Below are 72,089 nucleotides of genomic sequence, written 5' to 3' on the forward strand. Positions count from 1 at the left end.
CAGATGAGGGTTATAGTTAAGGAGCCGTACTTCCCATTTAGGGAAGGACGAGAAACGCCATACTTTCAGGAATTATTCATTGACTATCTAGGACAGCGTTTCCCAACCGGTGCGCCGCGGCACACTGGTGTGCCATGAATGGGCCGCTAGTGTACCGCGAGGAAGTCGAAGCAAATTATTAATTCTATAGCAATCAAATTGCAAGACGAAGGAAAAATGTATATTTTTATTTCACATTACTATGAACCTCTACTATGAATCTACAACTTTAAGTTTCATACCGTGTTACTTTTCTGTACATTTTTAATGTTGAAAATATATATTGGTTATCATTGTTGTGACTATTATTGCTTCTTTATTGTTGCAGACTATTTTGTAACTTGAAAATTTAAAATAACATTCAATCCTTTCGACAAATTAAATACATTTGTATTTTAAAAGTAAAAAAGATTTGTTTGTTCGTTCGTTATTTAGTGATCTTACTTCTTAGTGAAAGGTTGGATACAGTTTTCGAACAAGAAAGCTTAGTTTTAAAAACCTGAGTCCAATATTTCATTGCAATTGTTTTATATTTTTAAATTAGAATGAAAAATAAGCATAATAATTTACCACGGGGAAAAAAACAGTGATTGAGCTTTCTTCTCTGTGAGAAGGAGATCAATAATCGCAGAAAAAATACTAGTTTTATATTTACAAATAATAATATCTATGAGTGCGCCGCGAGAATTCAAGTTACATCCGTAGTGTGCCGCAAGTTGAAAAAGGTTAGGAAACGCTGATCTAGGATGTTAAAAAGCAGGTAATAGACTGAGTTCTTGCCCTTGTACTTAGGGTGTTTAGGTAGTGCAACAATAAGATGTATCCTCGTGCACGGGAGATGAGAAGTAGCTGTTCTTAACTATTACCCAGATGGGTTCCCTCGTGGCTAAGTGGTTAGTGTACACGCCTTTGGCGTGGGACACCCGGGTTCGATTCCCGGCCGGAGCTTATGTGGTTCGGATTTCACGTTAATCTGTAAGTCCATGTCTCATACAGCCTTGCTGCTGAAAGGAACGTTAAAATCAACTCAGCACTGCTTTACAGATGCAATTGTTCGATTCCGAGTTCGAATGAAGCTTTTTACGGGCTTTTTACGGTGACTTTTATATATACAATCCAAGCATTTTAGTTATCAGTCAGTGATGTAATATATATATACAGTAATATATACTGTAATATATATATACAGTATATATATATTACAAAATTGAAAGTGACTAAGTTTATGACTCTCAATCTCTTAGGGCCGCGGTGGCTCAATGGTAGAGCGTTCACCTCTGGTGCTTGGGGTCTCGGGTTCGATCCCAGCTCCCGCCAAATGAACTTTGTGGTGAACAAACACCGCATGCGTGGGTTTCCTCGGGATTTTCCCGTTTCCTCCCACTTTCTTCATTCCACCATTTCATTCATTGCTCATCATCACCGTCTCCTTTAGCCTAACCGGCATAACCGTGAGACATAAAACTCAAAGATTTCATTTCATTTTCATTTCCATTGTAGCTCTCCCCGCAACCAGTGTTGCCAAACTGTTGACAATAAGTTTGCGAAACGAGAGGTGGCGACTCGAATTTTGGGTGAAAAGTCGCTATAAAAAATAATCGAGAAATTCATTGTCTATAAGCATTGTTTTAAAGTTGTAGATGTAAACTAAACAATATGTTCTACTCACTGCCGCAAATCCCGGGGGGGGGATGACGGATACATGTCCCCTCCAATCTTGGAACTGAGGGGGAGTTTTCCCCAATAATCCGATTTGAAATGTGTTTTTTGGGAGAAATTTGATGATTTTTGTCCAATTGCTACAAAGGAACGTGAGATAAAATAGACGTCTCCCAGAATAAGCCTCAAATCTGCAGCTTCCCAATGCTGAAGACAACTCTGATACTCCACAACATTGTTTTTCAACTTCATAACTATTTTGGACATCGCAAAATAAAAAGTATGGCAACGGTCTTACCCTTCCCCCCCAATGTTGAAGACAGATTTGCGCCGCTGGTTCTACTCACATCTTTGTAAACAGGGCGCAACCAATCCTTGAATTCAGGGATCATTTCAGATTGTTTCGGGTACTTTTGTTCATATTGTGGAGTCAAAATAGTTCCGAAATAATTAACACTACAGTACTTACGTTAAGCAATTTTTTGTAAAAGAAAAACTGCAGAATAATTAAAAGACCCCAAAGAACAAATATAACAAACATCCACATCGCCTTTATTCACGCATCTATAGCTAATCTTTTTGCTATCGGTAAAGATGTATTACGTGTGTCTCTCAACGGAAACTGCGAACTAAAGGACATCAAGTTTGTAGTTCTTCTTCGTTAGAGGACAAGGGCAACATAACAATGCAGGATTGTGGGCCAGTGGGTACGCTGTATTTCCAAACTCTTCATCACTTGCGCTGATTAAAACAAACAAACAGAAAAAAGAACAAACAGAAGCATTATTAGTTCAAAAACTGTTTTGAACTAATAATGCTTCTCTACAGATGAAAATTTTGTTTGCAGCAAAAAGTCGCTAAATGTATAAGTAGCTGAATCGTCATTTAAAAATCACCCATAAAAGTCTCCAATCGGAAAAATTATTCGTAGGGCGACCATACGTCCCGTTTTGACCGGGACAGTCCCGTTTTAGGGGCGTTTCCCGGCCTTCCCGTCAGTAGATGGAAAAAAGTAGTATTCGTCCCATTTTATGTAAATGAAAGAAGTAAATAACAAACCCAGTACCTTTACTCCTTTTAAAAGTATTAATAACAACAAAGAGGCAAAAATTGAACTGAAATTCCCTATATTAAACATACTCTATAGTTCGTAGTACTGCTCGAAAGACAGCAGAGATTTAGCAGTTGGTTGTGTGTTGAACAAACTTCAACGTGTCTTTCCTTTTTCATAAGTACCCGCTCAGTAACAAAGAGAGAGAGAGGGGGAACTCTGATATCAAGGCACTGATAAATGAAATGAAATGAAATTTTTGAGTTTTACGTCCCACGGTTATGCCGATTAGGCTAAAGGAGACGGTGATGATGAGAGATGAATGAAATGGTGGAATGAAGAAAGTGGGAGGAAACGGGAGAACCCCGAGAAAACCCACGCACACGGTGTTTGTACACCACAAAGTTCACTTGGCGAGAGCAGGGTTTGAACCCGGAACCCCAAGCACCAGAGGTGAACGCTCTACCACTGAGCCACCGCGGCCCCAAGGCACTGGTAAGAACAAAGGTAGATCTAAAAGCCAGAACCTATCCCGTTTTTAACTGAAAATTTTATGGTCACCCTACGCTATCGTTGAGGTCGAATTCCCCTGATTTAGTGACTTTTTCCAAAATTGGCAACATTGACCCCCACCGAACAACACCAAGTCATCTGTAGCCTAGCAAGCATAATAGTGGGACGTAAAACTTAAAGATTTTATTTCATTTCGAACAACACCCCCAGAAACCTACTGTTATACCATTCCCAAAACACCCTTTTGTACAATTCTCCCTATTCGAAAAAAATTGTAAATAGCAGGGTTCATACATAAATATGGAACTCAATTTCCCTGAATTTTCCAGGTTTTCCAGGTATTAATTTTGCAATTTCCAGGTCTAGTGGAAGAAACTAATAATACGAGAAGACATAAATTTTAAGAATACTATATTTATATATTTGAGAATGGCCACCCTTCTCCCCAATGAACGATTGCAATTAAATATTGAGTCACAAGAAAATAAATAATCAAAACAAATAAAATTTAAGTTGAAAAATATTAAGTTGAGAAGCCTACTAAGGGAATTAATTAAACACTTTTGTTCCATACTTGAATACATTCAAAATATATAAAAATATTGGGTTGGGAAAGAAAAAAGGGCCCGCGAGATTTTAACTGATTCTTGTAGTACTCGACGACAGAAATCGATTACTGAAAGAATTTTCAAAATCGGCGCAGGCAAATATGGAGAAAATCATATTTTCATGTACCTGTTCAAAATGGGGAAGGAAAAAGGGCCCGCGAGATTTTAACTGATTCTTGTAGTACTCAACGAGAGAAATCGACTAGTGAGGGAATTTTCAAAATCGGCGCAGGCAAGCATGAAGAAAAACCCATTTTCATGTACCGGATCAAAATGGGGAAGAAAAAAGGGCCGCGAAATTTCTTACACATCTACTATCTTCAACTGTCAGCTTTGAAATGACACTAGGCCTCACCCGCTCCTACTAATATACCCTGATATTTGGGACATTTGCACCATCTCGTGCGCAAAAGATCATTACTTTTTCTTAGAGGACCTGTTATTGTTAACTTTAAATATATTAATTATTGTTAGGTTCGCTAGTACAAGAGTTTATGGTTATTAAATACCAGATATTTCCTTACCCCGTATCAAAGATAGAGAAATTTTCTATAGTTTCAAAAATCTTCTATTTTTTTTTAACAAAAAATACTACGGTCAGCTAAATTAATCGCCTTATGATTTAGGACATAAATAATAGTAATTGAAGAAAATATTAACATGTCAATTAGCAAACAAGAACGAATTTTATAAACAAAATCACAAAAGTTTTAATGTTTGTTATAAGTTTTTGCGACAACGTGAAATGCTTCATTCGATTAATAAAAGTACAGTAAAAAAGGGCCGCGAAATTTTAACTGATTCTTGTAGTACTCAACGAGAGAAATCGACTAGTGAAGAAATTTTCAAAATCGGCGCAGGCAAGCATGAAGAAAATGGCATTTTCATGTACCGGTTCAAAATGGGGAAGGAAAAAGGGCCCGCGAGTTTGAACCGTTACGATGTATGTTCACGAATGTGCTCGTCTTCTCAAATTTAGTTAATTACTGTAGCACTGAAACATGTGACACAGAGTCACGTTGTGGATGACTCTGCAATCGGCAACCACTGCACATATACTCCTCCAGTCCCACAGTTTTATTATTTCGATCCATTCCTCACGTGCTAACGGCATGGTTTAACATCTGCAAGAAAGAGGTAAATGTAACGTTCAATTGGCAATAGCTTTTCACCAAATTAAGCTGCATGAAATCTGATTGCATTTTTGACATACTGAGAAAATTCTAGCCCGTGGCCATATGTATCACATATCCCACCAGTTCATAATAAAAATTTTGAACACAAAATTACGGTCGTCCGTGTGATGTACTCCCAAAAGGCCTAATGTGTATCACCCACCTCACATTCAATGAAACCACATCCGTGTAGAATTTAGAAAGGAACTTCTTATGATGTATACAGTATGTCTCAAAAGTTCCCTGACATAGGGTAACTCTGTTATTATCAGAGTTACAGCAAAATGTAAGAGGAAAAATCATATCGAAATATGACGTTTTCAATCTAAAGTGAACACTTTTTTTTTTTCAAAAAAAATCGGACAAGATATTTGTGCTGTATACTCTTTATGCACCCAAATTTAAATGAAAATGCAACGTTGTCATTTACCTGGACCCACAACATAAGTGAATGAAGTTCCTGTTTGAAACGGGGGCTGGCCATCGAAATGTTAGCGCAAAAGAAAGTAACTTCATTCACTTATGTTGTAGGTCCAGGTAAATGGGAACGTTGCATTTTCATTTCACATTAGGCGCATAAAGAGTGTACAGCGCAAACGAGTCATCCGATTTTAAAAATTCCTTCACTTTAGATTGAAAACATCATATTTGGAGATGCTTTCCTCTCCTACATTTTGTTGTAACTCTGATAATAACAGAGTTACCCTATGTCAGGGGACTTTTGAGACACCCTGTATACCTTATTTAATGTATGTTTTATGTCACTATAACTGTAGTATAATTTAGTTTGTTTAAATTTACAATTTAATATAAGTAGATTCGGATTTACATGCGTAGGATTTTGTATGCATCTAACTAATGAATTCTTTTATATTCATGCTTCACTTAGTGACTTGGCTTTGGACTGCAACTGATTATTGTAACCCATTATTGCTTGAGAAGAAACAAGATATCCGAATCTTCATTTGAAGAAATCAAAGGTCTATTGGAAAGCTGGGGATTACAATCATTAATTTCTACATTTCAAGGTGCGTAAATTATATATTCTGTGTTTCTTGTTAAATTACTATTACTATTATTGGGTTTAGAATCAATCAAGCACTTCATGATATTTTATGGGGATCAAGATGGGTGCCGGATAGATAAGTATTTAAGCGTCAGGTTCTTAATTCTTTTCAATTTAATATTTAATCAATGATTATTTTCTCCCTCGTTATTCGGCCAAATCGTATTCCAAGATCATCAATTTTCATTACTCAATTCTGACCGTCAACCTACATAGCATATTCGTAGGACGTAAAACAAAGATTTCCTGTTATTTTTTTTTGTTTCTATCTCTTCCCTCCATAGCTGTGAAAAATAACGCCTTCAGCATCATAAATTTGTATGCTACTTGCGCCTTCAGTCGTCTACTCTTCGGTGGCTCAGTGGTAGAGCGTTCACCTCCGGTGCAGGGGGTCCCTGGTTCGATCCCAGCTCGCGCCGTGTGGACTTTGTGGTGGACAAACACCGTGCTCGTGGGTTTTTTCGGGGTTCTCCCATTTCCTGCCACTTTCTTTATTCCACCATTTCAGTCATTTCTCATTATCACCGTCTCCTTTAGCCTAACCAGCATAACCGTGGGACGTTAAAGATTGCATTTTTTATTAATCTCAGTATTTTATAGTGTATTCTTAAGCTTAAGGTGATGTATAATTAAATTTTGAATTCAGTTAACTTATTTTATTTCTCAGATTGTTTTTAAAATGAATGTACAAACGTTTATTTTCATTCTTGAGTGTTTAAAGTGATGTATAGTTATTAAACATAGTATTTAATATTGTACTCTTAACGTGAAAGTGATATACAGTTAACTTTTGAATTCAGTTAACATTTTTCTTTCTGAAATTGCTTTAAAAAGTATGTAAAAACGTTTCTATTTTCTTTCTTGAGTGCTAAAAGTGATGCAAAGTTATTAAGCTTACTACTTTATATTGTATTCTTAACCCTAAACTGATACACAGTGCGTTTTTGAATAAATTATATCAAGTTATTTGAGTGACGAATACTGGTAGAAAATCCTGACTACTACTGGAACATTTTGATTTTAAGGTGACGACTACTGGTGCAAGGATTTTAAAATATTGTTTTTCCTTCAACGGCTACTCCTTTTTGAATTCTGACTATATGGTCATTATAGGAAGGATCAGTGAGTCCTTCCAACTATGGTACAGCTCCGACAGATTCACGATGCTCAGAGAAGAGACAAAATAGTGTTTTCAACCTTAAAGTGAGAACCATTGGCGTTTTTACCCTGCTATGCAACAGTAAGTGAGTACTCCAATGGGGTTCCAATGCGGTACCTAATTTCTGCATTTTAGATATTTGGAAATACATGTCTCTAAAATGTAAACAACTGATTTTTTTTTTTTTAACTGAAAACTGCAACTCGGTAAGCCTTATGGATACCGAGATATGGGAAAATAAAGAGCGATACTATAGGTATGTGGGACTTGCATACTTGACGCTAGAATTCGGAAATTGAATTAAAAAATGACTAACGGCTATCAAGATGTTGTCAAATAAAAAATGAAATGAAATCTCTAAGTTTTACGTCCCACGGTTATGCCGGTTAGGCTAAAGGAGACGGTGATGATGAGTAAGGAAGGAAATGGTGGAATGAAGAAAGTGGGAGGAAACGGGAGAACCCCGAGAAAACCCCGCACACGGTGTTTGTCCACCACAAAGTTCACTTGGCGGGGGCGGGGATAGAACCCGGGACCCCAAGCACCAGAGGTGAACGCTCTACCACTGAGCCACCGCGGCCCCGATGTTGTCAAATAAAGGGAGGACCAACACAGTTAAGGGGTTTTAGTGTTAGATGCTAAAATTTCCGAAATCGGTCATAGAAAGTTAATAAACACCAGTAGCAATTTCATCTTAAAGTAATTAGATATCTTCAGGGGGTGTTAGAACATCATGGAGTCTACCAAAATTAAATTTTAAAAGCTTTTGAAAATATAATCTGACATTTGTAAACAATATTTGAAATATGTGTTTACCCAAAACTTCCAGCTAGTACATCTAACATCTGGAGAAACACTGAAATAAAAGCGTATGAGATCTTGAAATTTCGGAAACAATTATTGGTCGCAACAAAATTAAATCAGATGGGTACTTCTATGGGTTAAATGAGTACCTTAGTACAATTTCGATCGAAAATTTAGTTCAGTCCTAGGTTTTCTTCAGGCAATTCCAAGGGTTCATCGAGCTGTGCAAAAGAATGAAAAGTCGCTGTCAATATCTAAGATAGTCGAGAAGATATAAGGAATTATATATTTTATGACGTAAAAATAGATCTTTATGGATTTGTACTTTTGGGTCTTTCCCATAAGAAAAAAATTCAGGAAACTACTGTATATACCTTAATAGACAATTCAATGGACGGGGATACAGTAGCTTAGTGGTAGGGTTTTTAACTAGTCTTCTTTTGCAGAAACTATTGGAGTTTTCACTTATCCCATAGAGATACGATCATACTTAACTCCCTATTTCATTTTAAAATTAAATAAAAGGAAATATTTCAGTGTAGCGACCCACGATTATGCATTTTAGTCTCAGGGAGATTACGATTAAAGCAAGTGAATGTTGTTGACAGAATTGATGGAATGCAAAGGTGGGAGGAGAGGTAGTACCCCTAGAAAACCCACGAATACGATGTCCACTACAAACTGACGGCCGCGGATCGAACCACGAACCCAATACACCAGAGGTAAGCACTCTACCACTAAGCCACCGTGCTCCCGCCCATTTAATTTTCTATTAAGGTATATACGGTTGTTTTTTTAAATTTCTTCTTACAGCAAAGACTCAAAAGTACAAATCCATGTGGGTCTCTATTTTACGACGTCATAAAATAATTTCTTATATCTCGCTTGCTGTATTAGATATTGACAAAAAATGTTCACTTATTTCAGAGCCCGATGAACGCTTGGAATTGTCCAAAGAAAATTTAGAGCTGAATTAATCTTTCGATCGAAATTGTACTGACAAGTCTGAGGTAGTCACTTAACCCATAGAAGTACCATCTTATTTAACTTTTGTTAGGATCAATAATTGTTTTCTGAAATTTCAAGATCTAATACGCTTTTATTGTATGGTGTCTCTCTAGCTGCTAGATGTACTAGCTGGAAATTTTAGGTAAATACATATTTCTAATACTCTTTACAAATGTCAAAATATATTTTCCAAAGCTTTTAAAATTTAACCTTGGTAGACCCCATGATGTTCTTAAACTCCATGGAAGTACCTAATTACTTTAAGATGAAATTGATACTGATGCTTATTAACTTTCCATGACCGGTTTCGGAAACTTTACCACCTAACACGAAAATCCCATAACTGTATGGATCCTCCCTTTATTTGACAATATCTTGATAGTCATATTTTAATTAATTTTCTAAATTGTACTGTCTAATATGCAAGCTCCACGTACCTATGGTGTCGCTTTTTATTTCACCATATTTCGGTAACTGTTAGGCGTACCGACTTGCAGTTTCGGCAAACACACACCTCTAACGTTCTTTAAAACGTTATTAAGACATATTTTAGAATATTTAGAAATGAGAGTTCTGCGAATATCATGGTACCCGAAAAGCCCCATCAGGGCGTGTGTGTAGTGTATTTAATTGAAATTACTTTTGAGGTTGTTGTAAGCCCTCGTAATTACATTTCCGAAACTGCACCATCTAGTACTCAAACCCCACACTTCTATGGTGTCGCTCTTTATTTTCCCATATCTCAATATCCATAAGGCTTACCGAGTTGAGGTTTTCGGTAAACAGATGTCAGTTCCTTACATTTTAGAGACATACATTTCCATATATCTAAAAAAATACAGACATTAGATACCCCATGGTACCCCGAACACCATTGGGGTACCCACTTACTTTTGAATAGTAATACATTTTGAGTTGTTATTCAGCATCAATAAACACTTCGTAATTTTTCTATGTGCAACCTAAAAGTCCATACCTGACCGAACAGATTTTGTCCATTTAATCTCAAAAATGTTAAAATACTTTGTATTGTTAAGTACAACCAAGTTGAGCACACCGAATGTAACATTTTAAATGTTTTCTGATTTTTGTTTCAGGTATTTCGTGCATCAAACCAGGATTCTGCTTGAAAGACAGTGAAAAGAAGCAGTGTAGGTTGTGGCTAAAAATACGTCCTTTCTGAAGACAGACCCAATTGTACTTACATTCTTTTGTACGAACATATAACCCTAATAAAGATACTGTACTACAAATTATTTCTTTCTTCCATAAATTAGAATAAAATATTGTCTCTGTTTAAAGAAAATGTTTGTTACTGTTAAGTCATTTCAACTCTTTTTCTCTGTAATAAGAACATTATCTTTCGCAATATTTTTTTATCTTCGTGCTATTACGTTTGAATGAAGTAAAATTCTATACGAAGCACTATTATTTCAGACATGCATTAATAACTAATGTATTGTTCTGTATGTAAGACAATGTGTATACTGAACATGTCTAGCAAAGGTGTTGTTTTAATACAGAATCTGTAACTCAGCTTTTCAGTAGTCAACTTTATTGGGAATCCGAAGAAAGAAGTAAAAAAAAAAAAAAAAAAAAAAGTTCGACTTACCAACGTATATGTGTTCGAATTCTGGACTAATCCAAATTATCCAGAGAAATCATATATTTTTTGTTGCAATTTCAGATGTATCCTTTATCCAAGTCGTATGAAACGGAGACTTCATACATCGCTATACTTTGTATGAACTATGTTCCGTATTTACTTAATCACTTTGTAACTTTCTCTAGTGTTGACAAGGCCGCAGGTGTCAATCGAATAGTTTAGTGTTTCACTCATGTCACCTTGTGACTAAGGTACGTCCTGTCGGTATATATATATGGTACTGGGTTCAAGTAGCGATAAAATACATTTTTAGCATTAAACAAATGCAAAAGTCTACACGAAATGAGATACCATGATCTCTGACTTACGGATAACACCATGAACTAATGGTACTGAGTGTGATTGAGTTTACTAGTTACTATCTGGCTAAAATCAGTGTTCCTTTAGCTATAGTTCTTTTCGTGCTCTGAATTGCAAAGTTTGAAATAACAGTTTTAAATTATTGTATATATATATATAATATCTTCCGAGTAATTCTGAGAATCATTGCTCTTTCTTTAAGCAATGTATGAGACTGTTAATCCGCTCGTTGCTTAAAATGTTGCACTAAGAAGGATGCACCCACGAAAATCCAAATTTGCAGAATGTCTAGAGCAGGGAAGGATAAATATGTTTAGTCGATGGCTGCACAACGCCTCCGCTGTCACCACGTTGTCGCACAGCGAATACGGCGGACGTTTAAGAGTATTCTGCACTTACTATTAGGTATCGGCCTGGGAACTTTGGCGCAGCTACCCAGCCTCCTTCTTGGTGTTGCATTTTTATGGCGAGTACTGAGTAGAAATCATCTTGTGAGCGAACACGTTTTCAGCTGACACCATACTTTTAATTGTTGCGACATAAAAAAAAAAAAAAAAACATACCTGTTAATTAAAATGTACAGAGAAGTTGTTTGAGTTTGAATATAGGATTGTATATGGCTGTGCATTTTGCATTATTATTAAAGTGCTGGAACTAACTAACAACAAAGCATATGATAAATTCTTACAGTAATATATCACATATTGATTTACTCTGTATGAAAACGAAAATAGTTTAACATATGGTTAACCTCCTTTGTGCCCATAATTTTAAAATTAACGCTTGTGTCACTTTTCAACACTTGGCTTTGCAGTAGCTTCCCAACGAATTAGCAGGAAATCCAAACTTATAGGACACCCTGCAGGTAAATACATTTCTTTGGACACTTTCACTGCTCCAAACTAAGATTGTTAATTTTATTATTATTGGCACAAAGGAGATCAAACATATTTTAAGCTATTTAGTTTTCATACAGAGTAAAACAATATTTGACAACATTACAGTAAGAATGTATCATGCATTTTGCAGTATGTTGCAGCACTTTAATAATGGTGCACTATACGTACAATCTAGATCCTGCATATGTCCAATCCATATATTACAAGAAGGCAATACGTATGCGATACAGGTAAAATCCGTATATTTCATATGGACAACCTATTAGCTATATACATCCAATCCATACATTACATATGGCCAACCTGTACGCGACATACGTATAATCTATATGCTGCATGCATACAGTCTGTAAGCTACATATGTGCACTCTGTATGGTGCATATGGATATTCTGTATGCAGTATCTGGACAAGCTGTGTGCGACATAAGGAAAATCTGTATAATACATACGTACAATACGTATACTGTATCTAGTCGTACGTACGGGGCACAAGTACAATATAGATGCTGTCTTGGGGTTGAACGAAAGAAACATATGTAAAGAACGTATATTGCATACTTCTTGAAATTATGTTCCGTCCTGATAGTCAGTGTGTGTCGTCATTATTAACCCACATGCTACATACGATCCTGACGTCACAAAGCTAGATATCACCTCCGTATATATTTGTTACTGCAGATGACGTCACACGAATGACGTCATTGCACTTATGCAGACAGTGCGTATAATACATACTTTTTCAGCTATACGTTTGCTGCAGGATGTTATATACGGTTGTACGTTAAGTCCAGAAACTACAGGAATTACGAATGTAACCTACGTTTTTAAGTATGCCACCTACATTTTTTTTCTCAGTGTATGTGGGTGCTCCGAAGCTCCGGCACCTACACAAATAATCTTGTGGGTGCGGCGCACTCACAAGATTTTTAGTTTGGACCCGGTTTTGAACCCGTTTCTCTTGAATTTAAGTCAGCCGTGTTACCGATTGAGCTAAGGCGGCCCAAATTTATCCTTATAGTACTGGTATATTTTACTTTATCAGAGAACAGCCCTTATGACAGTGTTCATAAAATATTTTAACTAAAGATAAATCAAATAACAAGACTTCCCTGGAAACATATAGGCTAACACGTCCCGCCATTGATGTGCACCCACATACATTTTGGAAAGTCGGCGCCGTTGATGCTATGCATAAGCATCGGAAGTCTAATAGAATGGTTGTGTCTGTCCATCCATCTGTCGACAAGAATCAGAGCAAAAACGATAGCGAGAAGCTTTATATATATATATATATATATATATATATATATATATATATATATATATATATATATATATATATATATATATATACCGTATATAGGGTGTTTCAAAAAGACACGGCAAAATGCAGGGGTAGATTCCTTACGGGTAGATAAGTAAAAACGTTCATATAAACATATGTCCGGAAATGCATCGCTACAGAGCTATAGCCACTGACACCACCTGACGGTGTGAAATAGTCACCTTCTGTCCGGAACTGTTTCCCGACGTATTACCAGAGTGTCGTGTGTGAAAGAATATGCAACACAGGTTCGAACGAAATTAATTACGCCGATTGCGCGTTGAATGGTACAAGAATCAGAAAAAACAAAGAATGCATAATAATTGGTACTTTTAATGTCCGTATTGGAAAGTGCAACACTAATACAAATGGCAGTGAGAAAAACACACCCAAAAATGCAATTATACATGCTCATCAGGCATAAGAAAATACCATAACGAAAGCATCGTGCAGGAGCTACAACCCAAGGAATGAAGGAGGGAAATGTTGAACGCAAGATGTCTCGCGAGTATACCTAGGTGGGGAGGAGCACCATGGCTGACAACAAGAATCATTGCTGATGGACAGCATTTCTAATTAGATTAGTTACAAGTTAAAACATAGCATTTGCCGAAAGGTGCATGAAGCTTTGGACGCACTCTCAGGTCTAAGAGGCCATTGCAACATTAACATTTCGAAGGTATTTAAGACAGAAAAGTTACTGTAATTGGAGCTGGGTACAATGTGAGCTGAAGTGACAGTAGTGCTGTGAAACAGAAGTGTACATTCAAAGTAAGCAAATTGTGCTGTGGAACAGACAACGTGGTGAGAATTGACTGCACTTAGTGGTGTGGAACAGAAACTGGAAAAGTGACTACAACTTGTGCTTTGGAAGACGGGAATACGTGTTTGTGGAGCAAGTGTATGTACAGTACGTATCACTAGACAGTGGTGTTTAGGACAGAAGTGAAACATGTACACGAATGCAGAATTAGAAGATATGCATTTGACATATGGATTGGCGGATGGAAATGCACTAGAAGCACAGCGTCTGTACCAGGAGAGACACCCCGGACGTCACATTCCAGACAGAAAAACATGTGAATCCCTCCATCGCCGCCTGCGTGAGTATGGAAGTTTTGCGTCCCATGCTGCTGGAAACAGTGGCAGACCAAGAGCTATGACCCCCGAGGTAGAAGAGCAGATAGTGGATGCTTTTCGACACAATCCGGAGGACAGCACACGAGGAGTAGGTATGAGACTGCATGTACCTCACGCACAGATATGGCGTGTTTGTCGGGGAGCGAACCTGTATCCGTATCACCTTCAGCGAGTGCAGGCTATGTCGCCAGCCGATCATCAGCCGAGAGTGCGCTTTTGCCAATGGTACCGCGAGCAGTGTGCCGTCAATCCAAACTTCGCATCTGCAATAGTGTTTACAGATGAGGCGCAGTTCACACGTGACGGCATCTTCAATTTCCATAATGCGCATGTCTCTTCGCCAGATAATCCTCATGCGATCAGTCAAAGAAGACATCAACAACAGTTTGCTCTAAATGTGTGGTGTGGTATTGTCGGCGACACTTTCCTAGGTCCATACATACTTCCACTGAGACTGACTGGAAACAACTATCGAGACTTCTTGGAAACCCACATTCCAGATGTACTGGATACTGTACCCCTGGCGTAGGCCGAGGTGGCTCAGTGGTAGAGCGTTCACCTCTGGTGCTTGGGGTCCCGGGATCGATCCCAGCCCCCGCCAAGTGAACTTTGTGGTGGACAAACACCGTGTGCGTGGGTTTTCTCGGGGTTCTCCCGTTTCCACCCACTTTCTTCATTCCACCATTTCATTCATTACTCATCATCACCGTCTCCTTTAGCCTAACCGGCATAACCGTGGGACGTAAAACTCAAAGATTTTATTTTTGTACCCCTGGCTCTGGGTCCAATGTTACATTTTATGCATGACGGTGCGCCAACGCATTTCAGTGTTACAGCCCGGCAGTATCTAAATGCCGTATTCCCTGGCAAATGGATAGGGCGTGGAGGACCAGTTGCTTGGCCTCAACGCTCACCAGATCGAAATCCATTGGACTATTACCTGTGGGGGCATTTAAAGTCGTTGGTCTACGCATCTGCTGTGGATACTGAGGAGACGCTTCGTATTCGTATCGAAGCAGCTTGCCAGCGACTACGGAACACCCCTGGTACTTGGGCACGCGTTCATTCATTCATGCGGCGACGAGCTGCAGCTTGCATTCGGGCAAAAGGAGGACATTTTCAGCACTTACTGTAAGGTCCTACAGTATCGATTTTGTGGCGCTGGTGATGCACACAATTTACTGTTTGTGGTTGTAACTCTTGTTTGATGATGGTTCTTTGGACTTTATGACTATATCTGTGTCGTTTTGCTTTTCTCACTGCCATTTGTATTAGTGTTGCACTTTCCAATACGGACATTAAAAGTACCAATTATTATGCATTATTTGCGAGTGTTTTTTTTTTTCTAATTCTTGTACCATGCAACGCGCAATTGGCTTAATTAATTTCGTTCGAACCTGTGTTGCATATTCTTTCACACACGACACTCTGGTAATACGTCGGGAAACAGTTCCGGACAGAAGGTGACTATTTCACACCGTCAGGTGGTGTCAGTGGCTATAGCTCTGTAACGATGCATTTCCGGACATATGTTCATATGAACGTTTTTACTTGTCTACTCGTAAGGAATCTGCCCCTGCAGAGAGAGAGAGAGAGAGAGATTTAGCGTAACTCGAACAGGCTCCATCCCGGACATGAAACATCTGCTAAAACTGGAAACGATAGATGTACTAAATCCATGCTCAATATTTAGACCGGTAATTTGGAAATATAACACATTGTAAAACGACACCCGCTTTCAAAACGTCTCTCTTTGTGTTTTTTGACCTATATAAACTATGTAGCCAAAATTAATAAGAGGTAATATTATTCTTGCGTTTTGGGGGCCACGGTGGCTTCGCGGTAGAGAGAGCTTACGTGCGTGGCGTCCTTGGTTCGATCCCCAGCCAAGTAAGTGGACAACATCATATCCATGGGTTTTCTTGGGGTACTGTCGTTTCCTCCCATATTCTCATTCCACCAATCCTTCCATCACCATTCACTTACCTTAATCCGTTAGCCTAAAGGACATAATCGTGGGAAGTTAAACCGAAAGATTTCTTTTCTTTTTTTTTGTTTTTCAATCACTTTCAACCAGTGGCGTATTTAGGGGGTGGCTTCCGGGCTTAAGCCCCCCCCGAAATCTTACTTAGTATAGTAAAGTAAATGAAATATCTTGCAGAATTTTCACATTTCCTGGCCAAGCCCCCCCCGAAAGTTAGCAAAGCCCCTCCCGAAAGAAAATCGTAAATACGCCACTGCAGTTATTTTTTTTTTCTTTTTCTGTTGTAACGTTTTACTTCTAGTTTCACGGTTGATTGGTGTCAGTAGACCCACAACATAATCATTTTCACTTTAACTGTCAGGACGACGTGACATATGACTTCAATAGACTATTAGATTTCCCGGATATGAGATCAGAATCATAGTTTTCTGAAAGTTCCAATAAGAGCATATGCGGGAGTACTCGTGTGACCATATCTCTGAAACTATCTAAAAATGCCACGCGTGTGTCGTTACGGGATTGAAAAATGGTAGTTTTTTTATATAAAAAAGAATTCCAAAACATAGATTCAGTGTCCTAAGGGTAGATTGCATAATGCATATCTGCCTATAACAGTTATTGAAAACGGTTGTAGGTCTATTATTTTCTGTTTCCATATTGAACCCATATATACCTGAAGTGTGGAAATATACCAGAGTTTTACAATGCAAAAATAAACTACACTATAACACTTATTTAACGAATTGCTTGGAAATTTCGGATTTCTTCCCCTTCAACAGGAGTTTGACAAAAAATGAGTGCGCATCATTAAAAAAAAAGTTTTACTTAGATGTATAATATTTTAGTACATTTTGTGCTCTTAAAACAAGAGAGCTGCATGATTTTGGTAACATATTGAAACAACCGTAGAAAACACTTTGCCTCAAGAAGGTTGTTGAACGAAAATCTAACTAAAACTAAGCTACTGCTTTTAAAAATATGCACAACATCAATGTTTTCACCTTCCCAAGACTGCAAACTACCATACTGGAATTCACAACAAAAATTAATCAAGCATATCAAAGCAAAAACATGAAACAAACCAAGTGCTAAGATTAACCTTTTTAAGATCAACAAAATTTCACTTAGGCATATGCGTGTGGAGAATCCTAGAAACATACTCAATTAAGACATTTAAATACTGAAGAAACATAAGCACCAAGGAGAGAATTTTCCACAAACAACACATTACTACACTTCTAGAAAATAATAAATACACAAATTTGTGTTTCAAAAAATGCAGCACATGTTTGTTTGTTTTCGTTAGACGCGGGAAATTTACTGATATGGATTTCCTTAAATGCATTTATATATCAGGTTGCCTAGAAACTATTGAGGCTTTTGAGGTTAAAATTGAAAACACACGTATTATTTGAAAATAATATTATAAAACTAAACATAATTTTACTCGATGACCTTCTGCTATATTTCCGGCAACACCGCAATCCGGTCGTTTCTGTGGTTTGTGGTCAAACAATTGTGACACATGGTTTTCACAGGTCTCTTTTGAAACTAACTTAACACTATTCAAGGAGGTCTGCAGAGACCGAAATAAATTATAGCTTGACGGTACCAGATCTGGGTTATACGGTGAATGATTTAAAATGTCCCAGCCAAGTTGTTGCAATTTCTGATAGGTTGTTAAAAGTATATATGGTTTGACGTTGTCAGCATGATATACGACAGACTTTCTGATGACCAGTTCAAGCTGCTTCTTTTCAGTTTCTAGGTGTATTTGTGCTAATTGAAAACACTACCGGTTTGAGTCTATCGTTCTGTCCGGTAGCAGGCCTGTGATACACAATGTCCTTTCAAATCCACCAAACGTATCCACATTACCTTTTAGGGTATCAGTATGGGCTTTGCCATAGACTGTGGAATTCCTCCTCGCTTAGACAAGGATCTTTTTAGAACATTGTTTTCGTATAAGTTATTATCCACTTTTTATCACTCGTGATCAACCGCTTAAGAAATGGCTCGAATTCGTTACGTTTCAATAGAGGTTCACAGAAAGAAATTTGAACGAATAAATGTTTTTGAGTCGGTTTATATGACACCCTAACATCGAACTTTTTTTATGTGTGTGTGTGTGTACTTAGCTTTTTCCAAATAGTTCAACACTGTTTACTGATGAATATTTAGGCCACTTGTTGTACTATTGCCAGAATATCATCCCGTTTCCTCTGATTGGTTGCCCACTGAGAGGAGCATCTTGGAATACCGATATTTCCAGAAAGAAAGCGACTGAGCCATTCTTTTGAGTGTTGCTTTTGATAACATTAACATATCTTTCTTATAACGAACACACACTTCTCGACGGTCCTGCGCAGCATTTGCGCCTTTTTCGAAATAAAATTGTAAAACGTAGCACAGTTTTGAGGCAAGTTCGCTCATCCTTTACGGCGCAAAACCTTACGTCTGATTACGAGAATTACATTTCTTACACATCTACTATCTTCAACTGTCAGCTTTGAAATGACACTAGGCCTCACCCGCTCCTACTAATATACCCTGATATTTGGGACATTTGCACCATCTCGTGCGCAAAAGATCATTACTTTTTCTTAGAGGACCTGTTATTGTTAACTTTAAATATATTAATTATTGTTAGGTTCGCTAGTACAAGAGTTTATGGTTATTAAATACCAGATATTTCCTTACCCCGTATCAAAGATAGAGAAATTTTCTATAGTTTCAAAAATCTTCTATTTTTTTTTTAACAAAAAATACTACGGTCAGCTAAATTAATCGCCTTATGATTTAGGACATAAATAATAGTAATTGAAGAAAATATTAACATGTCAATTAGCAAACAAGAACGAATTTTATAAACAAAATCACAAAAGTTTTAATGTTTGTTATAAGTTTTTGCGACAACGTGAAATGCTTCATTCGATTAATAAAAGTACAGTATGGCAAGTAGAGAACGTTGTTTTATATCAGCAAAAGTGCCCGTTCTTTGTACGGGAAGAATAATGTTTACGCAAAAACTCTTTGAAAGTAAAGAAATATGTGAAATATATAACAACAAACATATATTCGCGGACCAGCTGACATGTTCGTTCTTCGCATGGGAAGAATAAGGTTAATGCAAAATAATACAAAGACCTGAAAAGTATGCAACCCGCACAATATGAAAAACGGTTGCATAAATTTTAATTCTCCAATCCCCCTCGTATGGAAAATTAAAAAAAAAAACGGTTTCGTGCTCAATTAGATCAGGTGACTGTTGGTTCTAGGCAGGGTTGGACCCACCTGAAAAAAAACACTTTAAAACCCACCTGGGTTTTTGACCTTTTTGTTAGTATATTATTGGTACAACTAAGGGGATCACTTTGAAATTGATTTTTATCAGATCTTGGACTTTCCTTGGGTGAATTTAGTGATGAGCAAATGCAAGACCAAGACCGGGGTGGTCTTGCACACCCAGTCTTGGTCTTGGTCTTGCTTGCAAGAGTCTTGCAAGTCTTGCTTTTAACAAATCTTATGCTTTTCAAAGGCAAATTATACTCTGGATATAAGAGATAATAAATTCTATAATGTGCCAATAGTAACGGAAATACAACGTTTGTTTCTAAATATAATATAGTTTACCTTCTAGTAAGTATGATGACAGTGTACAACATAGGCGACGACCTTTACTTTTTTTCAATGGATGCCCACGCTTCATTACTTATAAGACAAATCACAATGTTTCGAATATTTTTATACTTTTTAACAGATGAAACACTCCACTGGTTCCCAAACTGGGGAGGCTACCCCTGAGACGCATAAAAGAGAATCAAGACGGAACAGATTAGTGAAATAGCATGAATTGCAAAATTATTTTTTTACTCTAAAGGAGTCAGATATTTTCTTTCCAACCACAATTAGCTAATCTTTGTATTGAACAAATTTCTAATTGTTTTATTGAGTCTAATATGTACTCTATGGGGCAGACATATGGACATTACGCAAAAGTGAGAAAAAATGGAGGCTTTTGAAACATGTACATGAAGAAAAAAGGAGAGAATTAACTGGCTTGAAGGGAAAACGAATGAGAAGGTATTAGAAATAGTAAAAGTAGGAGAGGAAAGAAGGATTTTAGTTGTAATTAAGAGGTGGAAAAGGAACTGGTTGGGACATTTGCTGAGGAGGAACTGTATTATGGGAGACGTGCTAGAATGTATGGTGGAAGGAAAGAGAGGAAGAGGTGGAGACTGTATTTGGAGGAAGATAGTAAAACAGAAAATTGCTATCGTCAAGACGAAGAGACTAGTTTAATGCCACCATACATCGAAGCTTTTCAGTTCCAGCAAGTAACCTGCCAATAATGGCAGAATAGCTATGATGATGATATTTTTTAGAAATATTGGCCAAAAAAGAGAGAGAGAAAATTAAAATAATAATGATTATTAATCAAACGTCTTAATATTTTATAATAATTTGAGTGAGACCTGAAAACGACTCAACTGTCTGTCTTTTGTGTAAACTCAATTTATATCAATACTTTTGACCTATATTAGAAATACAAAATAACGGCATCAAACTCCAAGTTATTTGAAGTAATTGTGCAAAATCACTCTCACTTGTGAATATGTGTTATTTATTGTTGTATAATGTTATATCGCTGAATCCTCGATGTGGCGTATACCTATGGAGGCTAAACGTTATACTGATAAACCATTATTCAACGTATAAGCATCCGACCATGAAATCAAACTTGTGGTCACATGCACTAAGTTTTTGTCAATGTCATGAAAATGTTATTTCGATATTAAGCACAATTCGATATGAGCACACATTAAAAATTTCCTACGTATGCTTAAGACTCGGAGCCAAGGCCATACTCATGTAGTCGGCACCTGTGTTGTACGGAATTACTGATGTTCAATACTACATTTCTCTATAGTTTTGGAAGAGGAACACCACGAACGTGTTTTGAAATGAAACAATATATCTAAAGCCTGTGACAAACATCTTGGCATTTCAGCTAAACGAACAAAACGCAAGCTTTGACTCGACGTTGCCGAGTGCTAAGAGGTGTAGCTATGGCTAAGCAGACGAACTACAGCGCGATCAGGTGGCAGAGGATAGACATGGATGTGTACGAAATAAACGTGGCAATACCGCTGGCCTCTCATTTGTTAGCAGCATTTAAAGGGAACTTGGAGCGCCGCCTTCAAATGCCAAGATGTTTGTCATGCCGTTTAGTTTAAAGTCCCACGATTTTGCACCGAGGCTAAGGGAGACGATGATTATGAGAAATGAATAAAATGGTGGAATGAAGAAAGTAGGATGAAACGGGAGAACTCGAGAAAACCCACGTGCACGGTGTTTGTCCACCAAAAAGCTGACATGGCGCAATATAGGATCGAACAAGGGACCCCGTACACAAGAGGCAAACGCTCTACCACTGACCCGCTGCGGCCATAACATTTTTTTAGTTTACTTTTTGCTTATCCGCTTCTTATGGACACAACTATTCTTCGTATGATTTCCCAAAATCCAATCATGGGCTGCCGTAAATGAATCAAATGATGACCAAAGTAAATCAGACACTGAAGTTCTTATAGGTTGTAACAATTCATATTATGCTCCCGGTCATCTTCTAAACGCAGGAATGCATCGTAATTGAGCACCAATGATATATTTCTTTGTGTGCAACAAGCTTTGATTAGAATGACACCTGTGTAGTTTGATAAGGAGTAATAACTACAGAAAACGGGAACAATCAATTCAGAAAAAAACATACCGGACCTATGTACTACAGGGGCAGCTCTACTCACATGGATAGCATTGCTACTGGGAACACATTCACTCTAGCAAAATTTTTACTGAAGCCAAAAAATTCAAGTAATGATTTTTTACCTTCCGTTTTACATCTATCTAAAAAAAAGTAAGTAGTATCAGTACTTGTGCAAGACTCTTGCGTAAGAGTCTTAGTCTTGCAGGTATGGTCTTGGTCTTGCACCCCTTGGTCTTGGTCTTGCATCGGGATTCCTGGTCTTGGTCTTGCATGCAAGACTCTTGCAAAAACTGCAAGACCAAGACTTTTGCGCTCATCACTAGGCGAATTAGATGCTTTCATGTTAAAATATACAAAAACATTCAACGTTATACCTATATAAAGTTCTGAATGCATTGAACGGATAAAAAATCTCACTTTAGCTTGAGATAATTACAGAACAAATTAATGTATGGATTGTGTTTATAGCCTACTTGAAGTAAAATATGCAATTTTATATTTTAGAAAATACTTTCCGTGAATAGTGTGCTTGCCAACTCGGCGACACCGGGGGAGGTTATCCCCTATACATTTGACATGTTTAAGGCCATAGGTGCCTGTACCAGCAGTAAATATGCAAATACATTTGTATTATTTCATACATTTGATGGTAACACAAGTATTCTTACGTAAAATTTTGTTTTCCAACAACAGTAGTGTAGTTCCGTCATTACTTGCTACTTTTCAAATAAGCATTCTGTAGAATCAACACCAGCAATAGCGTAAAAACTTCTTGTCAGATTTATGAAGCTTAATGCTCGGAGTTCCGAAGACAATGTAGCCCTACTATTACAAGTGCTGAATTCAAACTTCCGTACAAGTGGAAGTGTCGATGTACAGTAAAGAAAGCTACATTTTCGTGGAAAACACGTCGTGAAAGAAGTGCTCGGGAAATTCCCGCAACTGAATGCACAAAGCATCGGAACTGAATACTTCAACAATAAAACTATTTATTTTAAGCTGGAAGATATTTAATTTCATTTAAGGCAGTTTGAAACACTTACTTTATAAAATGTGAATTATCTCTGTGTTAATTATTTTAAATTCATTTTCAGGAAAGAACCGTCTTGCTAGTACTAGGGAAATTCCCGTAATTGAACGCGCAAAGTATCGAAAGTGAACTTCAAAAACAAAACCATTTATTTTACGCTGTAAAATATTTGCCATGAATGATATCTTTGTTTTGATATATTTGATATTCATATTTGGCGAACGTTACTAAGGCTCCTGGGATGACTTGATCTACACTTGTTCGTTTGTCTGCCTGTACCACACACACACATTACAGGGTACAGCTTTCGGTCTTAAATTTTCAGGGTACAAGCACGAGACACATTAAATTTCCTGTATAGATTTTGGCGGTATACCAATGTAAAATTTCAAAAATGTCGGTAATTTTGTTTTCAAAATAGCGGGTATCCACACTACAAGGCGCAATTTTGGGTCTTTCGAATATAAATTTTCAGAGTAGAAGCACGAGACACTCTAAATTAGCTGTATATATATTTTGGCGGCCATCCAACGTAAAATTTCAAAATTGCGCCCAGTTTTTCAAAACAGTAGTGAACAGAATATTGTTTGCAAGTTGCGACAATGACAATCTTGAAATACAAATAAAATTTTAACACTTTTACCCCAAAGACATTGAAATATTTCGAAAAAAAACCGAAAAAAAAACAATTAAACCCGAAAATACCCGAAAAAACCCATATGGGCCCAGGTGGGTTGGGCTTTTTCAAAAATACCCGGGTTTTTTCAAACCCTGGTTCTAGGTTGTTCCTTTCTCGTGAAAAGATGGTGACAAACATACACATAGATTAATTTATCGACACAAGAATAGGTTTCATTTCCATCCTTATTCTCCTATTGAAACCGAAAGTAAATATTTAACCATTTCCACTTTCAATGTTGTAACTCCATAGAACAATATCTAAATGAAAGCTTTTTTTTTTTTTTTTTTTTTTTTTTTTTAATGGATTCAGTTCCAATAATAGTCTTGATCTTTGGCCTTTTATTAACATTGGAAGTGGTACCCCTCTCTTGTTTCAATATTCGTTCTTACTGTGTTCGGAAGTCTATCTTAGTTTCATACACTGTGAAACAAAATTCACTTGTTTGTTCTGTACATTAGTTGTAAGACCATAGCAGATAGGAAGTGAATGTAAAACAGAGATACTTGTATTTAGATTCTGTTTTATCATTCTACTGTGCCAATGAGCGTAACCACAGTAAACTGACCGTGAACAGTTACTGAAATTTGTGGTTTAGGTGCAATACCGTAACTAGAACCATTTTGCCAATCTGTTTTGTAAGTATTAAAAAAAGAAAAAAAAAACTTTTAAGGGCAACTACAATTCAACAGTATAACAGGAATATTGACATTGTATCTTTTGTATAAAAACTGCAATATTTAATTGGGAATAAACGGGCTGTCTTAGGGTCTGGGCACACTGGATAATTACTAAGGTACTCCATGATTACCAGACACTATTTCTTTACTTTTTTAAGCTCTTCGCATGCAAAGAGCTTACTTCTGTAAAAATAACCTTAATGTTTTCTCGTATATCTATCTAATTTCAGTGTCCTAACTTTTCCCACCACACCAGTGGTTCCGTCGCGGCACCTAGGTTGAAAATTAAAAATAGCTGATCTAGGATATCTCACGCTAATCTAGGTATACTATCAAATGAAAGTAATAAACGCTCTTTGTACTAATTGATATAAGTGATATATCGTTTTCATATCATTGTATGCATTAATAAGAAAACATGTATAGCCTACAGATAGCTGTGTGTGTGACAGAGAGGTTTGGGGAGTAAATTTCCTTTCGTTGGCTATTGTATCAGTTTCAGTTGTATAGCAATGTTCGTACTACATAAAAAAAAACACACACACACACAAAAACTACATGTTGGTTAATCATCCTGTACGTCAATGTCCATGTGTCATATTTTAATTGAGGTAAATTTGAGAATCAGTGTTGCCGTCCAGTTCCCTTACATAATCTTAATCAGTGTTACCATCCAGTTCCCTTACATAAACCCCCTTTTCAAAGACGCTACTGCCAGGTGTTGCATAACGTTGGAAAGGTCATTCCATCTCCTTTTAAATCCGCTATGTCCCACATCTGTAGAATAATTACAGGATAAATAATACGCAACATAATGTCGAAAAAGATACACAACCTGTAGCCCTCAAACTGTTGAGATTAGGACTAATGTTCATAGGAACCTTTTTACTTAGAATCATCCATACTACCATTTCCCAAAATATTTCCCCTTTCTCCTAGGACACCCTGTACATTATATATAAGATTTGAGCATGATTTTGTTGAAAGATTTTAATACATTTTGTTATTCTGATATATGTGCATTTATACTTTTTTTAAAAATTTAATTTGAAATTCTTTTACACTTTTGTTTCTGGGCACTGATGGGAATTTAGTTTTTTTTCAAGATTTATAATATTAGGCCTACAAGTAGTACGTACGAAAAAAAAAAATATATGTATCACCGTTAAGAAAATTAATACAGTAATTTGATAGTTAACACATTTATTCCGAAGGTATTTAAATACATATTAAGTCGAAAACTCAACCATTTTTAGCGCTTTTTTTTTTTTTTTTTTTTTTAAGAAAGTGAAAATGCTACACTGTACATTTCTCATTTCAATATACAAGATTTTTACATCAAAGTAAAGATAATTTCTTCATTTTTGTGGAATATACATATTCGTTTAATAAACGTAATAAAACGCTTGAAGAATACGTGTTTGGTTCTCGTTAGAGAATTAACATTTTCAGTGTTGAAGCAATTTAAGAGCTACAGTACTTACAAAACAATTAACGATTTCCCGTCCTGAATGTTAGAAAATAACGCCTAATAACTACAATTAATTTACTAATAATAATACTAATAATAATCTATGTTTGATTTTACATTCAGTAAGAACTCGTTTTTATTCATACAAAAAATATTCTTCGATGGAACTGTTCTTACCTGAATGGATAGTTTGCTATATGATTCTTCGTCTTAAAGCCGGTTGTGATGACGAAGTAAGAAAAATATGGAATAATATCCAGATAGTTCTTGACTGAAATCTGGCTAGAACTATTAATAAATGAAAATTTCGTGAACAAGAGCTTAATTGTTGAAAATTTAAAAATCGAGGGTGTATCGTAGCACATTCATTCCTTTTGATAAAAAAAAAAAAAAAAAAAAAAAAGCGTGAATATTTTACATTTTTAGGTTGCTCTGATCAATAAAACATTGTAGTGAACTGGAGATTTTTAAGAACGGCTTTGCAATATGTGATCTAATGCATAAAATTTCCTTAGACACTTACCACAAGTAGAATACATACGTAAATCCCTATATCAGCATTTATTGACGGTTTGACGATGTTTGGCGCAACATTCTAAGAGTGTACTGGGATTGCAGAAGTTCCTAGATGCGCCATGAATTTGATGCTTAATTACTATATTTTACATGAATTTTTCCTTTTATGCACCTTGTTATTTGACTGGGCTTTGAAGCGACGCATCCCGACAAATTCTTTCTTGAAAGATATATAAAGAACCATGTTTTAAAGTACCATTTTCAAACGCCTATATACTTTAATGGGAAAAGTGAAACACTCAGAATCCTTAATTAATGTAATCATTGGATGTTAACGCAGCTCCAAGCTTGGACACGGTGTTCGTAGTTTGAGGAAAATTTCCCTAATCTAGAGAAATTTCGTAAGTAAATTTAACAAAAAGGGAAAAAGGAAAATTTTTGATAAAACGTGAAAATTGAGGGAAATTCTCGCGCTGATTGATTGATTAATATAAATGCTTAAATTTTTCTTTGTTTTTCATAAATAAACCAATACAATAGCAATAGTTTATATACATGTGTGAGCATGTTCATTCAAAGTAGCATAATTTGCACCCATTGTTGGCTGTATTTTTTGTAAAAAAAAAAAAGAAAAAAAAAGAAAAGAAAAGAAAAAGAAGAAGGGAAATTCTTAAAAAAAAGAAGCAAAAGGAAAATGAATAAAACAAACGTAACTAAATAAAACAATACTTCTTTTAATGTAACTAAATTAATCTTACCACAACCATTGCCTTAGGAATTGGACACTCAACAAACCAAGGAAAATTTGATAAGGAAAGGAAAAATATTGTGTCAATCAAGGGAAGTTTACTTAAATAAAATCTACGAATACTGCTTGCACATGCCGTATCAATACTTGGCGATCATTGCTTGCCAAATAGCTAATTCTTACAACAAATGTTGATAGATTTGTACAAGAACATACGTTGCAATGTTTATATACATACGATATTGATTATTATTGAACGCAGTTTCCTTTAATGTGATCTGAAATTCCTGATCCAAGTAGAAAAACATAATAAACGATTTAATAATCATGGCATGAGAATTGTAAACAACACATTTCCTAGAAACACGACTTGATGTCTTTGGAATGTTCATTGTTTCATGGGGCCTACGCAGCTAGGTGAACTAATGCTTGTAATATGCGATATGAACGTGCTGGAACGGACCAACAATCTCCATTGTGTAATCCAATTACTACCGGGTAATTTTAGAAACATGCGAAAACAAGTGAACAATACTGGATATTGCATAATTTGCTCTCAGTCAGTCGTTTGTTCTAATAGTTTCCAGCTCTTCAAATCTCAAAGGCCATATAACACTAGCGAAAACAGAAGGGTCATTTGAGTAGCGAGGGGGCGGAGAAGAATCACTTCCTGAATGCTGAATGAAGTATATATATATATATATATATATATATATATATATATATATATATATATATATATATATATATATATATATATATATATATATATATATATATATATATATCACATGTTATAATAATTAATCGTAATGTGATGCTGATTCGTACGGCACACAGTGTTCAAAATAGGCTCAGAAAAATAGTGGAAAGTTATTTCCTGTTTTCTTCCCTTATCCATTCAAACCAGAATACGCGTAGATGTAATTCTACACCAGGGATCGAACTCAGTATCTTAAATGGGCCAAATAGTCAGTGTGGAATTGAGTGGGCCGCAAAATAACAAACAAATAAATAAAACAATAAATAATAATAATATATTTAGAAAGTGACCACATACAAAAAATCTTAACATTGTATTTAAAAAACACTTAAGGAATTCCGAGTAGTAGATGGATACGTATATTTTTTTTTCCTAAACGATTCCTTCCCGGTATCTTTTCCCTGCAACCAGCTTTCTGTTGTTTGGAGAAATGCTGCTCCACTAGCGATTTCAGAACAAAGGTCAGATGAATATCTATTAAACTGGATCTCGTTGAGATCTGTCCCTCTTCATAAGTAAGAAAAGATGTTTACATTATAAGTCATATATATAGTTCTTTTCTCGGGCTGAACAGAAGACTACAGAAAAAAATATTCAAAATTATTCAAGAGTGAAAAGGGCGGGTCGCGAGTTGGATATGTCTGTTCTACTCAGTAAAAGGTACGGACTACCAGGGGTGCCCATCCCCCCCAAAGCTGATGGCGCACTCGCCCCGAAAACTAATAATCTCTTCCCTCCTCAAAACTCAAGTCCTCTAAAAACAATTGCCCAGTGTAGCAGTAGTTTTTATAGTACTAGTAATTGTTATTTTTGTTGTTGTTTTTATTTCCTGTAGTAGTATTATAGAATGCTTGTAGTAGTAGTAGGGGCAGTAGTAATTATAAAAATGGCATTACTTTTATTAGTAGTCTTGGTAGTGTACAATACTAAATATGTTCTATAAGGATATTGAAGGGTATAAAAACTTCTACACACTGTGTATGGCACAGGTATTCTTTTTTTTACAATTAGTAGTCTTATTTTTTTCTTTACAAAATATTGATATAATTCCCTTAGTACATGAAAAGTAAGACGCAAGTTACAAGTTATTGAGTTTGATACCAAAAGAAAATGTTATCCTCGAAATTAGCCTACAAAAAGAAGTGATATCCAACAAAAAACATTCCTGTAAAAGAGCCAAGTACGAGTGGCCTTAAAAAGAATTGAAATCACAAAAATAGGCGCCAAGTTCTGGTGGACAACAGTTTAAAACACTCAAGGAATCATTTTCAAATTTAGATTTGAAACTTGGCTGTTGATGGTATGGTTACCATTAGTTCACAATTATGTCAAACTACTTTATAATTTTCAACAGACAACATAGGCAAGTTTCAAATCTAAATTTGAAAGTGATTCCTTGAGTGTTTGTAACTGTTGTTCACCAGAACTTGGCGCCATCCTTTCATATAGCAACTTGCGCGGTACTTCATTCATTTCTAAGAGTTTCTAAGCAGGGGGTAGGGGGATTCATTCTCGAGATTTAAAAAAAAAATCGCATCGTGTTCCAATGTTATTCTGACGACAGCAAAATTACTTATTCGACATTAGAGTAAAATTCTTCCCCAATTTTTTTATTCCCCCCAATTTTTTTCTCGATGGCACAACTTGCACCATTCATCCCTCCTGTGGGCGGCCCTTCTCTCTTAAAACAAACCAACCTTTCCTTTCATACGGCTACTTGAGCGGTACTTCAGTTATCGAGTATCGAAGCAGGGGGTACAGGGGTTCACCCCGGAAAATTTTTGAAAATTAGCTTCTCAAAATCGTGTTTTAATGCTATTCCGACAGTAAAATTGCTAGTTCGAAAGTAGAGTAAACCCCCCCCCAAAAAAAAATTCTCAATGGCGCAGCTTGCGCCATACATCCCCCCTATGGGCGGCCCTGCGGACTACAACACTAAACTTTTTTGCTCCAATTCCTTAAAATAAATCATGTTGTGCTGCAGTTATTAATGAATCATTTTCTTGGGAAACACAAACAAAAGTAGAAGGCGTTTTCGGAAAACTTCACCGAAAAAAAATCTCATCTCTAAAAGTTAACTACTCTTTAGTATTGTGTCTGATGAAGCCTAAAGTGGATAGTTGGTGAAACTGTTATTTTTTTACAATATATACGTACATATATATACAAATATGTAAATATACGTGTATGTAAATATAGATACACGTAAATATATATAAATGTATTGTTTTGCTCAACGAGTAGTTTAAATCAGATTTAAGTCTGTTAAAAGCAAAGCCTGTACAATGGAAAATATTACTAATGAAGTATTTATCCAAGAAATATGAAAGAAAATCGCCTGAGTCACTTTTGAGAAAATTCTTAATCAAGAATGAACTACTCCTTATATAATATTCAGGACAAAATATTTTATGCTATATTTTCATGTTATTAATGAAGTATGAACAAAATTGCCTGAATCATTTTTGAGAATATCATCGGAAAGAAAACTAATTTCCAAAAATAAACTACCTGTTCTCAATTTTTCCAAGAGAAATTACTTATACCACATGATGGAATTGTTTTCGGAAAATTGATTTATGAAGTGTACAGAAAATCGTTAGAATCTCTCTCTCTCTCTCTCTTTCATTTTTTTTTTTTTTTAATATTTAGTGATCACCAGATACAGTTTAGAGGCCATTTTACACTGGATATTTAACAACAACTACTACAATGGGAAGGTATCGGCCAGGGCTTATTTAGTAAGTACCATCCCGGCCTGGTAGGATTAAAGAAAACCCTGAGAAACCCCAGTCAGGATGGTCGGCAGCGGGAATCGAACCCACGACCTCACGAATGCCAAGCCAACGCTCTACCACTTGAGCTACTTACTTCGCTTCTATTTGAGAAAATACTATTTTGTGGCACCTAGAATAAAGGCTTGAAAAAAAAACTCATAAAATGCTTTCGTGTGGAGTATTGTACTGTACGGGTCAGAAACATGGACATTACGCAAAAACGATTAAAAACGACTGGAAGCTTTCGAAATGTAGGTGTGAAGAAAAATGGAGAGAATTACCTGGGTCGAGCAGAAAATGAATGTGAGGGTATTAGAAATAATGGGGGAGAAATGAACAATTTTAGATATTATTAAGAACAGGAAGAGAAACTCATTGGGACATTGGCTAAGATGGAACGGTATCATGAGGGACGTCTAGAGGGCATAGTAGCAGAAAACAGAGGGAAAGGGCAAAGGAGACTACAATTAATGGACGATATCAAAATAGAAAAATCATATGTGAAGACGAAGAGTTTAGCGGAAGACCTTGGAGCATGAAAGATTCTCAGTTGCTGCAAGTGACCTAAGAATAATGACAGAATACCCATGATGATGACGATTAAGTAAATTATTTTTAGGAGTAGGAATAAAAAAATCGAACCCTCCTTTAAAGAATCACATAAAAACTTTAAAATTGGTTAAGATACGATCAATTGTATGGCCTCTAAGTGAAGACGAAGAACGAACAGACAGACAGATGCTGGAAAATCACTTTCTTTTTCGGTATCTATGAGCCATTAAACGTCTAAATCCGTTGAAATCTCGAATTCGATTTTTTCACGATCGCTAAACTTTCTTCTCTCCTTTCGTCCCTCGAAAGTTTAAAGAAAAAAGGAAAAAACTATGCAAGGTGTAATTTAAAACAGTAGAAAAACAACTTTTTACTCCTTTTATATTCGAAATGTTTTGAAAGTTTCAATAGGAGGAAACAGTACTGACACTGATAGTACTTCAATTTTTTCTTGTTCAATAATAGCGTAAAATAATTATATTAGGAGCAGAAGATTAAGTTTCTTCAACTGTCAATATTGTTACAAGGAATTTAGAAGGAATTCGTTAGTATTGCCAACACTCAACTAGAAAAAAGTGGCTAAAATCAATAGCTAAATATGGCCAGAAATTACTAAATAGCTTAAAAAAAAAAAACAAGCTTCCGCGTTGAGACAAAGCTAAATAAATTCGGTTCCTATAAATAACATAAAATTAAAACAAAACTCCAATAACAGAAATAAGTATCATCACTGTCTTCTTTATCTTCTTCAGGTTGAGGAGAAGGCTCTTTTGCCTTGGTTGCTTATACAGGGCTACTTTTGTTTCAACTAAGTAACTGTGACTGAACATTTCCTAAGAAAATAACACTTTTTCACACGGTGCAACCAAATCTCACTCTTGAAATTGAAGAAAGCGTTTTTGTTTTCGACCTGTTACTGAGTCTATTTTTGATTATATTAACCTGATTACATACACACTTCACTTCCACGTTCGATTGTGGAAGCGTTAATATGAAAGAAAGTCAACGAAACTAATTCTGAAAATGGATTCTCTCCTCCTGCATCTGTGTATACTGATTTATTTCTTGCAAAAATTCTTCAGTTGAAGAACTTATAAATTTATGTTCGCCAGTGATTTTCAATTTTATCGATATTATCTTCAAATCCCAAAGTGAAATCTAAAGCTAAGTTAGTAAAAGACTGTTTCACTGGTTTGTAATCCTCATTGACACTGAGAAGCGTCATTTTCTAAGGATGTCTGGATAATAAGGAAGTCTATTCTGAATTTCTTTAACGAGTTTTTTACTCAAACTTACACTTCTTCCCCGAATTTTTTTTTCAACGTCTTTAGGTAACTTAGTCATTGAGCTCATAATCTACTTTGTAAGTCATTTTCTAAGTTCCGCCGTTGTTATGTACAGGACTCAATATATCCATTAATGCTACCTTTTAGGGGATCAATTCTAGCAGTAGGGTTTAAAATGCTGCCACTTAGAGAACGAATAAAACTTCAGAAAATAGCAAAATGATACACAGAATATACATATTCAAGTGGCTGAACTCAAAAATTGCTAGAAATGGCTAAAAGCGAAAAGCATATGGCTAGAAAAGCCACTAGTATCTTTTATTTATTTATTTATTTTTGAAAACTTCTGGCTAGCCAGGTTCTCAAAATGGCAAGATCTAGTCACAAAGTGCCTAAATTGGCAACCCTAGAATTCATGATTCTGAACGCTGAACCTTGAAGCTTTATTCCGGAGAGCAGGGCTATCGTGGACTTTGACACACACACGAAACATTTCTTCAGATCTTATTCTACCTTTTTTCTATCATAAAATTATTATAAATATTTGCTGCAACATTCTAACATTTATATCTAAGCATTGATTTACTTGAATCAAACAGGGGAAACTTCTATCAAAATGCGCAAACAGCAAATTTCTTTAATAATCTTCCAATGTAAGCCAGTAAGTGAGACCTAATTGCAATTGGACATTTAGTACGTAAGGAAAAAATGAAACTGATAGAGTTAAAAGTTCGGAAATCCGAATCTGCACCCGGAAGAAGTGTTTTTCTTAAGTGAAATTATGAAATAAAATCAAAATAACGGCTTGTAGCAACACATCATACAAATCAGAAAAAAAAATATACAACATTGAAATAGTGATTCAGTATCACCATACGCACCTTGCTTCATGTGAAAATATCGTTTATGTAAAAGATTGTCTGTTAGCGTTCGTCAGTAGTTGAAACGTAGATAATCCTACCTTAAGAAATCTAGACCCTTCAATGCATTTGTTATTCCATGAAAAATGTTTCTTCACTGGTGTACATTGTAAAAGCATTCGATTGGAACTTAAACCTATTTTTCCACAAGCCAATAAAGCTTCAAACTAATAAATAATGCCTTTGTGTATAAGGTGTTGATTTAAACCATTAGAGGCGTGCTAGAAGGCATGATAACAGGGAAAAGAAGGAGGTAGCAAAAGAGGCTACAGTCGATGGACAGTATTAAAACACAAAATTTTGCGAGAAGACTAAGCTGAAGACCGTGCTGCATGAAAGCTTATCTGCTGGAGCAAGTGGCCTGCTACTAATGGCGGAAAACGTATAATGATGTGTACAACATTCACTACAAAATAAGCAAATTTAAAGACCTGGCAGACGAAATCAAAAAGTTATGGAAGTGTTAGAAAGTTTCATTAAACCAATCATTTCAGCTACAGCTTTTGTACCTAAAACTTTCCAACTGGAACAGATAAACGCAAAACATCTTCTAACAAAACTTCACAAATCAGTGGACACTTATCATATGATCAGGAAGTTCTTTGGAGAAGAAGAACATCGTCAGATTATTAAGCTTTACTCGGTTTAAACCCAGATACAATACTACTACTACTACTGCTACTACTACTACTACTACTACTACTACTACTACTACTACTACTACTACTACTACTACTACTACTACTACTACTACTACTACTACTACTTATAATACAATAATAATAATAATAACTAATTGTTATGACGTATTCTATTCCAGATTTCTTATATTGGTTTATTTGTATACTACAAATAAATATTGTTTATGGATTGTAACTTGAAAAAGTTTCTTTCTTAACTTTTCTTAAAAAAGAAAAAAAATATGAGTTCCTATTGAAAATGTCATGTCACATAAGATAACACATGCGTTCCTAAAAGAAAAAGGAAATGAAATCCTCATTTAACTTTCCATGTTCTGTATATTAAACAAGGATGATGAATGCGTGTGAGTAATTATAAAGAGTTTATGGAATGTAGCGAAACCAAATGATAGAACCACGATAAAACCAAAAATTACAGCACAAGCTCACATGGCCAGTCTTCAATGTTCAAAGATCGAACCATACACTCTTCTTACTAGAGGTGAAGCCTTAAGGTGAAATAATTCCAAAGATAATCAGTCAATTTAAGCGTTTTTTCCCCTTCAAGTTAAGTTAACTATTCATTATTGCATGGAATAGTGTCCCCATAATATTTAAATCGCTTTAATAAATCGAGAAACATTAATTCTAGTCACTGTAACAGACAAAGGCCTATGGCCGGGTGATGTGGGTCAGCATATCAGGCTTATCAGTATTGCTTCTGCTTTTCTAGAATGCAATTCGGTACACATTAATTTAAGTTCAAGTAATCTATTAATTACTAACATTGAAAATCTTGTATCCTACAGGGAAGGGAATCCAAAATTACACACACAGAAATTGTTCTAATCATTCACACAATCAAATACTACAAAATGTTTCCCCAGAACCAACACTAACATTTTAATTAAGTCGACTGCTGTACAAATTCTATAGCTAGAGAACCCGAAGATTATCGTCGTAGAAATAAAAAAAAAAAAAAAAAATGAATCTGTTATATTCTGTTCTGTGCTAGGGCAATCCAACTAGAATTATTATGATTTTAAAAAACGAAATAATTTTTTGGGTAAAAAATCTTTTAGAGGTCAAAAATCGTTACATACAAAAAATTTCTCTCTGTTCAAAATGTCATTTCGTCAGAACATATTGAATAATAATGAGGGGTTACTCAGTCACATACACTTTTTGCATAATTAACGGCTAAAAGCTATGTTGAAATGGAAATTAAGATGAGTATAATAAAATGTTATTACAGACATGACGGGATATAGACACTAAAATAAAGAACGGAATTCCAAAGGAAATACAAAATGAGAAATTCTCACTAATATATATATATATATATATATATATATATATATATATATATATATATGTGTGTGTGTGTGTGTGTGTGTGTGTGTGTGCATGTACCATTTAGGTCATTATTCTATTATTTTTAAGGAATTGTTAAATATCCTCCATAAAAGATTTGAGCAAAGATTTGTGATCACCCATGCTTTCTACGTCCGTTAATTTATTTTCATTAACATTTAAAAATAATTGAACCCAACAACCAGTTTAGTGTTTCCTGCGTCCCAAAGGTTTCATTCGAGGAATTGGTCACTGTTTAATCGCAATCTGGACTATTTTATCAGAGCTGACAAATCTTAGCTACCTATCAATCAGAGGTGATCACTAAATGGACGAAAATTGAATTGATCGTAAACTGAAATATATCACAATTCTTATCTCCACTCTACCACAGTGTTGGATGGGTCACGAATTTCCCAAACTGTTGCTTGGAAGACCCATAACATAAAGTGAACCGGTCTGAGACGGTAATCTAGACAGACCTGTGACCAGAACAAGAAAATTTTTATCTCGACTCGATTTGGGCATGAGATGAGAAACTTTACGATTGTTGTAGGCAAAACTATAGTTCATCCAAGTCTTAGTTCTCAAACACTGTTATAGAGTAACGTGGTTCATAGTATAAAAACTATAAATTGTACCAACTTATGCGTGAAAGAGATCAGAAGTTTAGTCAGTATTCTTTGCATTTCATATATAACTCTGATAATTTGCCTTGTTAAAGTCAGTTACTAGTAGTTCTGTGCTGTGAATGACTTTTATGTTCATTTGGCTGAACATTGATAAAGGAATCTGGGGATATATCCTTTTTAATTAATGCTAATTAAGCAACAATTATCCATATATGATATTAGCATTTCCAGTTACTAATTAAGTGTAAAGTTTTAATACTACCAGGATTACTTCTAAACATCAAGTATATATATTTTCAAAACGGAGCGAGACGAAACAGAATCCTTAGGGAATTGAGACGAGACAAAATAGACGAGATATGACAACAAACCTTATTTCTCGTCTCGTAGGTACCATTAGTAGTTGTTAATCCTTTTCCTTCGTGGATCTAAAGGGTATATTCATGACTGGAAATAAAGTGACAAAATACATTAAGTTTAGGATATATCCGAATGAAATAAGTAACATTTCATAATATAGTTAATAACTTGTATATGTCAATATTGTTATTCCTTCGTTCAAGACATTCTGACTTCTTATCGTGATAAATATTGGGGTAATTTCTAAAATAATCCTCTCTATATAAGCCAAACAAAATTGACCACGAGATCAGTATGTAGGATCCTTATTTTGATTCCTTCTTGCTTCAAGTGGACTACGTGGTTGACAAACACCATGAGCTTGATTTTTTCCGAGTTTTCCCACTTCCTTTCACTTTCTTCTTCATTGCATCCTTTAGTTCATTATTATCATAATCACCGTGTCCTTTAGCCTTGAAACACAATCATGGGACGATAAATTCGAAAATTTATTAAAGTCGAAAGGAAATGTAATACCTAGTAGCCCTCACGTTGTAAGCGACAAATTCCGTGTATACCCTAATGAAGAGTAAAGTAACCACAACTGAATGGGGCAGTAGGTTTCTTTAAACCATATATTCTTCTATGCCAGGCATGTTGTAAACCAGAGACATCCTGTTTTTACCTTGTTTAAAAATGTTCTTTCTTGATTATCAATTATCGTATTTGTAAATAGGCTGGCAGTTCCAATTGTTATTATTTTGAAACGTGTAGATTATTCGTTCAATTGTATCACGTTATTTGAAATAGTTGATATTTTTTTGTTTCTTTTTTTTCTATTTACCTTATTCCCTTTCGTGTATCGTTGTAAGATGAAAACAGAAAGTTTGTTATTTGATAATTATAAAACAAACGACACGTTCCTTTGATATTTTTCTGCCCGCTTAATTACTAAACTTTTTATTTTTTTCAAATCGTTTACAAATAAATAACAGTAAATACAAACATGACAAATTATTAAATGTAAATATCACTTCTAAGTGAAGGAAGGACAACTTAAACAAGAAATTTATGTATTTGAAGGTAAATATTTTATTGTGCTTGTTTATTTTTCTGTTGTTGTATTATATGCATGCATTTCTCAGTATTACTAACAAATCTTCAGTGTATTTAGGCTTTATTTATAATTCATGAGTTTTGAATAGATAGCATTTACCTTTGTTGCATGGGGTCCCTGATTCTATCCCCGACCAAGTAAACTTATGGTGGGCAATACCATATCCGTGTTTTTTTCTCGGAGTACTCCCGTTTCCTCCCACTTTTTTATTCTGCCAATTATTCCATCATCATTCACTTTCTTTAATCCCTTAGCCGTAAGGGCACAATCGTGGAACGTTAAACTAAAAGATTTCACTTCAATTTCGACAGAAATGCACTAGGAAATCTTTAAGTTTTACATCCCACGATTATGACGGTTAGGATAAAGGAGACGGTGATGATGGGAAATGAATGAAATGGTGGAATGAAGAAAGTGGTAGGAAACGGAAGAACCCCGAGAAAACCCATTCACATGATGTTTGTACACTAAAAAGCTCACTTGAAGCGAGCTGGCATCAAACTAAGGACCTCATGCACCAGAGGTGAACGATCTACCACTGCGCCATCGCGGCCCAGAAATGTGCTAGGTTTTAAATTATTTATAACTCTACCATTATCTCTTCTTCTTTGTATTCTTTTGTTTCTTTCTTTCCAGATAACTCAAAGTAAAGTATGATAATCTTAAAACAGGTGAGTTTCATTTCACATTGTGAAAACTATAGTACACTTTCAAACGATAGGGATTGAGTGTTGAAACCGGAAATAGTAGATTTATCTCTTCCTGTTGTGACAGAAGGATATGGTTAGAGATGGAACATATCTTTGGGACGTTGAATGCATATGAACAACATTATCTCACTATTTTTTTACTTTTTCTGATCTATTTAGATCAATTTCAATATATGAAACCGGAAGTGCTAGTAGATATCTACCATTTCCGGTTTCAGTAATTAGATAAGGGTGGAAAGATGCTGAAACTATTTTTTTTTAAAAAAAAAAAAAGGTTCTCAGTATCTATTGCTGTTTCTGCTTTATAGTGATCAATGTTGAAATTGGAAATGGTTGTTTTCTACTACTTTCGGTTTTAGTAAAAATATAAAAGTGGAGAAAGAACTCATTCCTGAGACGTTATCCACTTCAAAATACAGCTTATCGCTATCTATTACTGTTTGCGGTCTAGGGTGATCAACGTTGAAACCGGAAATGGTTGATTTCTATAACTTCCGGTTCGAATAGAAGATTAATAGCAAGAATTGCCATATTTCTCGTCTCGCCTTAACTTTGAAAAGGCATTTCTCGTCTCGTTTCCGATATGAGAATTGAGACGAGACGGAATATTTGTTTTCTTATGGGTAACACTATTCTTCATTCCACCATTTCATTCATGGTCATCATCGCCGCCTCCCTTAGTTTAGGTGCATAATCGTGAGATGCTATGCTTAAAAACAAACTATTTTGTGTATTTTTTCAAAAAATAAATTTTCGATATCATTTATTTGAGAGAAACCAACGAGAAATACAATGAAAAGCCTTGGTAAAGTTTTAAAACGGAATTTATTAATTTTAGATGCCGGTTACGTTACTGAATTTATCATAATCATAACTATTAAATAAATTGAATTATTTAAAGTTCCTTTTCAGCATAGAGGCTATTCGAGGAATTCATCACCAAAAGTAGAATTCAAACTTTGTCACGCGTTGTATTTCAGGTAAATGCCTTCCACGAGGAATCGAACCTAGAACCACCTGTATAGAAGGCACATATGTTTGCCACTTGGACTCGAAAGCCCAGCGTCTCCAGAATTGCTATAAAGATTGGGAAGACCTTAAATATTAGAATATTTAGTGTTATAAAAAACACTTCTTATTTTTATTTTTTTGACAATCTAACATTGCTAACTTCATATATATTTTTTTTAATGAAATAAAATGGTTGACACAGATGTTTAAATTTATAGTTTGATTTTAATGATCTTTTAGTGAACATTGAAAAGGAGAAAGTGTCTTGCAATATAATGAATGGGCATTGCCTCTCTGACCAAAAGTTTAATTATAATATCATGTAGAAATAGCCTTCACTACAACAGATACTAAAAATCTCAGAAAGATATTTTTTAGTTACGAAAGTACAAAGCTTCTAACAATACAAAAATGCGCTGCTTACGTACGGGCAACAGAAACAAGCGTTTTGGCGTGACGCCACATATCGGTGTCCCTCTTTGAGCCGCATTGAAAGCTTGAGGGAATCGTTTTGTGTTGCAAATAAAAATGAGTGAGACTTGCACGACGTTTACTGGAATCATTACTTTGTAGTGTAACTTGGAGACTGGATAATTGATAGTTAAGAGTGTTACTTTTTACAAGAAAGGTTGAATTTAGATTTGGCGTTGCAGGCTCAGTTGTTTATTTCTAAAAGGCTAAGGTGTTGGTTTATTATCAACAGGTAGTGATGCTAGAAACAGAATGAAGAAGTGCTGAAAAATCTTTGGTTTATATCCCACGGAAGAGATAATATTGAAACATGGGAAAGTATTATTTACGGTGTTTTAAACTTAAAATTTTGGTGTTTTGTAGAAAATCGTAAGTTTGAGAGAGAATATGTTTATTAGCATTATGTAGTCATATAGAAAATTATAACAAGTTGTTACAAATTGATGTATATACAGTATTGCATGACGTAAGATTGAATAATAGATGCAACTACAGAAACCACACTCGTAGACACAATGTTGTTTGGCTTGTTTGAATGTTTTGGAAAGCACATAAAAAAGACTAACAAATCTATGTGACATGAAGAATTTGTCGTCTTTGGTGCAAGCGGTCCCGGGTTTGATTCTCGGTTGCTTTTTCGACACTCGGTCGAAAAAGTGTAACAGCTTTTTCAGGCCAGCCATCTTGAGTGAGGTTTTTCCAGGGTTTCCCACATTCATACCAGGCAAATGCCTGGATAGTGCTTAACATACAGGTCCCAGACCGCTTTCTTCCCCCCTTTCATTGGATAGTGTGCTCGCCAAGGGACGTAATCCTTCATACATATGACGGGTTAAATGTCCTTAGATACCAACAGTCTAGAAATCTAATCCCTAATCCTAATTCTAATGAAGAGTTTGATTAACAATGTTAGAACTATAAATTATTGATTTATTTTTTTAGTTTTTAAGATGATGTAACCACTTTATTTTTCATTTTTAGGTTAAAATCCATCAGAAATATCCAGAAATGATCTGCATTTTCTCAAGAGAATAGCAACTAAACTAAATGTTGCATTCTGTTAAGTAATGCAGTCTTATAAAATTATACTTTCATCAACAGATGTGAAGTATGTAATAATAGGTCAATGATATACATTTCACTTTCACATGTTTAATTTTAACTTAATAATAATAAAGCAAACTTTTTCTAAAAATATATATAAACATTTTGTTAATATGACTGTAATGAAGGTGAGGAGAAACTCTTGGTTCATGTGGAGAGGGACATACAGGCTAATAAGTCTCTCCACTTTCACTTCCTTATCATAAAGAATTTGTATTGCTAATATCCTCTGCTTTCATTTAATTCTTTGCATTTCCCTTTCATTCTAACAGTTTCTGTTTCTTCGTTAAATGAAAAAGGAAATAACTCAGGAGCATTCAGTGTGTACCTACAATGTTTTAATTTTACAAATTAGTCTTTTGTAGTTGCTTGAAACTAAGAGTTCGGAACCCAAAATTACAGAGTATGTCATAAATATTGTGCCTTTTTCTGTAAAATATAATCGTATTGTTTTCATTGTGATCAAAAATATTTTTCTTTCTATTTTTCTCTCAATGTAATCAAGGAGTAGGGAAATATTGTTCAAGACTCATTAAGAAACAATAATAAGTTTATAAGTTAGTATTAGGTTAGTACAAATGAAGTGTCTAATTTGACATTTGGTTGGAATCTCACCTCAGCAACACAACATAGAAATGGACTAAAGTCATGGTGGGTCTAACATATCAAACTTGTACACATCCAGGAAACAGCATGGTATACCCGGCCATTCAGTACGTTGAACAAGGTCATATGAAAGCGCACCAAAGAGGACGCACAATTGTGTTTGAGTTTTCATTACTAATTCAAACTTCATTACATTCTGTACAATAAGACATTAAAGGAAAACATTAACAGTGCATTTGAGCCATTAATAACGAATGAACGCACCATTCGCCTTTGGTTTGTTGAATTTCCCTCCGGAGACACAGCATTGCAAATTGAGTCCTGTAGACATTGACCAACATTATGTTCGGATGAGCTCGTCAGGAAACACCGCAGAAGCATACCCTCAGAAAAATATTCATGCGATTATGTACACCATACCACTATTTTCGGCGAGTCCGTGCAAGTTGGTAAAGTGAAAAAGTTGAAATAATGGACTAACAGGAATCGCCTTCTGGAGGCGTACATTTCCCTGAGTATAAGAAATAACCGAGAAAGTTTCCTACATTGGATTGCCATGTTTGATGAAAAACAGATCTGCTATGACAATAAGCGGTCAGGATAATGATTGGATGGTGATTAGCATCCAGGACGATTTTCTAAATCCACTTCTCCATCCATAGAAATTTTTGTTGCTAGTATGGTGTGTCTATGGTAGAAGTAATCCATTATGTCTTTCTCAGGCGAGGTGAAACCATCAACACAGATCGTTACAGGACTGAATTCTGTGAAATGCACCACAAACTTATCCGCAAGCATCCAGAAATAGTCGACAAACATAACGTTCTCATGTTGGACGTCGTGCAAAGGACAGGTTCACCATGAATTACAGTAAATCCCTTCTCACTTACCGTATTCCCCATGTATTTCTCCAGCTCCACCTCTTCCAGGATCTTGATCACTTCTTAGGAGGGAAGACCTTCTCTGGTGATCAAGAGGTACAACGTGCAGTTGAGGACTTCTTCGCTTGGCAGACTTGATATTTTTATCGCCATGGGATCTAATACATTGACTGAGAGATGACGAAAAGTATGGTCGCAGATGGTGACTAGTTTGATTAACCAGGTATTGTAGTTCCCAATTTGTTTTTGGTTTCCGGATGTGACGCACTTCAGCTACACATTTCTATCGCACCAACCTGATATTTATTGGTTTCATCTAGGAACTAATTTTTCAAACAAACTTCTTACCAATGCCTTTATGACCGTTTTTCTTTTTCAAATTTGTATCTAATTCGAAGCAATTTCATCTAGTTCAAAGTATAGATTTAAAAAGTAATTTTCATTCTGTAAATCCAAAACTGTCACCTTTCACCATCTATCAACGATTAATATATTTCGTTCATCAGTTTAGATAATTTTAAAGAGATGACAGGGACTGTATCAGGAAAAATTTAAAATTTACTTGTAAGGAATTTTATACACTTATTGAGAGTGAAAAAGGACTTCTTAAAGCAATTTCCTGTAGTTAAAATATAATTTAAAGAATAAATTTCATTTTCTAAATCCAAAATTGTCATGTAAAGATTAATATACCTTTGTTCATCTGTTTTAAAGAAGTGGCAGTTATTGGTAAATACAATAAAATGATCAATAGTTTCTCATTTATAACACAAAGTACCTATTAAGCTTATTAGGGAATGTAGAATACTAAGGATATTCAGAGTAAAGGTGTTTATGCACTTTTTTTTTTTTCCACGATAGTACATTTTCTTCCCATGGATGGGTCCGTACAGAGATACTTCACACTTAGACCTATATTATAGGGAATTTTGATAAGGTGTAGTTTTTTTTATTATTTTCCAGAGTTGGGAACCCTAGGAGAAAAAGTTCTGGTATTAATCTATTTATTGCTATAATTACAGACGTATTATTCTGTTCTCTTCCGGGAGGGCACTCTCAGAGATCGGGGTTGGCACTGGCCCCAAAAAACCTGTCTGGAAGAAACACTGGTCTTCTGCCCCCGATTGCTTGCCAGATATGCTCTGTTGCAAGGTAGGTCAAGTAATTTACCACAAATTCAGGCCTCTCCACTTGCTCAAGCTGTCAAAAAATTAAAGCTGGCGTCGTCACTGATAATAGTTGCACTCACTCTTGTTCGTTCTTAAAGAACAAAAGCAAGTACACGTTGTCTTTATTTCGTAATACTAGAATGAATCACTTTTAACTCTTTTTGTTATTATTTTACTTTTAATCATTGGCTTGTCTTTTTCCTCAATTTACTGTCACCGGCTGACTCATACACACGTGAATGCAATCCTGTATCTCGAAAGGAAAGACATAGAAAGAGGAACAAAAAGGATATAAACGTGGGTGACTTCTTTTTATTTCAAAACCAGTAGTAATGACTTTATGACGCATTGACTTCATGTAATTAAGTGTTTACTTAAATTGTGAATACTAGGCAATAATATTCTATGAACTCTTGGCCCCTCCAGTATTTTTAGTAGCTTTTCAGGAAATTAATAGCGAAAACAATGCAATAACAAGAGGTTACATAAGAATATGAAATATGTGTACCCTAAAGCAGTGATCCACAACCAGTGTGTCGTGGCAAGCTGATAAATAAAACGTGGACCACCACGCTAAACTTTCTGTTTCCAATTTTCCAAACTAAATCAGTTTATGCTGCATTTATTACTGAAACCTTTATTTATGAAATACGAACAAAATTATAAAGCGTTTTCGAGAAACTTTGTCCGAAGAAAATTCGTCGTTGTCATTGTCGTCACAGCTTTCAACAATTTTACTACATCTCCGTCACCTTCAACCCTGAAATTCTTCATTGTACTATAAAGAAATCCAACAATATTTACATTATCCCTGAGATTTTTAAAGTTTCCATTTCTTAGTTTTGTTATTGATTTCTTTAAATTTTTGTTAGGGACGTCTGTGTGCCTCTCCAGAATAAGAGAAGGCCGGAATTAGTAAGTCCATTTCTTCCTGTAACCAGACAGACAAACAGAAACGCACTTTTAGTATTGTGAGGCTTGTTTTCAGTGCTGATAATACAGATGAAAAATGTGCATTCTCAGTATATTAGGTAAAGATGTTCATTCTATGGCTAAATATGTATCATAGAATATTGCACATTATTGCACAGCACATTTTCTGTTTGCACACGAACAGTAGCGCAACCAGGATTTTATTTCGGGAGGGGCCAAGACTAGCTAATACGAACGACGTGCTGCACCATCTGATAAAATTGAAAGTCTGAATTCTCCCTATTACAAGAAATTTGGTTATCTCTATTATTAACATGCTAAAAGACCTTGAAATAAAAATTCAAATTCACAAATTCCCTATTATTACTTGTTACAATTTTTAAAACTCGCACTCTCATTATTATTTTGTACATCTTTATTTTTTCATGTGATTACACACTCTTTACCAACATTTATTACTCTAAGAAATTAATTTAGGGGTTTTACGAGGTTTTTCCTTTTGTACAGTACTTTTACTTAATTCAATATTCATTTATACATTGATCTATTTTAGGTTTATTGATACATTATATTCTTTGCTGTACTACTGAATAAAATTACAAAAAATACACTTTGCTATTTATAACGACGGACTTTTAAATGTAGTCGTGAACTAATTTGAAATTTTGAAATCCTATGATACAGGTGCAGGTGCTTTCCAAACTCTAACACTTTAATAGCTATAAAAATACAGTTAAATGCTACAATATTATGAACAACATATATAAGCTATCAATTTCAATTATGATTCATGTACATAACTTCCCAAAATATGTAAGAAGGGTTAAAAAAGGTATTATTATTTGGCACATGAACCTCGACAAATTAACAATTTCATACATAGCACATTCTTGTTAAACAGTGAAATATACCTTATTAAATGACCACTAAAGCTATTCAGTACAATATTCTACCATTAATTCACAATTTCAGAAGTTTCCCATATTTACAGTTTGGTATCAAATTTCCCTGGCATCTTTGCAAGTCCAGTTATTCGAAAAGGAGGCAGAAGGCGCGGTGGCTCAGTGGTAGAGCGTTCACTTCCGATGCTTGGGGTCCCTGATTCGATCCCAGCTCGCGCCGTGTGGACTTTGTGGTGGACAAACACCGTGCTCGTGGGTTTTCTCGTTTCCTCCCACTTTCTTCATTCCACGATTTCACTCATTTCTCATTATCACCGTCTCCTTTAACCTAACCGGCATAACCGTGGGACGTTAAACTTAAAGAAAGATTTCATTTCATTTTTCGAAAAGGAGGCAGGATCGTAAGACGATATTTCGCACGTGATGTCCCACGTTTCAATGTAGATTAACAGTACTCTTCGAGTACGATGTGTGTGTGTATATGTGTAAGTTTATATATTTTTAAAGATACTGGACAAATTACAGTAATAATGATTTTTTTTTTTTTTTGAAAATTTCACCAAAATTTGTCTGCAGTGCTGCTGTATAAGATAGGCCAGGTTAGTTTCGGGATGGGCCTGGGCCCCCCGAGCTCATAGCTGGTTGCGCCATTGCACACGAGACTCCTCCTTTCTCTATATAACGAAGTTCTTGGCTTGTAAATTAGTTTGTTATTTACTACACTATGCAATAAGCAGAATCGAGGATCACCTTTCTACAAAGTAGAAGATCTAGTCTGTTACAGATAAGCTGCCTCTTTCTTTAAGATGAATAATCGTTATCGTCTAAAACTACTTACCGCCCGTACGTGTTGACGCGTGGGTGCAGGGAGAGGATTTTAGTTATTAGTTCGGGAATTAGAACGGATTATGACAATGAATAGTTTATTGAAAGTCTTCTGAAAGTCTACTTTGTACAACGTGTGTTTTTTATGATATCTTTTGGATCCATTAAAGAAACAATTAGTAACAACGTGCGTCAGTTCTAGGATATTGGAATGACTGAGGAAGATATCCTGTGGAAAACCATGTATGCATATATTTATTAGATCTATTTACCCACGAGATGAGAGATTTATCATCTTGACATACAGTAATCAAATTCGAAAATGAAATTAGATTAAATAAAATTTTTCAGTTTACCGTCCCACGATTATGCTTTTAGAGTAAGGGAGACGGATGATGAAGGCAAGTGAATGATGATGGGATAAACGGTGGAATGAAAATGTAGAAGGAAACGAGAGTATCTCGAGAACACCCACGGACACAATGTTGTCCACCACAAACGTGGTTTGGCCTGAGATCGGATCAGGGATCCCATGTACCAGAAGTAAGTGCTCAATCACTAAGCCACCGTGCCCGTATATTTAAATTCGATACCGGACGAGAAACTCACTCAGGTCTTAGGTATCAGTCATTGTTTAGTGTTGCATGATTCACAGTATAAAATCTATAATAAATTGATAAAATGATTATACGAACACAATGAATAGTATTTATCAAGCTTTAAAGAAACGCAAGTCATTATACAATGCACTATTATAATAAATATGATTTCAATGTTATTGTATCACACCCTTCATGGGTCTTTTGTGTCTTAGATGGATTCTAACTTCTAGATGAAATTAAGAGATAAGCAGGGCATTAATTTTGTACATAAATTTACAACAGGAGACGAGACGAGACTTCTATAAAATTTCCGAGACGAGACATGCGTTTTCGTCTCATGTGCAATACTACTTTATTACGGAAAGGGGCATTTCTGGACTCTGCGAAATAGTCACAGGACAAATTTAGACATTCCGATATTGTTCTCCCGTGACAGGCACATGTAATTGACATCTAAGGGGAAAATCCTCTGGATACTTCCATTAACATTGAAGGCTCTACTGCAAGCCCGAATGTTCCGGAACTTTTAATGGAACCTGTGGGCTGTTCCGTGGAAGTGTTAACCACGAGACGAAGCGAGACGTGAAATAAGGTTTTCTAGTCTTGTATTGTCTTGTTTGTCGAAGAATTCTTTCTCGTCTTGTTTTGATTCTCAGGATGGGTTTCTCGTCTCGTCTCCAAATGTTTTTGTCTCGTTTTATAAATTTAAGTACGAAACTTCTGCCTGTTTTTTTCTTAATTTCATCTTGAATTTATCAGAATCCCTCCGCGTCACAAGATGTATCGCCTATCAGAAAAATGTGTATATTGTATAATAAGATGTCACAAGAACACCCAGATATAGATATGTTTAGTTACAAACAAAATTTTCATTCTACATAAATTTGTTGTATCCTGTATATCGTGCTATTTGTATTTTAACGTATATTTTGCTTCCATATTATTATTTTATTATATGTGTATTTTAGAGTGTATTACGATAGAATTGAGGTCATGTTAGTATGTTATTATATGTGTATTTTAAAGTGTATTAAATACACTTTACAATAAGGGAAAACTGTAATTAGACATTTGCCTGTTGTTTTTCCGAAATAAATAAATAAATAAAGAGATCAACGAAAGGTGTGATATAACATTATTTAAACCATATTTTTAATTGGAGTACATTCTGTATCACATGTGTATCTTTAAATGTTGATAAATGCTCTTTATTGTGTACGCAGAATCACTTTATCTATTTATAATTTAATATTATGAATTATATAACACTAAGACAATGTTTGGGATTTAGTGTTTCCCACGAGACTCTAAAAATTTCTCGTCTCGTCTCGTCTCGAATTTGAACATGTACTTTACGTTTCGACTCTCGTCCTGTTTTCGAGACGAGACAAAAAGTAGGTAACACTGGACCAGTGAGGCGCTTTGTAGGCATTCTTGGAAGTACATTTCAAGACACACTAATTTGCTTACTCACGCACTACAATGATTAATATATCCACATTGAGTCCTACAGTATAATTAATAAGGATATGTGCATAAATAGATTTGCCAGATTTCTGAAGCTCCAAACCGGAACATTATAAATGCCCATATTTTGTGAAAAAAAAATCTCGTGGCAAGTTCTCAACAAAACAAGTAACTACGCAATGAAAATGTATAACTCACGTTTTTCAAAATTGTAATATATGATTTATTCTTACGCATCACTCAGAATTCAAACACACTTACACTATATAAATATTAGCATGCTCAAAGATAGTATTTTGGATAATAATAATAATAATAATAATAATAATAATAATAATAATAATAATAATAATAATAATAATAATAATAATAATAATAATAATAATAATAATAATAATAACGTAGAAATCAGTCTTACATACGTACACTAGAACACGACGACTCGATGTACGACCATAGATGACAACTCGTAGAATTTACAAAGGTTGCCAAATCGTAGATCTATAATATTCTGGACCACAACTTAGAAGTTGTGAAATAACTTAGCGACTAGAAACTAAATTTCTCCGTCTGACCGGGACTAAACACGAAACCGGCCGGGACCCTGGGATGACCCCTCAAAAACCGGGACTGTCCCGGTCAAACCGGGACGTATGGCAAGCTTATGCATAAATGACTGTAGTTTTATATGACGTTTTTTGTGTAGACGTGTCGTATCAAAGTGTGTTATTTGCGACTGCGTATTGTGTCGGTCTTTTGCCCTCCTCCTAGAATTGGTCTTTTACACTCCTTGAAAGAATCTTGCCGCTGTCCCTGCCGACAGTTGTGCCTTTATGACTAAAGAAGACAAAGAAATAGTAAATCGTGAAAGGATAATGCGTAATACCCATACTCTGAGAAGGGTTTTTCTCAGAATAAAATCGAGGATAGGAGTGGCGAATGAAGCCTTTCGTTGGAAGAAAAGACTAGTATTTTGTGGGACCTTGAATAAAGAATTGAGAAAAAGACTCTTAAAATGCTTCGTGTGGAGTACTGTACTGTATGGGTTTGAAACATGGACATTACGCAAAAATGATGAAAAACGACTGGAAGTTTTCGAAATGTGCGTGTAGAGAAGAATGGAGCGAATTGGCTGGGACGAGCGGAAAACGAATAAGAGGTTGTTAGAAATGCTAGATGCGAAAAGAACAATTTTATATATTATTAAGAAGAGGAAGAGAAGCTGGGTGGGACATTGAATAAGTAAGAACTGTATCATGAGGGACGTGCTGGAGGATATGGTGGCAGGAAAGAGAGGGAGGGGGTGAAGCAGTCTACAATTAATGGACGATATCAAAACAAAAAAATCGTACGTGAAGAGGTTAGCGAAAGACTGTGGAGCATGGAAGCTTCTCAGTTGTAGGAAGTGACCTGCGAATAATGGCAGAATACCTATGATGATGATGATGATGATGATGAGAAGGACTTGAATATTCCACATAGATGTCCTGGAATTACTAGACTAGGCCTAATATCCTATACTGCTTGAGTTAGCCAAGCTACACTGAGACTAAGAAGGAAAATGAGAATCAGTAAATATTTGTATCTCCACTTGAAAACAATTGTTACGAAGCAATGGGGAGTACTTTGGAAAAAGACGTTCCTAGGCGGATGTTCCTCAACACTAGCAAATAACGTTTGAGTGCATTACTCACGATTATAGGGGTCATTAAATCAAACCACTCTGTTCAAGGCTGACTGGTATACATATCTACAAAACTCAAATAATAGCATGGATAATACCTTATTTCCTTTTTCATGATTTGTTTTGTAAATATGGTAAATATAGAGTTCATGGCATATATTCCTTACAACTGACATGAAATCGTATGATTTATACTGTTAGCTTCGCCAAAACCATAACATTGCAGAATTATTGAGTCCATTAATGAAATCTTAAAGAAAAAGTAGTTTGGGGTCTTGGACTACAGTATAGCAGTCAAAAAAAAAAAAAAAAAAAAAAAATCAGCAATAATGAATAAGGAGGAAAGCATACTAACAACTAAAGAGATAAAACTTGTTGTTTAGGGCTACAAGTAAGATATTCAGAGTGGCAGATCCTGCATGTGAGAATGTTTTAATTATGTAACAAAGATAAAATAGATTTTCCGTGTTTTCCCTCTTATTACTATTAGGCCTATTATTCAGCAGAGAGGAATCATGAAACGCTCTTATTAATACTGTATGTGTTCTGTCATGCAGTGTTTTTCCAGATATGTTTTTTTGGGAGGGGGCACTGCTCCCCCGGAGGAGACCAAAATAATACGTCTATAATATAATAATAAATAGAATAGTACCAGCAATGCCTCCCCCCGGAATGCTAAGTGTGCCCCCCGGAACACTTTTTCTGAAAGAACGACTGCTGTCATGTATATTTGTGGTCCGATTTTTGCATAGAAAAGAGTCACCTAGTGTTACTAAATTTTCTATACACGATTCGAGGGGGATTAGGGGTCATACATTCTGAAACGTGTGTGTTTCTGTTTTCAGAGTTTGTCAGAGAAAAGAGTCACCTAGAACTAATAAATTTTGTACACAGATACAGCTTCATCAAATCTAATAGCATACGAAGCATTTTTAAAAAAAATCGACTGGAGCAAGCATCGGAGGAGAGAAGGGAGTCAAACCCAGAAGAAGGGAGGGGAGAAGGGTGCAGTATTTGTGTGCACAGTATCTCTGGTAGTCGACCCATGGGTACTGTACTGTGTTACAAGTTGCTGGCCCGAAAATTGATAGGGGACATGCTTGTCGTTATAAATTTCATGCACTTCTTTACTTTCAAAGAATTTGCGTATATTATTATTATTATTATTATTATTATTATTATTATTATTATTATTATTATTATTATTATTATTATTATTATTTCCGTGTGAAGAACTGACACTCTTATATTTTAACACTAACAAGAATGCCCGTTCTTCGTATGGATGGAATAAAGTTTAATAATATAAAATTATGAATTGAAATATTGTAGAAATTATTTGACCTCTTTTCCCCTTTAGGAGTGGAATTTTCGAAAATGCTGAAGCATGAATTCTATTATTGTTTTAAGGACAAATTTACATATCGAATTTTTTCACACTTCCAATTGGAGTCGTGAGATTCTCTATACTTGGCACACACGGACACACAAAGAACCTCCCTTACCTTCCTTAAGGATTCATATTTAAAAAGAAAAAGACCTTTGTTGTCTCTCGCTTCGAGGACAAAAACAAGGTTCCTGTCCAAATTTCTCGTTTCTAGAAACAGTAGTATGACCTGAGCGTTCGTAAGTGAGTCACCTTTTGTATTTCATATAAAATAAAAGATAATCGAACAAGTTTACCTAGTAAATTGGCGTCTTGTAAGAATGCACAACGGTAGAAAAACTAAGTATTTTTCATCCAAAGGAATAACATTTATAAATTTGTTTCTCAACAACTTATTTTCTTTGGGTAAATTGTTTCGATTCCCGGCTAAATAGTATGATTCGGATCTACGTGAAACTGTATTCTAAGTGTTGATTGTAAAGCGACTTTAAGGTTCGAATAAACAATAACTAGTTTTCCTTTAGGACATTTATTAAAAATTGGTTTCTGCTTTGGATTAAGAAGAATTATTATTGGCTGCATTGGGCGTTGTGCATTCTAACAATTTGTTAAAGCATGTGCCTTTCACAAGATTGGCATGTCATCTCAGTTTATCTTAGTTCTGGGCGAGGAGCGTTTTAACAACTCCGGGGGTGTCGATTGTGATGTTATTTGTTAGCAAGTACATAAAATGTACTTGAGTAAGGTACTAAATTACAAGCATTTATGGGTAATAATGAATTTGTGTAAATGTTTAAAACAGTGAAGAAAGAGAGTAAATCATAAAGAGTTGCACATTTTTTTATATGATGAAATAAATGCATTAACCGTATAAAGCTTACGTGAAATCATCACAATTTTTCATCACTAGTTTTAGAAACATGAAACATGCTGGTCATCATTTGATATAGATTTATCAACTTATTTCCTGATTATTTTTTTCTACTCTGATCGAATAGTAACCTTGTGCGAATATGTTTTGCGTTATCATTGTTTAACATTTCCCCACGTTAACCGTGATGGTATTTGAAGTTTAATGTTCATTGCTTGAAATTGCTCATTATTTCTTGGTATTTGAAAGATAGAGGGAAGTTTCATTGATGTATCTAGATGACCGGAAAGAAATAGAGTATTCGTGTTGCAACACTGAGACTAATTGTCGTTGCATATTAGATTGAGTCAGTGCACACTCATAATGTTGACAAGTCTACTTTGAACAATGGCCAAGCGGTATGTGATCTACCCACTATTGCTGACATGGATACGGCTCTTTCTGTATCTAGAAAAAAATGAAATGAAATCTTTAAGTTTTACGTTCCACGGTTATGCCGGTTAGGCTAAAGGAGACGGTGATGATGAGAGATGAGTGAAATGGTGAAATGAAGAAAGTGGGAGGAAACGGGAGAACCCCGAGAAAACCCACGAGCACGGTGTTTGTCCACCACAAAGTTCACTTGGCGGGGGCTGGGATCGAACCCGGGACCCCAAGCACCAGAGGTGAACGCTCTACCACTGAGCCACCGCGCCCCCCATTTCTGTCCCTAGATTACGAACAATATTTAATTTATTATTTCTAATACATTTTAGAGATTTAACTTGCTTGATCTAAACTAAATTTAGCAAAGCATTTCAACAGGCAATCAATATCTTTTATACCAATTTTAGTTGAAGTGTCGGTCGAGTTGTCCCTGAAGAATCGTCATTAGTGTCTATATTGTTTCTAGACTAATATTATTTTATCATTTAGATACATTTGTCATTTTCTGTTCTTATTATTTATCGATCTCAACTACATTTAATTATCAACTACCTACATGCCAATTTTTGTTCAAATCAGGCATGTTATTCTTAAGAAACCACACCGTAGAAATGATATTGTTTCTAGTATTATAATTGGATATCACTTTTGAGACTTTTTATTTGTAGGCTCCTAACCTTGATCGACTTCATTTAAATGTTGCAACAACCTAAATATGGTCCAATTTGGTAAAATTTCTCCTGAGAAAATGTGCATTTACTCTGATATGCACTCCAGTTTCCCTCTCACCCTCTTAGATTTAGAGCAAATAATGTTGGAATTTGTATATTTCAATTTTTGTTTTTGTCATGTTCCATGTACGTGTTTCGAAAGTGAACATACCTGAATTTTAAAATTGCACTTGTCCATGAAATTTTTATTGTAGGTTCCTTGGTGCCCAAGATCAAAAACACGCTAGTCTGAGAATTCTTATTATGAATCGGGAATAAAATGTCATGCACTTTGGGAGTTGTTGTTGAAGAGAAATTTAAAGATTTCTTTTTGTGATGGTATGTAATAACGGCATCTTTCTTCTGAAGTCTAGAAAATGCTATTTCGTTATCTATATTTCTACTTTTCTCATAGATGAACGAAAGAAGGTGTTCTAAACCATCTGCAGGAGCATCAGGGTCTTAGGGGTGAGTATTCACCTCGGGTGCGTGAGATCCCTGGTTCGATTCCAGCTCATGTCAAGTGGGCTTTATGATGAACAAACACCAGGTACGACGGTTTTCTTATGGTTCTCCCGCTTCCTTCCACTTTCTTCATTCCACCATTCATCATCATCATCATCATCTCCTTTAGCTTCAGTGCATAATCGTGGGATGTTAGTACACTAGAAATTTCATTCCACTTCGTTTCGAAAGCGTCTGCTCGAAGAGTATTATATTGATTTACCTCCATGTACTAAGTTTTTAGATTCCAAAGTACTGGTCATAGAATCTTGGGCTGACACTTGGTGAAGCCAAAATTAGGAAGTTTATACACAAATTCCGCTAAACTAGAAAAGAATCGGTTCGGGATTTCCTTTAGTATCTTTGATTTTTTTTCTTTCATTGCACATCCCCAGAAAACGCACAAAACGCAGTACTTTCACGATCAAATCTTTGTAAGTATACCATTACATACGAAACATTACTCACACTCAGAGCTGACGACAGAACAAATATACATATATTCGTATGCTTGGACCACTCACTATTTCGTGTGAGATTGTTAAAAAGAAAAAATTAAAGTTTGAAAGTAATAAAATATATAACACATAACGGCTCGAAAATTTCCGGGCGCCAGATACCTAGGGAGATTGAAAATACGAGCCGGGCGAATAGGTAATTTAAATCCAAAATGTGTAGGACTATATATCAGTTTGTACTTACGATGAATAGTTTTGAGAACTGGCAGGAGAAGCATTTCGAGCACTGTCTTTGTTCATGGAGTTCTTTCGGCAGCCTAACCATCTGTACTACTAGTCTGCCTCTGTTTGCTATAGCTTTTTTCAGCTAGAATCTACGACGAAGGCATTTTCTTTGAAGAAATATAGTAAAACTGCATAGGTGCTATATAATACGATTTCTTATAACATTAATATAGAAATAGTTGTAGCAATGGTGTGTGGTGATCAATTGTTAATATGTACAGTAAACGAGAGAAACGATGTAAACGATGTAGTAAGATACGAATTTTTTAAAACCTATTAAGAGCCTTTTGGTGCAGAAAGTACTATATTTGTAGTCCTGATATAATAATAGTATGGAGATTCACTACATTTGTAATATGTATGGCGAGAAATTTTCAATGTGTATAATTAATAGTGGGAGATAGGCCGTAGGCGCCAATACAACATTGACTATCAAAGCACTGAGAGCTAAATTTTGAAAATAAAGAAAAGCTATATTTGTAGCTCTGATATGGTGGTCTGGATATTTTAAATCTGCACGTGATTTATTCTTAATTTAAATTGATGTAGAAGTCAGACTCCTAATGTTTCTAGTCTAATACAATAATAAAGTATTCCTGGTGATATACGTACTCGTACACGAAAAGTAATGATAATATATTACAGATGACTTTCAGTGTATTTTAAACTAGGATAATTGGTCTTGTTAATACATTATTTTTTATATAAAGTAAGAGTTTTTAATTATTTTATCACTTTCTTTTTACTATTCCACTAAATTTGTAATTTACAGTAAGAAACTGCAATATAAAAGTATACATTTCCTGAAGCTTTCAATATGGCTCAGAGAGAGAATCCGATATGTGACGTGCCGCCAAAATAACTTGTTTCTGTCACCGTGATATAAGCAGTGTATTTTTGCACTATTTGTGGCTTTGTATCTCCTTAACTAAGAACTATTTTTCTGAGATTTTTGGTATGTGCTGTATTGAAGACTACTTCTACACCATGAAATCTTTAAATTAAAACTTTAGGTTAGAAAGGAAATGTCCATTTTCATCTTATAGAGGAAATTTATTACTTACAAGTTTTGTTACAAATTGTAGAACACAAAAATGATCGATTTTTGTGATATTTGCGTAACATGTATTTAAAATGCCGTATATTAATATAAAATACTGATATTAAGATTGATTTAGAATCAGTTAAAATTGAATTTTCCATATCATTAAATTATGCTCTATTAATAATGATTTATAGCAAATGATATTTCTCTCGATGTTTGAATTGAAATATACATAGGAACTTACGAATAAGAGGATCAGATTAAAAAAAAAAAAAAATAACATGAGGAAGTACTCACCAAAACTTCAAAACTTCTATAAATCGGATATTTCATCGTCTTATTCTAATGATGGAAATAAAATTACAGTCCTTTTAGAAACGAGCTAGTCTTTCTCGGGCTGTAGTAATTAATTAAAAGTTATGAAAGCTTTTAAAGGAGTTTGAAATATTAAAATAATAATAAAAGTAAAAAGAAACCAGTGGAGCTTCCCAGAGGATGAATGAAGGAGAGGAAAGTTGATATATATTAAATGCCTTTAGTGAATCCTTTTCCTTGAACCTTCAGAAAATCGGCTTAAACTATTGCTTTTGTAAAACCAAACTTTCTTTTAAGCCTCAAACGGAAATATGACAGCAGAAAGTTTCGAAAAATGCTAGGTTCACATTTTAGATAGTGTATATTTACAGTGAAGGGGGTGCACGTGCTCCGGTGCACCTCCCTAAATCCGTCTCTCTTTCTCTCTCTCTCTCTCTCTCTATATATATATATATATATATATATATATATATATATATATATATATATATATATATATATATAAAAGCGCGGTTCCAAGGGGAGCTATAGCCCCCCCCCCCTTGACGCTCAGGTATACACTGGGTAAAACGGGCTTCAATCCTGCTTTACGCTGTATAAAGCGGCAAACTATGGTTTAGCCCCTTCCTTGTCATATCCTAGATTCTATATATACACACACACATTTCTGAGTATTGATTAAACTAGAATGTTAAGAGGTGAACAAATTCATTTCTTTTGCGAGGTTTAAAACTTACAGCAGAGCCACTTATGTTTTTTTCATTTATTCCTACATCATTCCCCTGGAAGTTTCTTAATTCCTGTAGTTTTTTCTTTTTATTATTATTTTCTGTAACTATTTAGGAATGACCTTGTATAATGTGTATAAACATAAAGAGGATGATATGTTTGCAATTTACACAGATGTTATTCATTTAATTTATACTTGTTACAAGAACTCTCAGAGTGGGTTATCTGAACTCTGAATTGGAAGTATCACACTTAGTAACAGTGCTGTCAATTTTCTTTTCTTTCCAACCCAATGTACATTTTAAGTATTACTGAATGGTTGAGGCTGTTTGCTTTACTCTATAACTGCTCGTCATGACAGAGTGATAATAGGCCAATCACAGACACAGTTGGAAATTATTTAAGTGTGTTATAACAAGCGTAATGGTACTTTCCTCTCGTAGTGAGAAACATCTGTCCTGCCTCTCCTATACATATGTAAATTATGTGAAGTTAAAATTTTCACTTTATGAGGTTACCTACAAGCATATCTTCAACGTTCAGTGCTCTCTTATGCAGTGTTTTTTTTTTTTTTTTAATGCAATGATGAAACATGTACACCGATTGGCGTATGTAAAATATTGATTATAAACAGATTCATTAAATTTATTGATTGGGATTTCTTTCAAAATTTTTCACATAAAAAATAGAAGAACCACTTAAGCTACTGCTTGGTTTAAGCAAATGCATTGAAATAAGGTATTTTACATATCGATGTATCATTGCTAGCCCAGTAGTTAGGCCCTCACGTAACAAACAACCTGGCTTCGTTTTTTTTTTTTTTTTTTTGGACAATATATCGTAGAGTATGTACTATCTCAACAATTAACTTGTCTCTGTTCTTTGTTGCCATATTTAGTTACAAAGATAAAAAACAAGGTGCATTGCTAGAAGAGTGGTGTAACAGAAAACACAGTTTCTTAAAATAAAGTTATTACTTTACAATTTTGTTTTCAGTATATATATGTATTTTATATTTCTATCTATTATTTATAATAATATTTGTGACGTTTTTGAAGCAAGCAGTCCTTCCTATCACCAATATCAACCCGAAACTATAGGAGGAAGTCTCTAATCTCTGAAGAAACACACACAATACTCTATAAAGATCTGAATGTTTTCAATAAATTTCCAATAATATATATAACATAAAATTGGAGAGAATACACTTTCATTATTGGTTTATTTTCAGAAAAAAATTAGGTCATATTCCACGTTTTCTCTTTACGAAATTTAGAAAAAATTAGACCATATTCCACTTTTTCTTTTTCTTTCTCTTCTTGTTTCTTTTTCTTTCTTTCTTTCTTTTCTTTCTCTCTTTTTTTTTTTTACGAAATTTATCACAGAGCATTTGTTTAACGAAAACCTTCGCAAATATGACAAAAATGTATATTTATAATTCGTCAAATGCGATTTCACTGACAACCATAAATTCAGAAAAAAGGTGAGGTAAACAAATATTTAGCCTACCAACTTGTAAGTCCACAGTCCACTCATAACATCAAAAGTACACTTTTTATGATAGACGAATAGATCACAGTATGAGCACTGAAATGAGTACTCAACATATTAGAAATAATGTATTTGAGAACCTAGTCCTTCCGTGAAAGATATGGCATAATGATAGTAAAATGAAGTGATAATTATTCAGTTCTTTGTCATATATATGATACTCCTAATTCAAATATTTATTTATCTCGTTGTTCCAGCTTTCTGAATTTTAGTTGTGGTATAGGGAGAGGCATATTCAATTTGAGTAAAGGGTTTGTATTTGCAACAAATTTCGGTGATAGTTCGAGTCAGGCATAAAAGCACAGATGATCTACCATGGACAATTGAAGCTAGGTCTGTTTGCTTCTACACCACCTCTTCCAAGAAAAAAAAAATGATTATGTCCTTTTTTCATAGTTCAATAATATTAGTATTTTTTGGTCTACCCACCAATTGATATATCAATAGATATAAATTTGTAATTCAAAATTAGATCACTTCTACTTACTAATATGGTAAGCTTAATTGCTGGGAGGTTGTTGATCAACATTGATAATTAATAAAGATTTTGACATGTCTCCTTCAAGAACAGAAATCTGACTGCGCCACTACTAAAAACGACTGTAATTTTTAATTATTGACAATGATATTATTTAAAATAAAATTTCCTATCTAAAGATGGTGTTGAGATGTTAAAAAAGAGGCTTGAAACTTATTTCAGAGTGCAGTAGTCCAAAGTGCCTTGGAAGATAGTGCCAAGCGTTAAATTCAAAAGAAGAACTCATCACTGTTTAAGCTTGATAAAAGCAACATGAAATACCATAGATTAGTAACATGATAAAGTGAGGATAAATTACTCGTATAAAAGGAAATCAAATCTTTATTTCCGGCTGAGTCAATTCCCTTAATGAACAATATGGATAATTTTAACTCATTCTTGGATACATATTGCTCATCGAAATCTAAGGCTGCACAGGAATTTTCTAGAAGTATGATGAAACACGCATACAATACGCATACAATATTTCCTTAACGCACACTCTATTGTGTGTTGTACATATTTGGTAAAATATAACAAATGTAAAGCTTATGGAATAAATAACTAATAGAGGGAATAAAAAAATGACAACCATGAAAATTGCACATCTGCGTCAATGAATTGCGTTGTGTGTAGCTCATTAGTTTGTATTGTACAGTGTGGGAAGACAAAGCCACCTGAGTGATTCGTAAGAGACTGTATCATACACGCCCTAATGTTCAAAGAAATCAACCAACCAACCAGACTTCCACCCACACACACACATTCGTATTTTTCTTCTTCTCTTCTTCATCATCATCGTACACGCACTTTGAATCCTTTCGACGTCATTGGTGTAGTTATCTCTTCACCTTAATGGGAGTTATTCGTACAAAACGTATAATTACTGAATCGGTTACACCTATTGTCAGCTTCTCTAACAGCACACTTGATACGTCTTTTGTAGCATTATGGTCAACATGAATGGAACTTAATAATAGCAAAATTAAATTAATAAAATAAAGCTGAAAAATTCTTTGGTCCAACGTAGTTTAAAGTATATATTGACCAATCAACAATTTTTCGTAATTTCTCCAACAATAGGCTAATGGTCGGCATGTTGGAAATAAGTAACTACAAAAATACATTGGTCCACTTAGTTTAGTGTGTATGTTGCCCAACCAACTATTTTCTGTCATTTATCCTACAGATTCGGTGTCACATTTCCAATTGCAATTTAATCTCTTTTGTAGGGGCTATATTGGCAAATACTCAGGAAAGCAGCCAATTATAATGTAGGACCAACCTTGGGAGTTGGCTTGCCTACCAAATCCCACTGTTGGGTCTACTATATGTACTGATAGGGTTTAGGCTCTTGTTCTTATCTACAATAGATTATGCTAATTTTCGTTATTTATTTATTACCGTAGTAAGTTTCTGATAGCTTTATGATGTATTTCTGTATAATAATAATAATTCAAGATGATTTCGCATCTCGTTGCCAATACGAGAATTGAGACGAGACGAGACACCTCTCGAGTCTCGTGGGCATCACTAGTTGACGCAAGTCTTAGATTCCAAAGAGTATTTTAGTCTTAGTTTGTTACAGACTCAAACGTTATGTCTTCGAACGATGGTACTGTAGACTTTGACTTTAAATTTTAAATATTCAGGATATCGCCTTTCCAGATTCTCTTAACGTGGTTTCCTGAATGTCAAAGGTGATCACTGGCTTCGTATTTTCTTTCCTTCTTTTGATACTTATACATATATATACAACCGATTGTGATTGACGTAATTCCAATGGAAATATATAACTTCAAGGAAACAAATAATTTCACCTAAAACTGAGGACGACAACTATACATACAATGTAGATTTGAGCGTGTGATAAATATCAGACACCATTAAAGCATCTAGGATTCCACATTAGCAACACAAGTAACATTTATCATTGACGCCACAAGCGTGGATACTCATGAAGGATTCAACGTACTTTTTTACATATAAAAGGGTTCGGCATTTACTTCGCTCGAATTACTCATTTACAAGGCGGTTTCCCTCCATAGCATTAGCATTACCATGACTAAATTAATTATACGTTAACCTGGCTGTGTATAGATGCTAATTTATCAGGCACATTTTCTCATACTTTGTAAATAAACTGATTATAGTATAATAACTACCAAGCATATCATCATCATCAGCAAGTTTCTGAAAGATTAAATATCATTGGCTTAATAAATTACTCAGTACCGAAGATTAAATGATAAAAAAAAAAAAAAAAGATTATAGCATATTGTAAGGTGAGATCGAATCATTTGAGGGAGCCTGAACTTGTTTTACTCGTACATATTTTCTATCGTACACATTGCAAAATTATACTTTAAAACTCTCCACAACCTCAAATTGCAATTGGAATAGCTTTAATTGCCTTTAATTAACTTACAACATATTTGTATCCTCCATAAAATCGACAAATCACTAAAATAGTATTAGACAATCTGTAACTATGTATATTTCATATTATATATTTGACGACAATCTATATATCATTTATAATAATTAATAAATCTTATATATATATTTACTAAATTATATATTTTTCTTATTTCTCCGGAACGGAGCTACTCAAACAGATGTCAAAGTTTATTTTTCTGTAATGAAACAAATCTCAAATTTGGTTCGTTACAACATGACTCAAAATATAAAAAACTATATGTTGGAAAAGTGATTGTATGAACACAATAATGAATATGATTTGAATATTGTTATACCACACCCTTTGTGGACCTCACGGTGACGTCATAACTTTTAGAAGAAATTAAGAAAAAAAAACATTAGGGCATAAATTTTAAATCTAATTTTACAAGACAAGGCGAGGAAATCTTTTCGAGAATCGAGACGAGACAAGATTTTTATTAAAAAAATATGACATGAGACGAGAAAACATATCTTGTCTCGTCTCGTCTCGTGGGTTAACACTAGATTAGGTAAAAATCAAATCAATTTCTGAGACGCTGAATCCATTTTAGGAAGCCACTGCTCGCTATCTATTACGGTTTTCATTCTATGGTGATCAAAGGTAAAACTGGAAATCAATGATTTCTACCACTTCCCTTGTGAATAGTGGGTTAAAACAGGAGATAGAAGTACTTCCTGTGACATTCAATCTATGTTTAAGAAAATTTCTCGCTATCTATTACCGTTTTCACTCTGTAGCGATTAGTGTTCTAACGGAAATATATTTCAATCACTTTTAATGTAGGAATGGGATTGAAGATAACGCTTTTTCTTGAGACGTTGGCAGTGGCGGATCTAGAAGGTAAAAACTGGGGTGCCAGCCAGCCCCCCGACTATGATAGGTATATCGTGAGTTTACTATTAACTTTCAAAAATATATAATAATAGCTTCAATTATTTTCACCACTCAAAATACTCGGGGGCCTAGGCTCCCACGGCCCCGGTCTAGATCCGCCACTATCGAAAAGCCATACCTCATTATTTCTTAACGTTTTTACTCTGTGAAGGTCAATATTCGAACCGAAAATGGAAGTTAAAAAAAAGAAAAAAAAACTCTTCTGAAAGTAGAAACAAGCTCAGAACAGACATCTATTCTTGGGATGCCGAATCAATTTTTTAAAACCAGATCTTGCTATCTGTTACCGGTTCTGTATTATGGCGATCAACGTTGAATGCGGAAATGATTGTTTTCTAAGAGTCCTGATTTCAAACGTATCCTTGGGATCATGAATCCATGTCAATGAACAGATTTTCGTTATTTCTTACCATTTTCTTTCTCTGATTTCTATCAGCGGACGAACGATTGGATGAACAACCGTTCCACAGAACTTCCAATCCTTATGCGTAGCATAGTTTGAAAATCTAAGATTTCCTGATTGACATTTAGAATACATGGCACAAATCTGTTATTGATCGTTGATTTCATGCATAAGAAAATATATGAAGAGATGAGTTGTTACCTATTAAATGTTAATTTGAGGCATACGAAAGTAAATGAAAAGGCGCTTGATTTGCTACTAAACGTTGATTTGACTTGAGGCATAAGAAAGTAAATGAAGAGACACTTGATTTGCTACTAAACGTTGATTTGACTTGAAGCATAAGAAAGTAAATAAAGAGACACTTGATTTGCTACTAAACGTTGATTTGACTTGAAGCATTAGAAAGTAAATGAAGAGGCACTTGATTTACTACTAAACGTTGGGTTGACTTGAGGCATATGAAAGTAAATGAAGTGGCACTTGATTTGCTACTAAACGTTGATTTGACTTGAAGCATAAGAAAGTAAATAAAGAGACACTTGATTTGCTACTAAACGTTGATTTGACTTGAGGCATAAGAAAGTAACTGAAGAGGCGCTTGATTTGCTATTAAACGTTGATTTGACTTGAGACATAAGAAAGTAAATGAAGACGCGCTTGATTTGCTACTAAACGTTGATTTGGGGTATAAGAAAGTAAATGAAAAGACGGTTGATTAGTTACGTTAATCTAAAGAAAAAGAAAGTAAATGATGGAACGGTTGGTTGTCATTAATTGTTAATTTAAGGGATTAGAAAAATAAATGAAAGGATCCCTGATTTGCTATTCAACGTTGATCCGAAGCATAAGAAAGTAAATGAAGACATGGTTGATTTGCTATTAAACATTGAAATATTAGCAGTTTTGTCTTATGGCGATCAACGTTGAATCCGAAATGATTGTTTTTTAACAGTTCTAGTTTCAGTAGAGGGTGATGGAACGTATTCTTTGGATCTAAATCCATACCGATAAACTGACTTTCGTTAACTCTTACCAACTTTTCTCTTATACCTGTCGCCAGACAGACGATTGGACGGACAACTGTTCTACAAAATTTCCAGTATTTATGGGAGCATAGTTTGAAAGTCTCAAATTCCCCGATTGGCAATAAGAACAAAGATACTGGAACAAATCTATTATTAAACGTTGATTCCAGGCATAAGAAAGTAAATAAAGAAACCGTTGATTAGTTATTAAACGCTTATTTGAGGCTTAAAAAAGTAAATGAAAAGACGATGGATTAATTATTAAATGTTAATTTGAGGCATAAGAGAGTGGATGAATAGACGGTTGATTAGCTATTAAATAATAATTTGAGCCATAGGATAATAAATGAAGAGACGGTTGATAATTATTAAATGTTAATTTGAAAACAAATGTTAATTAACTATCTTGAAAATGTAGTGCGCACTCATAATAAAGATTTGCTTTAGGACGAAAATGAAATGAAATCTTTTAGTTTAACGTCCCACGATTATGCCGGTTAGGCTAAAGGAGACGGTGATAATGAGAAATGAGTGAAATGGTGGAATGAAGAAAGTGGGAGGAAACGGGAGAACCCCGAGAAAACCCACGAGCACGGTGTTTGTCCACCACAAAGTCCACCCGGCGCGAGCTGGGATCGAACCAGGGACCCCAAGCACCGGAGGTGAACGCTCTACCACTGAGCCACCGCTCCCCCTTGCTTTAGGACGAATGAGGAGGTGTTAGAAGTTAGTGCTGAAGAAAAAGAAAGCAATTTTAGATGTAATTGAAACAAGGAAGAGAAACTAGTTGGAAATTAGCTGAGAAGGAATTATGTCATGGGGGATGTGCTAGAAGGTATGGTGGCAGGAAAGAGAGGGAGAGGGTGAAGGATGGTATCAAAATAGAAAAAAAATGTACCTGAATACAAGAAAGGGTAACTGACCGTGAAGCATGGAAGCTTCTCAGTTGCGTCATGTGACCTGCCAATAATGTCAGAATACCTATTATTTTTCCTATAATAATAATAATAATAATAATAATAATAATAATAATAATAATAATAATAATAATAATAATAATAATAATAATAATAATAATAATAATAATAATAATTATTATTATTATTATTATTATTATTATTATTATTATTATTATTATTATTATTTAAAACAAATAGCAGTTCACTTGTATACCCCACGAAGTGGTTTGGCTAATAATGTGTTATATTTTCTCAATTAATATACAAAACGGGAAGTGCTAACAGATTTCTATCTCTTCCAGTTTTAGTAGATTAAAGTGGCGATGGCGATGAAATACACTCTCGGGACGCTTAATTGATAGGAGGAAACTGCTTCTCGCTATCTATTATATTACCATTTTTACTCTATAGCGATCAACATTAAATTTGGAAATGGTTGATTGAAGTGTCTTTTGAGATTTTTGTATCCTGGACAGACAGGTAAATATATCATATACGGGAGGTTTGTTAAAGCACACTTCTTAAATATCAAGGAAAGAGAAATATTGTACACAATATGATAAAAATACATATTAAAGCACCTTTTGACTATAGCCAAGTCCAATAAATATTCACTGCTAAACAGTGATTAAATTTTGTTTTCCTTTGTGAGTTATAGCCTATTTGTATACCTGTGTTAATATATAAGAAAAGAATGCTCCAATTGTCGATTAATCAAAGCAATAATGCATAAACGGCCTTCAAAACTACTGAAGTGTTGACAACACGCATTACGAAAAATTAAAAAAAAATAATAATAATAACTGATATGCGTGAATATCAATGATAACAATAAAAGTAAAGCTGAACTTTGTTTTCTGCAATACGAAACATGTTTTTGCTTGTTTGTTATGAATGTAAGTGCACGATCGGAAATGCGTACGTGAGCGTTAGCAAGATCATATCGATAGTTATTTTGAAAATCGATTGTTACAAATATCACGTATACACATACCGGGTAATTATTAAGCTCTTTATCATGCTAAACCAATGACTAATTTATTTGATTGATAAATTAAGAATATTTCATCCTTTGACTCTGTAGTAATAAACAGCACAGTAAAAAAATGATAATGTTAATACAATTAAATTGTAACACAGGCCAGTGGTCTCAACATGACTACCACTTTAGCCTGTTTCTTCAACACTAAGAGTCCGATGTTTACGGTTAACACAGGCCTTGTATAACCGGATTGATATAGAGCTTGTGTTGAGTGGTGTGAAAATAACACCGTGATGGTGTTAAAGAACTAGATGAATGAGCGAACGAACTAGGGAATAGGATTAACATCACGGTGTTCTTTCAGTGTACACCATGTGCCATGAATAATACTCCCTCTCGCATGGTGAACGCTGGCTACTGAGATAGCTACTAATATTAATAAATGTATTATTCGTCAGCGATCAGACAAACTTTTTATTTAAGACTACTAAGAACAATGACTTAGCAAAGGTATCACAACTGTCTCAAAATTCTCTGTACGAGATAGTAATCAGATGTGCTATAACTTTTAGAATCCATATTACCTTTCGTGGGAGCTCCCTCGTGGCTAAGTGATTAGCGTATGTGTCTTTGGCGTGGGAAACTCGGGTTCAATTCCCGGTGGGAGCTCATGTGGCTCGGATTCCACGTTAAGCTGCAGATCTACGTCTCATGTAGCCTCGCTGCTGAAGGGGACGCTAAACTGCAAATTAAATCAAACTAAATTACCTTGCACGGATATAATAAAAATCTAAGATATTAAACAATGAAAATGTATATTCTATATACAGTCAAATATATTGCTATGCGGTATATTTGACATTTATAGCAAGTAACGAACAACGTGTTGTATTTTCTGTAATCTTTCACATAAAACGTTTTGTGATCCTATGAGTTTCCTGACAAAATGTACATAAACAAAAGTGCTGCCATCTGTTTTCTATGTTTTTCCACTTGCTCTGGGTGTATATTAACCCACGAAAACCCTGTTGGGAAGTTGATTTATCCACTTCCATTTTAACAAGTTACACCAAAATTTGGTGGAGTCGAAACTTTTCAAGATTTAAAACAAGTAGGGTAACACAGCGCCATTATGTTGAATTAACACACAACTATTTTATACTGTGAAGTTTGAAGATAGAAATGACTTTCAATATGATACAAAGCACACTCACAGACGGCAGTTAAAGTAGATTAGTGGGGAAAACTGGCTTTTAGTGTAGAAAATCCGGAGAGGCGAAATATAGCTGGATTCTTTATCACACACAAGATTTTCTGTGCTGGACTATATATAGGTTTGTTGTTTAGCCAGGAGCAATCCATACAGCCAAATAAACAGTAATCATCATGTGTGTTCTCCGTCGGCATGTGCAGGATTCAGAAAATCATGACTATTTACTTTCAAAAACATTATCTAATTGTGTACCAACACTACACATCTCATTCTTCTGTACGACTAGATTTCCTTTCTGGCTGGCATGTAACGCAAAAAAAGAACCGATAAAGAAATTTCATATCTTCTGATCGAATAAAGCTAAAGAGATGTATTATATACCAAAATATGTGTTACTTCATTCTCTACATATCATCACTGTTTATAGCTTACGCTATCTCTGCTCATTTTAGTTATCGGCATAAAACTGAAAGTCGGCAGGCATTTTCCAATATGGCGTCCGAAGCTCAAGGTCGATTTTAGAGGACTTTTAGTATGTTGATAAGGAAGTCAAGTACTACAACTGTGCAAAGTTCCTTGCTTGTATGATTTTTTTTTTTTGTATAAACCCCTAAATTTGATCTAAAATTCCTGCACCTTGAAACCTACAGGGTGCTTAAGGAGATGTACCTCAAAATTATAATTAAATTTTAAACTTTAATCGTTGTTTTATTAAAATAATTTTCATAATTGATACATATACCAGTCAATAGATGACAAGTTGAACAAAACTGTTCAACTCTCATGCGAGTTTTCGTGAAAGTCGAGAAATGTTAACTTTTATGCTCTTAGAAAATATTGTTTCTTATATGTGTACTTTTTTTTATAATTGTCAAATTTTTATAAACAATAGCATTTTGTTACATATACAGTACACAAATAGGCCTAAAAGACCTATGACAATTTTCTTTTCGTACATTAGACTGTACATTTATTAACCCTTTTGTTGAATTCTAAAAAACAAAATTGAAATGTTTGTTTTTCATGTTAAATGTTAAGAATATTAACTTTTTTAATGTCCACAAAAATCACTTGGAACGATCACTGCTTACATCCGACTACTCTAAATCTTCCACAGCCAGTCATCTTGAATTTTCCACAGCATTCCAGAGGTTGTAATCTCGCTCAGTAATTTGTCTATTCACCGAATCAAGATCCAATGATACGTTGTAGTCAATAAGTTCAAAGTCAATATGTTCAATAAGTCAATATGTGTACTGTATATGTTAAAATTGATTGTTAAGTAGTAGATTGTATTATTGCCGTTTTTATTCTTTTATTGCTGCCAACACTAGTGTATTTTTTCTAACAATGGTACAAATGCTCCTAAAGTTACACACAAACAACTTGTAACTTTTACTGGTAGACGTTTAATTCAGTGGTGCCAACTCATGGGGAAAATCAGATTTTGAGGGATTTTTTGCCGTTAATTTCTCAAAAAAGGGATAATAAGAATTTTCGTAGTAATTGGAAGCATATGTGGGATTTTTTTCATAAACTGTATGTACTACACGAACACTAACAAAATTCTCTGTGTGATTGAGAAGTAAACTCAATCTTTAATAAGCTTGAAACTAGTTTTAATTGTAAAATTTTGTTACCGAAAATGCACATGCTAGTACGAAAGTGATTTCGTGCAGTGATTTGCCATGCTCACAAAAACAAACACCAGGGAACATAAATTGTGCACTGGTATTAAAAAAAATAACGAAAAAATAAACAAACACACAAAAGAGAAACAACAAACTTCGGAAACATCGTAAATGAAAAATGATTGCGAATTCTTTACTGGAGATTAAAGCGTTTCTCAAGATGACCAGACGTCCCGTTTTAGCCGGGACAGTCCCTTATTTTCAACCGTTGTCCCGTTTTTTTCTGATTGTCAAACGGGACGCTTAAATGTCCCGTTTTTAAGCAAACATGACCCAGGTGTCCCGTAATTATTATTCAAAATATAAATGGTCAATGTTAATTCTACACTCTTCCGTACTAACACTCATTGGGAAGGTTCAACCGTGCCTAGAACTTCTGAATATTCAAATGAGAATTGAGTGTTCTGTGGTTCAAGTGGGAATCGAGTGGTAATTCTGAGTGTTGAAGTAGTTGAAAGTATTTTTGGCTAGTACTTAAGTTAGAAACGCTGTGTTATCATTCTTACTTGTGTATTTTGTAAATTGAAAACACTGCTGAGTCCCAAAATGTAATGTGGAAGTCAACCACCCCCGTCGCCGATTCGTATGCGTCCCGTTTTTAAAAGTAAAAGTTCTGGTCACCTTGATGTTTCTATTATCATTATTTTAAACAGAAGATGGCACAAACGCGTGATGGCAAAACTAAATTCAGACAACAAAATTTACTTTTTTTCGTCAACATTTTTGATTCATTCTTTCAAGTAAAGCAAATTTTTATTCCCAAATTATTCCTAAATGTAGGTCGAAGGTCGAAGTTTACGGATAAATCAATCACAGATTGAAGAAAATTAGAGTCATAAAGTAGCTTCATTTTTCATATTTTATAAGTTTTTAAATTTTTGTAATTACTGTAAGGTGGGAAATTTAAGAGCAAAATGGGAAGATGGGATTTTATAAAGTTTCAGATTGGCATCACTGACTGGTTTAATATACGTTTGTTGCCGTTACTGTTTCGTTCTTCCAGCAATTAACTACCAGTGAATATAAATATACGTATGTGATTTGAGGAATGACTTAACGGTAAATTACAGATATTTACCGATTGTGGTGAATAAAACACCTGATTCAGGTAGAAGAAAAAAGAATCTCACTTAATACTTTAGGTGAAATTCAGGTACAGTGTAAAACAAAGTGCTTGAAAAATTATTTTTCAGCTTGTCATATAATACTTAACTTCTGTCATGTCGAACGCATCTTTTATACAATGAAACATAATTATGTAACTGTGTGAAGAAAGTGTGACAGGATGCGCATGAACCAGAGAATAATAAACACAAGAGGGAAATAACATGTCACTCACTTTCCGCTCTTAAAACATTGTTTTATTTCTGGAAATAATGAATTTAAAAAATGAAACAGAGAGATAATTTACATCAGTATCTGTATGCTATGGCTACAAGAGTTTGACGTAATACGTACACAAGTGATGCAAGATTGTATTTAAGTAAGGATATGTGTAAAGGAAATCAACACATAGTCAAGGGGTGTAGGAATACCGAACATAAAGGATGAAAAAATACAGAGTTTGTCAAAAAATATATAGCTATATACACTTTAACTAAAGAAAACTTTACACTGACCAGCCAAAACATTATAACAAGGCGCTATTTTTTATTATTATTATTATTATTTTTTTTTTGCATGAAGACGTTGGGTTGACGTAAGAGGCACCGGCCACAGCAGATCCGTACCCTATACATCGTCAGTGGTCTTATTCCATCAGTTAATGTAGTTCTTGTGCGTAGAATGGAGAAGGCCGGCGATATATCAGAGTTTGATAGGAGTCAAATTGTGATAGTCAGACGGCTGCGCGACTTGTCAGGTGTTCGCGACCTGCGATGGTTAGTGTTTTCCAAAGTCAGGGAAACAATAGTGAAACCAATACACACCATATTATGTGGCGGCCACGCCTCCTTGAAAATGTCAGACGTCACAGACTGTCGAGAGTGGTGAACAATAGACTCTAACAGTGGACAAAGGACAAGTGGGTTGAGCACGTTGTTAGATATGGGTCTTCACAGCCAATGTCGTACATGTGTGTCAAAGTTAACCGCATGGTATCGGCCATTACAAGTGGAATGGACATGCGTCCATCATCACTGGACCGCAGAGCAATGGCACAATGTTATAAGATCCGATGAATCATGATTTTATCTTTCATGACATCGATGGCCGGATCAGAATCCGTCGTCTTCAACGGAACAGCTGCTCTAGACCTCCACAGTAAGAGGACGATAGGTCGATGGTGGCATCATTATAATTTAGAGAACATTCATATCCATCTATGGGCCCGGTAGTGTGTGTGGAGGGCACCATGACGGCTCCTAGCTATCGACAGTTCATTGTTGATCATGCATATGCATTTATATCGGCTATATTTCCAGCTGGCAATGGCATGTTTCAGTAATACAACGCTCCTTGCCAGAAGACCACAGTTGTGCTGTGGTGGTTGGATGAGCACAGTAGTGAATTTCAATTACTGCAATAGCCTCCAAACTCACCCTATTGAATACCTTTGGAATGCCACTGAACATCAAATCCGAATTCTTCGACCCCTTCTTCGGAATCTGCAGAAATTAAGTGACTTGTGGGTGCAGATGTGGCACTCCGTGCCTTCAGCCACCTACTAAGGTCTCGTGGCTTCCATGCCAGAGCGTATTATCGTGCCCTACAAACCAAAGATGGACGTGCTTGATATTAGATAGATAATCATAATGTTTCTAGCTGGTCCGTGTATATTGTGTGTAAAAACTAAATTTAATTAGCAAAAGTTTACTAGATACTAGAATTAAGCACAATACAAATTTTCTACACCTGTACACTTACTAAAAGTGCTGAATGTGAAACGCAAAATCACCTTTCAACGTTAAAAAAAACGTAATGGAAGAATCAGCATGCGTAAAGGATGTCTAATGAGTATAAATATCTACACATTACATAGTGTTATGAAGCAAAGTTATGTATAAAGATATTTGTAGTGGATGATCATGATAAAGTCATTTTAACTTAGTTATAGGGACTTAGCCATAATATTGTTGGCAACACTGAGTGAGAATATATTGCTAGACATGACTTAAAAATTGAAACTGTGGCTCATAATAGACAAATGGTTACCAGGCGTCCTATATAATCTTCATACAGGACAGGAAATATATATGTAAAAGTCAGGACAATCCTGCATATTCAGGACGCCCGGCTACCCTATTTGTGATGGTCAAGATGCTTCAATGGTGATAGGAAAATCACCATCATTCTAACGCTAATCGGTGGCATCTGAAAATAAAAATAACATAAAACAAAATAAAAATAATATAAGGTAAAACAAAAGAATAATCACAAATTGTGCGTTACTTAAAAATGATATCCTATGAATTCATTAAAATATACTAGTATTGATGGATTAGTTAATATAGAGGCCTATATATATATATATATATATATATATATATATATATATATATATATATATATATGTGTGTGTGTGTGTGTGTATGTTTACAAAGTTGTGATTGAGGAAGTACTTAATAAAAGGTATAAAAGTAAGAAA

The sequence above is a fragment of the Thermobia domestica genome, chromosome 7 (assembly GCF_964235325.1).
Source record: "Thermobia domestica chromosome 7, izTheDome1.hap1.1, whole genome shotgun sequence".
Lineage (NCBI taxonomy): Eukaryota > Metazoa > Arthropoda > Insecta > Zygentoma > Lepismatidae > Thermobia > Thermobia domestica.